General features: G+C 37.6%; 2 protein-coding genes across 2 annotated transcripts; both read right to left on the reverse strand.

Moving 5' to 3' along the window:
- Nucleotides 1–25,488: 25,488 nt before the first annotated feature.
- Nucleotides 25,489–26,442, reverse strand: LOC100720088 (olfactory receptor 8S1-like). Its single transcript, XM_003476070.1, has one exon. The coding sequence runs from the start codon at nt 26,440–26,442 to the stop codon at nt 25,489–25,491; it is 954 nt and encodes a 317-aa protein (XP_003476118.1).
- A 27,940-nt stretch (nt 26,443–54,382) lies between these two features.
- On the reverse strand, nt 54,383–55,249 carry LOC100719811 (olfactory receptor 8S1-like). Its single transcript, XM_023567717.2, has one exon. The coding sequence runs from the start codon at nt 55,232–55,234 to the stop codon at nt 54,383–54,385; it is 852 nt and encodes a 283-aa protein (XP_023423485.2). The 5' UTR covers nt 55,235–55,249.
- Nucleotides 55,250–72,089: the final 16,840 nt, after the last annotated feature.

Consider the following 72,089-nt stretch of genomic DNA (forward strand, 5'->3'; position numbering starts at 1 on the left):
AGGCATATTCCCAGAAGAACTGAAAGCATCATACCACAGTGATATATGTGCACCTATGTTTATAGCAGCACAATTTGTAATCGCCAGATCTTGGAAACAACCCAAGTGCCCATCAACTGAGGAATGGATAAAAAAGTTGTGGTATTTCTATACAATGGAGTATTATTCAGCTATAAAGAAGGATCACATTGAGATATTTATCAATAAATGGGCGCAGCTTGAGACCATACTCATAAGTGAAATAAATCAATCTCGCATGTGTGAATACCGAATAGTTTCCCTAATGTAAGTAATGATTCAAATATATAAAAATATGTGGTAATCATGATTCCCCATTAGGTGGCCTTGAAGCCTTATAAAGTTTTCACTCATTAATTAGAAAGGCTTTATTCTGGGCTTCTTGATATGGAAATATTTGAAGCTAGAGTATATGAAGTTTTATCCAAATATTTCAAGGAAAAAGACAGACACTATGGTAACTACTATTAAGTCGGGTTATACGGTGGTGAAGTACTAGGTTGCTGAAACAGTCATGCTGTGACCTCTATTGTTATATTGTTATGTCCTGTTTTATCTCAATCTCCCCCTTATTGTTTCAAAAAAAATTATTTAGTCATTTCTTATGTTTGTCTTAATTAAAGAAAAAATTTTAAAAATTAGGATATATAAATAGTAACTCTTTTTGATTTCCTATTAACTTGTTTTGAAGTCCTGTAATACTCCCACGATCTTGTTTTGACTGATTAGACTCTGTTCCATTCTATATGATAGTATCAAGTTTGAAGACATAGGCAACTACTTTGAAGGCAATAAGATTCACTAAGATACCCATTCTGGTTTGACTATTGTCTTCTTTGGAAGTCCTGTAGTGTTTACAATGCCTAAGTTGTATTGGTCTTGTTCTCTACTGTTTTGCCCAACTTTATAATATCTAATGAGATAGACAGTTCTTTTTAAGGAAACAAGAGACAACGTTGATGACCATTGTTGATAACCTTGTACTCTGTTCTACACCACGTGCTATGTCTATCCTTGGTTTTGACTGACAGCTTTGTTTTGCCATATTTGACTGTATTCTCTCCCCTCCAAAAAAAGTAGTAAGCACTAAGGAGTAATAAAATCCAAAATGTGTAAATTTTGTTGTAAAAAAAGAGAGGGAAAAAAGAAAAAAAAAGAAAAAGAGCTCTAACGGATATAACAGCAAGTGTGTTTAGGGGTGTTAAATAGCTGACTATATCAATGTTTTTGGATCATTGAACACAGCTGTTTGCAGTCTCCCTGTTTGAATGTCCACCTTGTATTCTTTGATACTGTGATTTGAGCAACTATTTTCAAGATGATAATATGTAATCTACTAACAGGTGATTTCTTACTGTTATGTTTTTTTTTTGTAGTTCTGTATTACGTGTACCCTTACACCGCCTTGTTTTGTTTTGTGTTTTTCTCTTTTTCCTCTTAAATAAAAAAAAATAAAATAAAATAAAATAAAATAAAATAATAGGCTAAAAATTAGGTAAATTAATCGGTGCTCACTAGAGAAACAGATTTTATATGAGGTATATAACTAAGAACTTACAACGTAGGGTTACAGTGGTCACTTGTAGAGTCAGTTTTGGAAGAATACAAAAGGGCATTTTGTGCACTGGAGATATGAAGGATCCCATCAAATGTCAAAGGCTTGGAGCTGGCTGTAATGTCCCTCACAAGTCCAGATTAGGGGACGGCTGGAAGGCTGAAGTGTTGGTGCTGGAAGCCAGGAAATTACATCCAAGGTGAAGGTGAAGACTAGTGCTCTTCCAAAAACATAAAAGCCAGTCTTCCTTCTTCAGCCCTCTTTTTATTCTATTCAGACTATAAACCTTTTTTTTTTTTTTTGGTGCTACTCAAACCCAGGGTGGGTCCTCTGTCTTCAGTAAATTTATTCATCCACACCCAGAACTATGCTAACCCACCTCATTGGGTGATTTTTACTCAAATTAATGCAAAACAACAGTTAGCTCCCACATTAGGCATTCCCAATATTGAGGGAAAACAACACAACGCAGAGCATAGTACAAGTACAAACAAAAACAACAAAGATTTAGGTTTCCTTTTGTCAAGGTATTTAAAATGGATACACTTCTATGCACAACTATAAGTATTGGAAACTGCCAGTTAGCCAGAGGGGAGAGTTATAGATGTTACTTTGTACAGTTCTATGTGTTCCTTCTACAGTTCCAGTTCAAAAAGATCAAACTGGCTAGAGAAATTTGTAGACTGAGCTCCATCCCTTCTTGCCTTCTACTAAGTGTTAAGGTAGACTTGTCTGTGGCAGTGCTAGATTTACATCTGATACCTCAGTTCTTTTTGCTCAGAGAGAGGGACACGGCTACAAGCACAGCTGCTTACAAACACTTCCTTTTTTCAAGCCTAGTCTCAAACCTATCTCTTGAGACTGAAGCATGTGCTCTTAGGGTATAGCAAGTGTCCAGTCCATGGTGGTGTACTGTCTAAATGCTTCTAAGCATGATGATGATGTCCGGGACCATAGGTGGGGTTCTCAGGAACCCCACCAGTTGCAGCCACAATGCGCTGAGGTCCAGACATCCCTCTTCCTGCTCCCCAGTGAATTTACATATAGCTAGTCTCATACCCATTCCAAACGGGAGCACCCTTCATTTCCCTCTGCCCAGAAGACCACACCTTCAACCACCAGAGGTTTTAGAAGATCTATGTCATACTTAATTATTTTCCTGAGCCCAAGCTGGCTCTGAGGGTTAGATCCTGCTGAACCTATGAACAGAAGTGCTCATTAGATCTTAGAGACTAAAAAAGTTCGGAGGTATCTGATCTATTGCTCAGTCAGCCCAGACAATGTTACATTTAAGATTGCTTCCTATCACCACACTGTCTAAATCTACTGGAATTGTAGGCAGCCTTTTTTCCTGCACAAGCTTACTATACCAAACATGGGTTTCCTAGCTTCTCAAACTACATATATACCCAGCAGCAGAGTATGCATAAGTACGCTGAGATTCTCTCAGCTTACTAAAGTGGAGCTTCCCTTCCCCCATTGTGTTATTGCATGGTCTGCTGTAATGCACACTTTTCCTCTTAGTATTCCAAGCATCAGTATTTCTGGGTTTCATTCAGTAACTGAATCTCTTAAATTATACATTACTTACAATTAGGCCACAATTATCATGTCTTTATTTTTCAATGACTTCCTTGGGAGCCCAGTCCTCTCTATATTAATATCTAATTTAGCTTCCTATAATATTAATCCTCTGAAGTTATCACTAATTGTAGTTAGGGGAGAAGAGGCAAAGTTTCAATCTAGATGCTTCCATGGACAGGGGGCTTGTCCAGAGAGCTAATCTGAATAGCAGTCATGTTTCAGTTTAGCAGTTATGAACTCCCTTTAAAAATAATCTAGTGGATCCCTCTAAAAGGAATCTGGCACATTTGTTGTTGGTTCCAGCTGCATGATCACTTGGATTTTGATAGCCTCTAAGCAATAATAAACAACTTTTCCAAGAGATTAAAGCATGCAGTACCAAAGCATGAGGATTAGAATGGGAGCACAGTTAGAGGAAAGGAGTCACATCCAGATAATGGTTTTAAGGGACTGGAATAGTAATTGTAACCAACTAGCTCCTGTTTCCTGCTGGACGATGTTGCAAAGAAGCATAATTTAAGAGAGTGATAGATGTCCAAGGGTCAACACAAATTAAATTAAAAGGATATTCACAGAAGTAATAGGAAAAACTTCCTAAACATGGGAAATGGATCTGAAATGCAGAGAAATGAGGCATATAGGACTCCAACTAGCCATAACCAAAGTAGATCTACACACAGACATACAATAATCAAGATCCCAGAAATCCAACATGAGAACAGAATATTAAAAACTGTTAGAGAAAAGAGACACATCATCTATAAGGGAAAACCAGTCAGAATCACAGGAGACTTATCAACACAAACCATCAAGTCAAGAAAACTTTGAAGTGTTTGAAACTCTGAAAGAAAACAACTTCCAACCCAGATTTATCTATCCAACAAAACTTACTTTCAAAATTGATGGAAAAATAAGATACTTTCATGATAAATAACAACTGAAGGAATTCATGACTACCAAACCAACCCTACAGAGAGTGCTAAAGAATATTCTAGAGAGAGATAAAGATGACCATGGTTCCAGGGACAGCAGCAGAAGAGGATCACTAAACAAGACAGGTAACTGAATGAAGGGGAAAAGTGAAGGGCCAAGAGCAGGAATATAGCAGGGCAGAGACAAACCAATGTATGCTTTTATCGCCATTAATGTAGAGTTCAATTCAGCAATAAAAAGAAACACAAGGAGAGTGGATCAAGAAACAAGATCCACTGATATACTGTATACAAGAAACACATTTAACTGGAAAGGAAATTCATAGACTGAAAATCAAAGGAGAGAAAACAATTGTTCCATGTGACAGGAGACCAAAAAGAAAATCAAGAGTAACTTTCCCATAAAATTCAGAAAGGATAAGAAAGATATGATATTTCCATGCAGTGGAAAGCTACCCAGCTATAAAATAGAATAATCTCAAGGCTCCTGTAGGTAAATGGATGTAACTAGAGATCATGCCCATGGCCAAAACAGTTCAAACTCATATGCATGAACCTTATCATAAGAAACAGAAGTAGTTAATGGGATCCAAAAGCAAAATAGTTAATGTAAGAGCAAAGGGGAAGAAACACTTGGGAGGGAAAGGTAGAAACTAACGTCAATTTCTTATTGTCTTATCTTGAACTCTTGCATTGTTTGCACAATTCTGTTAGGTTTGGCTTTGTTCTGTCTTGTTTTGTTAGATTGAGTGCTGTCAGATGGTAGGGGCAGCTATTTTGAATATAATAGGGATATATAATGGTAATCATGGTTTCCTATTATATTGCTTTGAAGTCTTATAATGCTTTCATTCATTGGTTTGATTGATTTTATTGTTTTATTTTATTATGTGTGATGGTATGAGCAGCTATTTTGAAGAAAACAAGACATTACGGTAACCATTGCTGATTTACTATCATTTTGTTTTGAAGTCCTACCATGCTTTTATTCTTCTGTTTTGATTGGTTCTATCCTGTTGTGTTTTATTAGATGTTATTGTATGTTATGGTATAGAAAAATTTTGTTCATCTCCTGTTATTTGGTTTTGAAGTCCTGTAATGCTTTCATTCTTTTGAATGGTTTTATACTATTTTGTTATGTTTGATATTATTGTATGTGAAGATATGCCCAACTATTTCAAAGAAAAGAGACATTATGGTAGTTACTGTTGATGTCCTGTTGTCTTGTTGATGTCCTGTTGTCCTGTTGTCTTGTGCTGTGTTGCTTGCATTGCTCTGTTCTGATTTGCTTTGTTCTGTTCTCTTTTGTTTTATTGTCTTTAAAATAAAAAAGAAAAAATGTTAACAAATAATAATTATAAAGTTTTACAGAGAAAACTTGAGATCAAAGACAATATAACCTTTTAGCATAATAATGATGACAGTACTATTTAACAAGGTTTTAATAACCTTTAGGTTTTGTCTTTATCCCTGAAATCCATTTGTGTTAACCTTAACACAGAAAAATTTCTTAGTCCATTATCTCTATGACACAAAGAACTTTTCCAAATTTGCTATTTTTCACTAGTCTACCACTGAAGAATGCACTTGTCCACAGATGTATGTTATGTGACATTGCCTGGATTGCACAGTGTTTGAGCATCTCTAAGTGTTACAACACATACATGGCACAGACACGATAATCACACAAATCTCAGAAAAGTACTTGCATCATCTGGTTGATGTTGGGTTGGCATGCATTTTTTATCACAAATAGCTGGAACACAATTAAAGAAAAGCCTGATACTTGAGCCTAAGATATTTACCACCATAGATAACTTTAACCTGGAAGCCACCAGAAATATAACGTTTTTCAGTTTTGCATCCTTGAAATCCTGTACACTTGGGAAGCACAAATATACCATTTAATATACCATAAGGTTAGCAATAATTGGTATTATTGCTATATAGAAATCTTTGTATCTTGAGATAAATTTTATACTCATTTAGCAAGCTTTAATAAGGTTCACTTATATTGACAAGAATTACAGATATCTTTACAACTCTGTTAAGTTTAGGAAGCAGTGTAATGACCACAAATGACTTATTACACAATATACAAGTGTATCTCATTTATACAACAAAATGCTAATCAAAGCCAATAAATGCAGATCAAGTTTAAATATCAGGACCAAATTTAAATAAAGTTCTGAACATTTTATATGTTTAAGGTCTAAACATACACTGTATAAAAGAGATCATTTATTAGTTATTTTGTATGTATTAAGTGTCTGTAGAATTTTTCAAGGATAATGTACTTAAAAATAATGCACAGAAACATACATTAACCTAAATCTTAGTCTTAACTCTATAAATTTAACTTTAAAGCTCAGACCCACAGCATAGCTTGTTTTTAGATATATGCATTGACATATGCCCAAATGTGTTATTTCACAAACTAAGATGACTGTTGTTTAATCAGTCATGAACTGATTACTGAAAATCTTTTACAGGTTAACATCTAAATATTCCTTAGCAACTAAAGCCCACTTCTTAGTAACCAAAAGCCTAATGATGAGAATACAAGACACTATTTTAGCACAGAATTTTTTTATTAAATCCAATTTTATAAGTTTAACCAAGATCATTTCAATATTTTTAGAAAATTATATTGTTTTAGATATGAAAAATGTAACCTTTTATTTATGGCCACAAACATATTACTTTAGATGATCCATCATAAGAAATAATACTTTTTCAGTTATATATATTATCTTTGACCAAGAAAACCTCTTAAGTATGATATATAGACAATAATAAACTGCATTTCTTATTTAAAGAAAGAAAAACACAAAGTAGAAATAATACAGAATTCAAAAAAATAAAAAATTAACAATGAGAAATCACTAGTTGATACATCACATATTGTCATCTTAGAAACAGTTGTTCAAGTTGCAACATAAAAGCATAGAAAGTGGATAGACGATCATTGACAGTACAAACCATTCTATTCAATGATCCAACAAAAATTTAGTAATATGGTCATCTATCTTACACACTTATACATACAGTTATATCTTTTAGAGCATTTTCCTTCCCTTTCCTTTTTCCAATATATATTATACATTTTGGATCTTATTACTCTTTCAGTCTTTATAATTTTTATACTGGAGAAACAATGTGGTATTTACTAATGTGATTCTTGTTTATTTCACTTATGAGGATAGTCTCAAGTTGCCTCCATTTACCTACAAAGGCCTCAAGATCATCTTTTGATAGCTGAGTAATATTCCACTGAGTAAAAATATCACATCTTTTTCATCCACTCTGCAGTTGATGGGCATTTTGGTAGTTTCCAAGATTTAACTACTACAAATTGTGCTGCTATAAACATAGGTGCACAAAAAAACTGTCACATGAGCTTTTCAATTTTTCTGGGAAAATACCCAGGAGAGGAATAGCTGGACTGAATGGAACTTCCAATCCTGATTTGTTGAGGAATCTCCATAATGATTTCCACAGTGACTACACCAGTCTACAATCCCACCAACAGTGGAGAAGGTTTCCTTTTTCCCCACAGCCTCACCAATATTTGTTATCATTTGATTTCTTAACGGAAGACATTCTTTCCAGGGTGAGATGAAATCTCAGTGTTGTTCTAAATTGTATTTCTCAAATGATCAGTGACAGTGAGCATTTCTTCATATATTTATTTGCCGTTTATATATCTTCATCTGAAAAATGTGTATTCATTTCAGATGCTCATTTTAGGAACAGGTCTTTGAATTTGGGGGACTTTGATTTTTTTCAACTCTTTACATAATCTAGATATAAGTCCTTGTCCGAGGGATTGTTGGCTAAAAGTCTTTCACATTCTGTGGGTTTTCTTTTGGTGATTACATTTGAAGTGCAAAAAGTTTTTAGTAATATGAGATCCCAGTTGTTGATTCATTGAAGTATTTCCTGTGCAATTTGTATTGTATTCATTAATTCTCTGCCTACTCCTAAGTCTCCAAGATTTCTACCTACCTTGTCTTCTAGTAGATTTAGTGTTTCTGCTTTAAAATTTAGGTCATTGATCCATTTTGACTTTAGTTTAGTGCATGGTGATAGGCTCAGGTCTAGTTTTAGTCTTCAGCATGTAGAAAGCCAATTTTTCCAACACCATTTATTAAAGAGACTATCTTTTTTCCATTGAACATGTTTAGCCTGTTTGTCAAATATAAGGTGGGTTAGTGTCTTAGTGTTTTGTTGTTGTGTTTGTACCATCTGTTCTACTGATCCTCAGGTCTATTTCTTTGCCAGTACCATGCTGATTTTATTACTGTGGCTTTGTAGTATATATTTTCAAGTCAAAAATTAAGATGCCTCCTGCTTTGCCTTTGCTATTCTAGGTTTCTTCTGTTTCCAAATGAATTTTAGGAATCATTTCTCTAGATCTGTAATATATATGAATGGTATTTGGATTGGGATTGCATTAAATCTGTATAACAGTTTTGAGAGTATGGCCATTTTCATAATGCTGGCTCTTTCTAACCAACAGCAAGGAATACGTTCCATTTTCTAATATCCTCTTCAATCTCCTTTTTTAGAGTTGCATAAATTTTAGCATATAGGTCTTTTACATTCTTGGTTAGGTTGATTCCTGAGTATTTTATTTTTTAGATGCTATTGTGAAAGGTGATATTTCTTTTTTTTTTAAGAGGAAAAAGAGAAAAACACAAAACAAACCAAAGCGGTGTAAGGGTACACGTAATACAGAACTACATAAAAAAAAACAACAACAACAACAAAAAAAAAAAACATAACAGTAAGAAATCACCTGTTAGTACATTACATATTATCATCTTGAAAATAGTTCCTCAAATCACAGTATCAAAGAATACAAGGTGAACATTCAAACAGGGAGACTGCAAACAGCTGTGTTCAATGATCCAAAAACATTGATATAGTCAGCTATTTAACACCCCTAAACACACTTGCTGTTATATCCATTAGAGCTCTTTTTCTTTTTTTTTCCCTCTCTTTTTTACAACAAAATTTACACATTTTGGATTTTATTACTCCTTAGTGCTTATTACTTTTTTAGGGGGGGGGGGGAGAATACAGTCAAATATGGCAAAACAAAGCTGTCAGTCAATACCAAGGATAGACATAGCACATGGTGTAGAACAGAGTACAAGTTTATCAACAATGGTTATCAACGTTGTCCCTTGTTTCCTTAAAAAGAATTGTCTATCTCATTAGATATTATAAAGTTGGACAAGGGTGATATTTCTATAATTTCTCTCCGGGGAGTTTTTTGTTTGTGTACAGGAATGCTATTAATTTTTGAGTGTTGACTTTGTATCCAGCTACACTGCTGAATTTGTTCATTACCTCTACTAGTCTTTTAATGCAGTTTTTTGGGTCTTGCATGTAAAGTATCATGTGATATGCAAATAATGATAATTCAACTTCTTTTCTAATCTTTATTCCTTTTATTTCTATCTCTTGTCTGATTGCTCTGGCTAATATTTCTAGAATTATACTGAATAGGAATGATGATAGTAGACATCCTTGTCTTGTTGTTGATTTTAGAGTTAAGGCTTTCATATTTTGTCCATATAGTACAATGTTGGCTGTTGGTTTGTCATAGATGGCCTTTATCAGATTGAGGTAGATACAATCTACTCCGCGTTTCTGTGGAGTTTTTATCATGAACAGGTGTTACACTTTATCAAAAGCTTTTTCTGCATCTATTGAGATGATCATGTGATTTTTGTTTTTGGCTCTGTCGATGTGGTGTATTACATTTATTGATTTGCATATGTTAAACTATCTCTGCATTCCTAGAAAAAAAATCCCACGTGGTCATGATGTATAATCTTCTTGATTATTTGCTGCATTCTATTTGCCAATATTTTATTTAGAAACTTTGCATCAATTTTCATTAGTTTGATTGGGCTATAGTTCTCCTTTTTGATTGGGTCTTTTTCTAGTTTTGATATCAGTATATTTCCCTTCAGGAATGAGTTAGGGAGGATTGCTTCTCTTTCAATTTCATTGAAGAGTTTAAGGAGTATTGGCATCAAATATTCTCTAAATTTCATATAGAATTCAGTCATGAATCCATCAAGACCTGGGATTTTCTTTATTGGTAAGTTTGAATCGTGTTTTTAATTTCTGTAACTGATATTGGGTGATTCAAAACTGTTACATCTTGTTGATTTACCTTTGGAAGTTCATATGTTTCTAGAAATCTGTCCATTTCCTTTGTGTTTTCCACTCTTTGTGAATAAAGATTTTCAAAATAGGTATGCATGATCTTTTGAATTTCCATAGGACCTGTAGTAATTTCTCTTTTTTCAGTCCTTATTGCATGGATTTGAGTTTTTCTTTGTTTTTATTAATAAGGTTTATTGATTTGTCAATTTTGTTTATTCTCTCAAAAAACCAGCTCTTTGATTCATTAATTCTTTGTATTATTTTTTAGCTTCAATTGCATTAATTTCTGTCCTTATCTTTACAATTTGCTCTCTTCTATGAGCTTTCAGTTTGACTTGCTCTTCCTTTTCTAGACGCTTGAGATGTGGCATTAGGTTGTTTATTTGTGTGCATTCTTGATGTGACAAATTGTTGCCATACACTTCCCTCTTAGGATTGCTTTCATTGCATCCCACAGGTTATGGTATGTTTCATCTGCATTTTCACTGAATTGTAGGTATTGTTTTACTTCTTCTTTAATTTTACATGTAACCCATTGGTTGTTTAGAAGGTTGTTATTTAATCTCCATGTATTTATGAAGGTTTTGCCATTGATTTCCAGTTTCAGTGCACTATAGTCAGATATTATGCATGGGATAATTTCAATTCCTTTACATTTACTTAAGAATAGTTTGGGTTTGCTGGGCATGGTGGCTCACATGTGTAATCCCAGCACTCGGGAGGCTGAGGCAGGAGGATTATTGTGAGTTCAAGACCAGCCTAGGCTACAAAGTGAGATCAAGTCCAGCCTGAACTGCATAGTGAGACCATGTCTCAAAAAAGACACAAAAAAGAATGTTTTAGATTTCATATATGGTCTATTGAATCCAGGAGCTGAGGCCACACTAGGTGAATTCCAGCACATGGCGCTGGCCCAGGGAGAGTTTAAGACCATCGCTCCCAGTGGTTAAGTGCCCATCCAGCTTCCAGACAGACTGGACTAGGATAGGGAGGTTTCACAGGCCTGACTGGACCATGCCTAGTGACCTTCTTTCAACCCGGAGAGCTGAGGCCAGGTGAGGTGAGTTCCAGCATGACACTGGGGAGAATTTAGCCTATCTCTCTCAGTGTTTATGTGCCCACCCAGCTTCCAGACACACTGGACTAAGCTCAGAAGGTTTCAAGGGCCTGAATGGACCATGCACAGTGACCTTCTTTCAACCCTTGGAGCTAAGGCCACACAAGGTATGTTCCAGCGCACTGGTGCTGGCCCGGGGAGAGTTTAAGACCATTGCCCCCAGCAGGTAAGTGTGCAACCAGCTTCCTGAAACACTGGACTAGGCTCAGGAGGTTTTACTGGCATGAGTAGACCATGCCAAGCGACCTTCATTCAATCTGGGGAGCTGAGGGCACACGAGGTGAGTTCCAGCATGTCGGCACTAGCCCAGACAGAGCTTTGGACCATCACCCCAGTGGTTAGGAGCCTATACAGCTTCCTGAACACCAGAGGTGGCATGGGAGGTCCTGTGAACCTGCGCTATGCTCAGCAACCTTCATTGAGTCCTGGGAGCCAAGGGCATGAGGTAATTTCCAACATGCCCAGGGGAAGACTTGGATAATCATTTGAAACTTAGAAATATAGGAAAATGGCACAATAAAGACCAAAATGTAATCTCAAACCTCTATCCCATCCCAAGAAAGCCTAGGATCCATGTACATGCAAGAAAATATAAGCCACACACATGAAATGCCTGAAATGATAGCAACTGACATAAAGAAGCAACTCCAGGAAGCTATAAAGAAACTCAAATTAGAAATAATCTCCCAGGTAAAAGAAGAAATGATAGAAGTAATGAAAGAAATGCTAAACACATCTAAAGACAGAGTTTAAAAATTAGAGGAACAATGAAAAAAGACTCCCTGCATGAACAATATAAGTAACAAACAGAACACATGACGCAGATTTAAAGAGATATACAGCAAATCAAAAATCCATTGAAATTGTCACTTTTGTCTCAACAAAAGTGAAGATAGAATTTCAGACCTCAAAGACAAGATTGCAGCGAGTGAACAGGAAAGGAAAGATCTTTTAAAAATAACAAGGAATCAGGAAATAACAATTTAACAGCTTCAAGATGATGCAAACAAAAACAACATAAGATTGATAGGAATAAATCAAAAAGAAGGAGACAACACAAATGATATCATGAGGCTATTTATAGAAGTAATAGCTGAACATTTCCCAAAAATTAGAATGAAAACTGGATTAGTAAAACATATAGAACTCCAATAGCCATAACCAAAATAAAACTACACCCAGACATATAATAGTCAACATCCTAGAAATTCAACATAAGAACAGAATATTAAAACATGTAAGAGAAAAAAGACAGATCACCTATAAAGGAAAACCTATCAGAATCACAGCAGACTTTTCAATACAAACAATGAAGTCAAGAAGAGCATGGAGGGAAGTATTTCAGATGCTGAAGGGAAGTGACTTCCAAGCCAGACTGATGTACCCTGCAAAACTGTCCTTCAAAATTGATGGAGAAATAAGATACTTTCATAACAAAGAACAGCTGAAGAATTTCGTGATCACCAAACCAACCCTGCAAAGAATACTGAAAGACATTCTAGATACGCATAGGAAAAAACCACTAAGCAAGGCAGACAATTAAACAGAATGCAAAGATAAACATACAACAGCAGAAAGATAACATGTCAACAATAAACCAATACATAACAGTTGCAACCACTAATGTAAATGGTCTCAGTTCACCAATTAAAAGAAACAGACTGGCAGAATGGAGCAAATAAGAGCATTGAACCTGATGTGTATAAAAGAAACTCATGTAAGCCAAAAGAAAACTCAGAGACTGAAAGTCAAAGAATGGAAAACAATGCAATAGGAACACACAAATAAAGCAGGAGCAGCTGTTCTATTTGGAGACCATGTGAACTTCAAACCAAGAGTGATCCAAAGAGATAAAGTCACTACATACTAGTTAAGTAAAAACTTCAAGAGGAAGAGATAACAATCTTAAATATATATGCACTGAATTCCAGAGCACCCAACTATACAAATCAGTTATTAACAGAAATGAAAAATCAAATAAGCAATAACACAATTATAACGGGAGACCTTAACACACCATTGACATCAAGGGACAGACCAACCAGACAGAAAATGAGCAAAGAAATAACAGAACTGAGTCACACCTGTGAACAAATGGACTTCATTGACATATATAAAGTGTTCCATCCAAAAACATCAGAATATACATTCTTCTCAGCAATACATGGGACATTCTCTAAAATAAACCATATACTAGCCCACAGAACATATTTAAGTAAATGAAAAAGAATTGAAATTATCCCATGCATGTTATTGGATCATAGCACCATGAAACTAAAAATTAATGATAAAAGAAACTGCAAAAACCCCCACGAACACATGGAAATTGAATAATACACTCTTTAGCAATCAATGGGTCACAGAGGAAATAAAGAAGAAATTAAACTCTATGTACAAGCAAACAAAATTACAAATACAACTTACCGGGCTGGGGATTTAGCTCAGCGGCATAAGCACCTGCCTTGCAAGAAGGCAGTCGTGAGTTTGATCCCTGGTACTGATAAAAAAAAAAAAGAAAAAGACAAATACAACTTACCAGAATCTGTGGGATACATTGAAAGTGGTCCTCAGAGGAAAATTTATTGCACTGAGTTCCCACATCAGGAAAACAGAATGAATACAAATAAAAAAACCTGATGCTACACCTCAAACATCTAGAAAAAGAAGAACAAGTCAAGCCCAAGCCAAAAGAAGGGAGAAAATTATGAAGATCACAGCAGAAATTAATGCAACAAAAACTAGGAAAACAATGAGATTGTTCTTTGAAAGAATAAATAAAATTGATAAGCCCCTAGCCAAACTAATTTTAAAAAGAAAAGAAAAAACTCAAATTCATACAAAAAGGAATGGAAAAGGTGAAATCACTACAGACTCTGTGGAAATACAAAAGATCATCAACACCTATTTCAAAAACCTCTTCTCTCATAGGTTTGATAACACAGAAGAAATGGACAGATTCCTGGAAACATATGAACTACTAGACCTAGGTCAAGAAGATATAAAACTGCTGAATAACTCAATTTCTATTCATGACATTGAAAATGTAATTAAGTTCTTACCTACAAAGAAGAGCCCAGGCCCAAACGGATTCACTGCAGAATTCTACAAGAAATACAAGGAAGACTTAATGCCGACACTCCTCAAACTCTTCAATGAAATTGAAAGGGAATTCAATCCTTCCTAAGTCACTCCTGGAAGCAAGTATTACTCTAGTACAAAACCTGAGAAAGACCCAACTAAAAAGAGAACTAAAGGCCAATCTCCCTGATGAACATAGATGCAAAATTCTCAATAAAATATTGGCAAATAGGATGCAGCAAATCATCAAGAAGATTATACACCACAACCAAGTGGGATTCATCCCAGGAATGCAGGGATGGTTCCAACATATGTAAATCAATAAATAGAAACTACCATAGTGATAGAGCCAAAAGCAAGAACTACATTATCATTTGTATAGATGCACAAAAAGCTTTTGATAAGGTCCAACATTCATTCATGATAAGAACCTTACAGAAAATTTGAATAGATGGTCTTTACCTCAACATGATAAACATCATGTATGACAAACCAACAGCCAGCATCATTAAATGACCAAAAACTGAATGCCTTTACCTTAAAATCAGGCACAAGACAAGGATGTCCCTATCATCACTCCTATTCAATCCTAGTGCTGGAAATACTAGCCAGAGCAATTAGACAAGAGAGATAAATAAAAGACTAAAGATAGGAAAAGCAAAGAGTGTTTTTAGGAATGCAGCTAGACTATGATTTGTCTTATAATAACCAGTTATACAGGCTTCTTGATGTTGTTTTGATAGCCACAGCTGATCAGTTTGGTGACAAGGGAATGTAACTCTTCCTTCTTATGGGACAGACTGTTAAAAATAATTTCAACTATTTTTATTTTCAGGGAGTTTTCATCTTTTTTCCTGGTTAATAGTTGGCAACTTAAAATAGTTAAAGAGCTTAGTCCTGATCCTTCTTAGGCCTTAGGCCTTAGGATTTATGTTTGAAACCATATTTTCTTTCAATCTTCTGTATGATTGGTACACAAGTAGGGATCTTGTATAGGGATTTCTGAGCTGCTGTAAGAACTGACTAGTCCCCTTGCTATCTCACTTCTGGTCTTTTAAAATGATATTCATATCCAAATGTGAGAGCAAAGGACACTTACATGTGGGAAGAACTGAATTTTCCATCTACCTCCTATAAGAGAAATTGCCCTTAAGGAACTTGAATAAAATCAAATAGAGGTGGATACAGCCCAGTAGAGGCTTTCAATTAGGGTTGGCTTGGTAGTCGCATCCTTTGGTTACGGAGGACAAGGAAGGGACACTTCAGACTCAGTGATGGCAGATGCACACAGATGGTATGCCATCAGTCAGAGGCATCTGGCCTTTCAGCGACTCGCATCTATACCTCAAACACAGGTTAGGATTGTATCTCTGTGCAAAGAAAGTCTGAAAAGGGCTTCCTCCTGTCTTTCCTCTCTCTTTCAGTACAACTCCAGCTGTAAAACAGTACCACAATAAACACTTCCCTCTGTGTTCCACTTTGCCTCCAGGAGAAAGGTAGGCCATGCATGAGTACAGAAAAGTATTTAAGAGCTCTTCTTCAGAGGATGCATGTTAAACAACACGCAGGGCTTAAGAATATATTCAGAAGGGGTAAAGGAATTGACATTGAGTTTCCTATCTGCAAAACAACAGGAGGAAACGAAGGCAATCCTTTTAAACCCTCTTGGTTTTTATTTACTCTCAGGGAATCCCTTGAGGTTTCTTTTTCCATAGTAAGTAGGTGCTATCTGGAGAGTGACCACAAGATAGATCAGGCCAGACTAACCACTCTTACCAATGTCTGTGTTTGATGTATCTCCCTCTTGGTGTCACCCAAGGCTCAGTGCCCTCACTGTATCTCAAGATATGTTTCATTTACTTGTAGAAGTCTCAAATTTATCCTTGTTTATAGTTGAATAATGTTGCATTGTATAAAAATACCACATCTTTTTTATCTATTCCTTGGCTGATGAGAATTTGGGTTGTTTCCAAGATTAGCTATTACACATTGTGCTGCTATATACATGGGTGCACATAGCATATATCACTGTGGCATGATGTTTTTAGTACTTCTGAGAAAATACCCAGAAGGGGAATAGGTGAATTTAATGGGACCCCCAAGCACAGTTTTTTGAAGAATCTCCACACTGATTTCCACAGTGGTTGCCCCAGTCCACTCTTCCACCAATAGGAGAAAAAGATTCCTTTTTCATAACAGCCCCACCAACATTTGTTATTGGTTGATTTCTTGATGACAGCCATTCTCTCTGGAGTGACATAGAATCTCAATGTTGTTTTTATTTGCATTGTTCAAATGACCGTGGATGTTGAACATTTCTTCATGTATTTATTTGCCATTTGTTTTTCTTCACCTGAGAGGTGCATGTTCAAGTCAAATGTCCATTTTTGGAATTAAATTTAATTTAAATTAATAATGATGCTTTCCCATACTTTATATGTTCTAGATATAAGTTTTTTGTCTGAGGGACAGTTGAGTAAAACCTTTTCCCATTCTTTGTGTTTGGTTTTCACTCTTTTGATGATTTCCTTTGATGTGCAAAAAGTTTTTACTAAGATTCCAGTTGTTAGTTCTTTAAAGTACCTCCCATGCAGTTTGCATTTTGTTCATGAAATCTGTCTACTCCTGTGTTGTCAAGATTTCTGCTCACTTTTTCTTCCCATAGGCTTAGTGTTTCTGTTCTAAATATTCAGTTCCTTGATCTATTTATTTCGACTTTAGTTCATGATGATATATATGGGTCTAGGTTTAGTTTTCAGCATATGGAAAGAAAATTTTTCCAGCACCATTTATTAAATGGGCTATCTTTCTTCTAGTGAATATGTTTAGCCTCTTTGTCAAAGATAAGGTGGCTGAGTGTCTTTGTAGTTATGTCTGAATCTTCTAATCTGTTCCATTGATACTCAGGTCAGGGTTTTTGCCAGTACCATGCTGATTTTATCACTGTAGCTTTGTAGTATAATTTCAAGTCATGGATTGTAATGCCTCTCACCTTGACTTGGTTGCCCAGAATTGCCTTTGTTCTTCTAGGTCTCTTCTGTTTCCAAATGAATTTCAGGAATGTTTTCTCTAGTTCTGTGAGGTATGTTAATGGTATTTTGATAAAGATTGCATTAAATCTGTATAACAGTTTTGGGAGTGTGACTATCTTTACTATGTTGGTTCTTCTATTCCATGATATCCTTCCATTTTCTGACATTCTCTTCAACCTCCTTTTTTAGAGTACTACACTTTTCAGTATATAAGTCTTCTACATCCTTTGTTAGGCTGATTCCTAAGCATTTCATTTTTTAATGCTGTTGTGAAAGGTTATTTCTATAATTTTTGCTCAATGAATTTATTGTTTGTATACAAGAATGCTATTGATTTTCAAGTGTTAACTTTGTATCCAGCTATGCTGCTGAATTTGCCAATTAAGACTGTTAGTGGAGTCTTTGAGGCCTTCTATGTAAAGTACCATGTCATCTGCAAATAATGATAGCTTAACTTCCTCCTTGCCTATCCTTATTCCTTTTATTTCTCTCTCTTGTTAATTGCTCTGGCTAACATTTCCAGAACTACACTGATAGGAGTGGTGACAGTGGACATTCTTGTCTTGTTACTGAGTAGAATGCAAGCTTTCAGGTTTTTTTCCATTTAGCATGATGTTAGTGTTGAATTCTCACAGATGACTTTTATTAGATTGAGGTAGATCTATTCTAATTTTCTGTAGAATTTTTATCATGATGAGTATTGGACTTTACGAAAAGCTTTTTCTCCATCTATTGAAGTGATCATGTGATTTTTGTCTTTGGCTCTGTTGGTGTGATGTATTATATTTATTGATTTGCGTATGTTGAACCACTCCTGCACTCCTTGGATGAATTCCACTTAGTTATGATGTATAATCTTCTTGATGATTTGCGGCATTCTGTTTGCCAGTATTTTATTGAAAATCTTTGTATCAATGTTAATTAGTGAGATTGTCCTATAGTTCTCCTTTTTGGTTGGGTCTTTCTCTGATTTTGGTATCTGAGTAATACTTGCCTCCAGGAATGAGTTAGGGAAAATTGCTTCCCTTTCATTTTCATTAAAGAGTTTGAGGAATATTGGCATTAAGAGAATTCAGCTGTGAATCCAGCAGAATCTCGTTGTTGGTTGTTTATTGTTGTTGTTGTTGTTTTAGTTTAGGATTTTTTGGTAAATTTTTAATTATGTTTTCAATTTCAGTAACTGATTTTGGGTTATTCAAAATTTGTATAGCTTTTTTATTTCACCGTAGATATTCAGACATTTCTAGGAATCTATCCATTTCTTCTGTGTTTTCCAGTCTATATGAGTAAAATTTTCAAAGTAGGTGTTGATTATCTTCTGTATTTCCACAAGATCTTTAGTAATTTCAGCCTTTTTATTCCTCATTGTATGAATTTTTTTCTTTCTTTTTCTTGGTAAGATTGGCAAGGGGTTTATCTATTTTGTTTATTCTTTCAAAGAACCAACTCTTTAATTAATTAAATCTTTGTTTTTTCTTAGTCTCAATTACATTAATTTCTGTTCTGATCTTTATAATTTCCTCCCTTCTATGAGTTTTGATCTTGACTACTCTTTTTCCTAGAAGCTTGAGGTGCAACATTAGGTTATCTGTGCTCATTCTTTTTCCTGATGTGAGAATTCATTGCTATATATTCCCCTCTTAGAACTGCTTTCATTGAATTATATCTATTGTTTAATTTCATCTAACCCATTGGTTGTTCAGCATGGTATTGTTTAATTTCCATGTGTTTATGTAAGTTTTGTAGTTTCTTTTCCCATCATTTTCCAATTTCAGTGCACTATAATATGCATGGGAGTAGTTCAATACCTTTGCATTTACTTGTTTGTACCAAGGGTTAATATATGGTCTATTTAAGAGAATGCCCCATGTGAAGCTGAGAAGAATATATATTCTGATGTTGTTTGTTGTAACATTCTGTAAATGTATACTAAGTCCATTTGTTCACAGGGTTGGTTCAGTTCTGTCTTTATTTTTTTAAACAAGGATCAAATTCATGACTTTGTGGTTGCCAGATAGGCGCTTGTGCCACTCAGCTAAACCCCCAGCCAAGTTATGTTATTTCTTTGTGAACTTTTGTTTAGTTGATCAATTTCTTTGCAACAATGGGGTATTAAAGTCCCCCATTACAATTGTGTTATTGCTTATTTGATTTTTCACATCTATTAGTATTTGTCTTATATAGTTGTGTGTCCCTGTATTTGCTGCATGTATATTTATGACTGTTATCTCTTCATCTTGAAATGTTCCCCTGAAAGGTGTGTAGTGACCTTCTTTATCTCTTTTTTATTATATTTTGTTTGAAGTCACACTGTCTGCAAGAATAGGTAACCTTGATTCCTGTTGCATGGAATACTGTTTTCCATCCTTTGACTTTTAATCTATGAGCTTCTTTGTGAGTCAGATATGTTTATTGTATACAGTATATTGTTGGATTCTGTTTCATTTTGTGCACATGAATTTCTTCACTTGTCTTTGTCATGGAAGTATCTTATTTCTCCATTAAATTTGAAAGATAGTTTTACAGGATACATCAATCTCAATTTAAAGTTGTTTTATTTCAGATCTTGAAGTTCTTCACTCCAAGTTCATCTTAGCTTGAGGGTTCATGTTGAGAACTTGGCTGTGATTCTATTCATCTTTCTTTGATAGATGATCCACTTCTTTTCTCTAACAGCTTTAAATATTCTGTTTTTGTGCAGAATTTCTAGTATCTTGATTATTATATGTCTTGGTGTAGATTATATTGGTTATGTTTGCAGTTTGGAATCCTATATGCCTCATTTATCTGTGTATCAGATTCTTTTCTCATGCTTGGGAAGTTTTCTGCCATTACTTCTGAAAACTGTTTTTTTATGTCATTTTCATTGATTTCTGCATTTTCATTTACACTTATCAGTTTTATATTGTTTTTCTTTGCATCATCTTGGAGTCATTGAATTGTTATCTCATGATCTCTCGTTATTTTTAAAATTTATTTTGTTTGTGATTGCTAGCTGTGATACTGTCTTCAAAGTCTGACAGTCTATCTTCAGTTTTGTTCAACTGGTTTTGCCAGCTTTCAATGAAATTTTTAATTTCCTGGATATATCTTTGAATATGTTTCATGCATTCTATTTCTTTCCTATAGTATTCATTCAGTATTCCCATCATTTTCCCATGTTCCTGTACTTTTTATCTATGTCTTCTCTAGCCATGCTAAGCAACTCTTTCATTAATGCCCTTTCTTTCTTTACCTGAGAAATTATTTCTAATCTGATTTCTTCTCTAGCCTTATGGACTTGATGATTGCACTTGCTATCTTTTCAGAAATTTCAGTGTGTAACTTCCAATGTCCTCTTTTTTTATGTGTCCTGTACTTGTTTCAGACAGGCTTCATGCTTAAGATTATAGTTTGCTTTTTCATTTTGTCATTTTCACCTCTTGGGTTAATATTTTAGCCTTTTCAATTCCACTAGTCTCAACTATCTGGCACATGTGTCTTAGGGTCCTCCTGTGTAGCTGACATTCACTCAACTGCTGGGGCCTGCAGCATAGGAGAGGGGCCAGTCACCTGAAGTCCTCCCGTGGGGCCAGTTGGGTGAGTCCTATATTCTTCCTAGGCTAGCTAGCCTAGGAGTATTGATGTAAACCAATGCTTAGCCTTTATTGTCACTGCAGTTTCAGACTGTTTCAGGCCACTTGACACAGCTGTTCTTGGTGTGCACCCCAGCCAAGACACTACTGTGTCACAGAGGTCTCACAGACCCAGCTGGGTTCCTCTGGGTAAATGAAGGCCTCACTGGCACACTTGCCAGCCCACCCAGGGTTTTCTGTATGGCAGGAGGACTCACCTGCACTCTCACTGGTTCACTAAGGTCCTCTGGTTGGAAGGAGGGCTTGCCAAGGCTCCTGCTGATCTACTGAGGTCCTCTGCTGGGGAGGGGTCTCCCCATGCTCTTACCAGCCCATCAAGGTCCTTGGGTGGGGAGAGGGATTGCCAATACTCCCAGAAGCCCACCAGGATACTACAGGTAGTGGAAGAGGTTAATGAGGCTCCCCTCAGCTGCTGCAGTCTTTCAGGTGCAGGGAAGGGGCTATATATTAATATCTATCTAACAGCAGCTTATAATAATGCTTTCACTAGTTAGTAGCAAACTTCATCTTTCCTGCCTTTATAAGAAGTTTGGAACTGGAACAAATGGGGAGGATGTTCACTTCTCTGGCCTTATGCAGAATTTAGTATGTGCTAGAAAGTCATTTCTTCCTTTAGAAGTAAAGAAGAGTTATTTCCTTTTGTAGAATCCAAATAAATAGGGCCCTAAGAGAAACAATCATAAAAATAAAGAATGTTTTCAAGCTCAAGAAACTGAAATCTCATTCCCCTGGTAGATTCTTGCTTTTACAGTAGACTCTAATCTTTTTTTTTCCTCTTGATACTGGAGATTTAATTCATAATTTAGGCACTGAGCTACACCTCCCTTTTAAGGGTGTTTTTTTATTTTGTAACAGTTTCACTAAACACTAATTTGCCCAAGTTGAACTCCAATTTGTGATCCTCCTACCTTAGCCTCCCAAGTAGCTAGAATTGTAGGACTGCACTACCATGTCTGGCATTAGTCTTGCATTTCTTTCATCTATGACTATTTGAGCTAAAAGGAGAACTGTAAAATCAAGCAGGGCATTAAGGAGAGTGGGAACACAGCCTGCCTGCTTACATGTCAAGGATGTAGTAGTTCTTTGGTGATCTTTGTAGAAATCTGAGATTGTCCTGTCTCACAGTGCCCCATCCAAGGAGCAGGGAAGGTTTCTTCTGCAACAAAAACTGATATACTGCGGTACCAGAGTAAAGATAATGGACAGAAGCCAAGTCTAATAGGTCAGGGAACAGCTATGGAGTGAGGAGAATGTGCAGGATTTTCCTGTACTCCCCTGCCTCCACCAGAGGTATATTTCTACAACTGCCACCCAGAGAGCATATTTTTTGGCCAGCCATTGCTAATGACAAAATGAGTGGTAACTAATATTGAGAAAGTTATGACAGGGCTAATTTCACAAATTCACTTGTTCCCTCCCTGTTCTTTAGTTTTGTCCCCCAAGAAGCTGGGCCTTTTAGGATGTGGCAGAGGTGATGTTTTGAGCCAGATTAGACCTCTTCAAAACAGCACAATATCAGCTCAAATCTGAATTAGGGAATGAGAGAAGTAAAACATAAACTGAGTTTTGAGTACATGATTTAAAATAGAATATACATTTATTAAACAAAGTGATATGAACTTTAAGAATTTTATGAAACAGATAATAGGGATTATATATCCTAGTTGAATGCAGTGACTGAAAAAGGAAATAAATCTGTTTTATGCTTTTAAACTACAAAGTTGAAACTTCTAAATTAATGGATTACATTGAAATCTTCATATATAAGAGGCATTAGAAGAAAACATTAATATGGGTGGCAAATTATTTTAATATCTTTTCTTTAAGATGTATGCTCTATTCCTATGACTCTAAAATTGGAAATAAAAATATTTCTAATTAGCACATGGTTTAATATATGGTATGTTTTACATATAAAAAGCAAAATTTATAATATTTAATGTATTAATTATATACATTCATTATTCTCATTGCTGCATAGAAGATACACTTTAACAGGAGGCGAACCAACGCTCCTGAGATCCAGCCCTGGTGGGACCCAGGCATTTATTTGCTCGCCTTCTTGGTAAATGCCTCTGGCAAGGGCCAGGAGGAGAACCATTGGTTCCTGTGAGCCTACTAGCATGTGGGCTGAACATCAAACACCCTTCCCCTTTCTCCTCCCTCTCATAGCTACTGGGGATAGCTGTCTCAGCATCTCTTGGGAGGATGACCATATGCAGTATAGCAAATATGGGGGATTTCCTTCCATCTTCTGTTTGAAGGCAAGGTTGTTTTCACTGTTTTGTTTTGTTTTGTTTTGTTTTGCTCTATTCAGTACTCTCAATTGGTTTTATAATGTTCTGGTTTTGGTCTGATTTTGCCATACCTAATTGACTGGAAAACTATTGTGAAGTTGACAAGATATACCATAGTACCTATTACTACCATCCCAGTATCCTATTGTGAAATTCTGTACCAATTTCACTGCATTGTCTCGATTGGCTTTGTTCTGTCTTGTGCTGTTGCTTTTTACTACTTTCAAAATAAAATTTTAAAAAAGAAAATACACTTTAAAATATATTCAACTCAGCAAAATTTCCAAAAAATATAAATTTTGTGAATCATATAATAAATACTGCATATTTCCTAAATCTACATTAAAATACATGAAAAAGAAATTACCCAAAAACCATTGTAGAGGTGATAAAATGGCTTCCTTCTACCTTCATGAGTTCTTTAACTGAACTATAAATTACTTTGATATAAGACAGATTACCGCAAGAGGAAAACAATATTAATTATGTACATATGCACTGGGGTTCCAAAAATATATTAGACTCACAGAAAGGCCAGAAGTTTGAAGCTTTATCTAGTATTTTGAACTTCAGAAGGCAAGGGAAGCTTGAGACTTTTTTGGCTAGTGGAGACAAATTGTAAAAGGGCTAAGGGAAAAAAATGACAGTGAAAAAAGGCTCTCTTGTTAGGCAAATAAAAGACTCAGGTGATAAAAGTAGTCATAAAATAGTTGTTTCTTGGTACAGATAACTTTACTATAAAAGTTTCTACTTTAATTTTAAATTTTTCTTATAAAATAATAGCTTTTCAGTCCTACTGCAGTGATCGAAGTTTGTTAAAACAACCATCTTGAAATAATCCATATGCCAAAGAGATGTATTTGGCATGATCTATTGTGACCTCTTGCAGTCATATTTTGGGATATGTCCTGAGATCCAGTGGTTGCAAACCATTGCATTTTCTAATGTGAAATGGAAAAAAGAACACTAAAAGGAGGTGAGTTTTCAGAGAGGGCTATTATTTCCTTCAGTCCCCATATCATCCAAATGATTCAACTGATGATTATGCCATTCAGAAAGTTTAGCACTTTTATCTGTCTGCACAAGCTCCTCAGTCAAAGCTATGAGTCTTCCACAGACTCCAGCTCTATAACTTTTCTTTTCCTAGGATCTGTTGTTTACACATACAAGAGAGAGAGAGACAGAGACAGAGAGAGAGAATCTTGCAGTGTTTTTTACATATTAAATTTCAAAAACAAGTCAATACCTATGTGTTTTTTACTTAGTACCAAAAAATTATGATCAGACAAAATTTTGAGTCAAGTTGGCAATCTGTTCCATTAATTAGCTTTGAGCAGGACTTAATCCTCCTTTTCCACTGTCACTCCACCCTCAAGTATCTTTGTACCTCTTAAGCTTTTCTATAGTATCTTTTGTTGCCAAATTGATATCTTTTGGAATTGTGCAACCAATAATAACACCAGACATCAGTGGAACAGTGAAGAAGATTTTATGTTTTGCCAAAAACTGGAGAAATGAGGGCTAAAAATAACAAATCAGCTTCTTAACCTATTGAGAATTAGGAGGTTATACATACAGAGTAAAACAAGCAAAGGGGAAGGATGAATTTATTCTTTTATTTTGTGCCAGGAGTCAAACTCAGGACCTGCTTGCAAGGCAGGTGCTGTGCTACTGAGCATTATCCCTAGTCCTGATGAATTTATAAAAGGGAGGAATATTTATTTAGGTAGAGGTTTTACAGAAATTTTGATACCACCCTTTTCAATACCACTCTTTCTGATTATTATCATAGCAATTGTCAACTGTTATGATGGGGGTAGGGTGTTACTTAACACACAGATGGAATTATAAGGAAGTTAGAAGTTACTCTTGCAGTAACCTAAATACCACCAGTTTTGATCACCTGAATAGGGACCCCTGTTCTATGGGCATCCTATCCTCAAACAAGATTAGGGTAAGGTTGAAATTTAGATAGGTCAAATAGACAGGCTAGCATTCTCAGAATTTATACCTGCCATTTTACCAGGTCTTTTAAAACATGTAGATTTCCTTAATTAATCATCTCTTGCCTGATATATATGTCGTTGTAAACATTTTTCCCATGTTCTTCTCACAGCTGACTTTACTTCTTTGTTTTTTAGGCTATAGATGAGGGGATTCACCAAGGGAGTGACCACGCCATATTGTATGGAGAAGATCAACTCAAGAAGTGAACCCGAGCTTGGAATGAGATAACGGAGGAAAGCAGAGCCATAGAAAAAACTCACTGCAGTGATATGAGACGAGCAGGTAGAGAAGGCTTTGCTTTTGCCTGTGGTAGACCTGATGCTCAAAATGGTGGAGACAATGTGGATGTAGGAGAAGAAGATCAGGAAGAATGTGCCAAAGCCATGCAGGAGTGTAGAGCAGACCATAACAGTCACATTGGTGGAGACATCAGAGCAGGACAAAGGAAAGAGGGAGGGCAGCTCACAGCTATAGTGTGGAATGGCGTGGGCTTCACAGAAGTTCATCGTTACAGCTGGAAGAACATTGATGATTGCATCCAGAAAACCCAGGCCCCATGAAACCCATACCAGACTCAAACACATTTGCTTGCTCATTATCTGATGATAGAGCAGTGGATGGCAGATGGCAGCATAGCGGTCATAGGCCATCATTGAAAGGAGAAAGGTTTCAGTCCCTGCGGTGACAAGCACAAAGAAGACCTGAGTCAGGCACCCTTCTATTGAGATGGTTTTCTTCTCAGACAGGAGGTTCTCTAGCATCTTGGGCACAGTGACTGAAGAAAAACAGAGATCCACAAATGATAGATTACTCAAGAAGAAGTACATGGGAGTGTGAATGAGGAAATCAGCCCTGATCACCAGCAACATGGTCAGGTTCCCCAGCACTGTCAGGAGGTAAATCATCAGGAACAACATAAACAACAGTGCCTGGATATGGGGGTCAGCAGACAGCCCAAGAAGAATAAATTCAGTGATGGTGCTGTGATTCCTCACGGCCATTTACAAAGGATGTTTCCTAGAAATGCATATAGAGTTAGAATGGAAGCTTCTCTTTCCTACACCCAATTGTAGAGATATGGTTTCCATTTACATATACACACTCTTACTTGGCTTTATTTAGGACAGACCTTCAAAAACTCACTGTATTTCCATGGACTCTTATTACACTTGAAAGATTGCAGAGGGAGTTTATTAATTTGCCCACACCTTTCCCATGACTCATTTATCTGATCCTCTTCAATGGAACAATGTTTTGTTAGCTTTATTAAGTGCATGATTTGCTTGACTTGATATGGCCTTATTTCATGTTTGTTCTGAATTTTTATATTCTCTCTTCATTTGTCTGTTTGTATCAGTAATCAAACTCAGGACCTTCTGCTTGCCAGGCAGGCGCTATGCCACTGAACTGTATCCTCACCCCAGTTTTTATATTATCTTTTCTATTTGGGTTTTTTTCTCTGTTCCTTATCTATTCTTCCATTTTTAAACATTTCTAAGATTTGAAACTGCCCAATTATATCTTTTATCTTTTTTATAAAACATCCATGTTCTGTATTTAAAATTTTTAATCATGAAATATTTTATTATTTAAAATTTTTAAATTTTTGTAAGTACATATTTTCAGTACATAATAATTACATCCATCATGAAGAGTTTGTACGTATAACACTTCTTGATTCTATTTTCTCAGGCTTTTTTACATGTACTTACATTAGCATGGAAGGGTAATTGAAAGATACAATAAAATTTTAAAAATCTTTATTGTAATAATATACGCATTGTCAAGAAGATTGGGATAGGTACGTTTGAAGAGAGGGGGATTAATGGCAATGTGCTTTTTATTGTAAAAAGTTTAAAAATTAAAAATTTGCAACAATTTTTATTATACTGCACTAATCAATTGATCACTGCAATTTCTGTCAAGTAACTCTCTATGCAGTGTGTTTAAAATACAACAAATGCTGCTGCCAAGTGGGAGAGCGGTTCACAAACACTATACTTTTGCCAATCTTGTTTACCAGCTCTGGCCCATACAACTCCATAACATCTGTGCTGCCAAAGCAAGCACAGCTGTGCAACTTTTGACCTTTTCCCAAAGTCAAAGTGACCATGAAAGGTAAATGTTTTGAATCCATTCAGGACATGGAGTCTGCCACCACCGCGCAAGTAAAGCCACTTACAGAAGACCTCCCAAACTTTTTCAGAAGGTGGCAAAAGAGGTGGAAAAAGTGTGTGCAAAGTGAGGAAAAGTATTTAGGAGGGATTAATGGCAATGTATCTTTTATTGTAATAAATGAAAAAAATAAATGTCCATTGTATTTTTCAATCACATCTTGTATGTGTATACTTTTTTTTCCTTCTAGATTTTATTACTCTTTTCTTGTAATCATTTTTTTCTTTAGAAATTGTCCTTTACTTTCAAGTTTCTTTTTTGGTTTCTGCTTTTCTTTTTTAAAACATTGTCTCTCTATGTAGTTCAGGATGGCTAAGAACTATGTAGCCCTGGCTGGACTCAAATGTGCAATGTTTCTCCTGTCTCAGAATTCCTAGTGCTAGGATTACACTTTTGCACCACAATGCCCAACTTTTATCTCCAGTTTGAAACTTCATCTAGAACCATTCACTTAGGTTTGAAAGCTCATGCCTTGCTTGGTAATGTCACAGTCTTTTGATCAATTTGAGTTCCTAGTGTCCCTGTATTTTTTAGTTTTGTCCTGATGCCAAGAGTCAGACACAGGAATCACAATGGTAAATCAGCCCATTTTCCAGGCCTTGTCTTTTCAAATATTTTCTTTATCATTAGGATTAAACACTCACAGGAACTCTCAGATGATGAGTCTCACTTAGAAACCAAATCCAGATTAATTTGTCCAGGAGGTTAATCTCCAGTCTAAAGTGACCCAAATTATCTCTGATTCAGCAAATGACAAGAGCAACTTTCTGGAGAAAATGTTTTGTGGTGTCTTTGTCACCTTCATCTTTGAATCTGAGAAGTCCTTTCAGCCCATGTTTTCCTTACTATCTTCATTAGCTACCTAACAGTCAGGGGCTGGGGATTTAGCTCAGCAGCATAAGCACCTGCCTTGCAAACAGGCAGTCGTAAGTTTGATCCCTGGTACTGGGGAAAAAAAAAGCTACCTAACAGTCACATAAAACAAAGATAATTAAATTTGATTATTCTTTTCTAAAATTTGAAAATTTCTTCAAATATTTGAATTTTTGGAATGAATGAGGCAGATAAGTGCTCCAGTCATTCTACATTTACTTGGAGGGCATAATTGGCCACACTGTCTATCTGTATTCTACTTCTGTACCTAAGACCATGCCAGTGTATGCAGGAGAAGTTGAAATGATGTTGCTTACGGACAACAAATCCTAAAAATTTTAGAATTGGGATGAGGGTCTATATGACTCAACAGGGTGGCAGGAGCCATTTTGACTATTGTGACCAAATTTGTTTGTAAAGAGTCCTGAAAGATATTTTTAGAAATGAGACACTGAGACACAGAAAGCTACATGACTTTTCCAAGGTCACAGATGATGTTAAACCTGAGATTTGAGCTCAGGCAGCTTGGTATATGACATTATCCAAGAGATGATATCTGGGGATAATTCCTTGGAGAAAGAGATATATGAGGATTGATTTTTAAAATTTATCACAGTGAAAAATATTTTCATTAATATTCTTCAAAATATATCTCTTCGTATCAAAATATATCTCCCTCACATTCTTACTACCTTCTGAAGCATTTATAAAAGTCCTTTTTCATGCATGTCTTTAATTGCATTGATTTGTCTGCCTTGATGTTCTCTATGAATTCAAAACATTTACTTTTCTTGATCAATTTAACTTTGGGGAACAGACAGAAGTCACACAGTGCCAGCCCTAGTGATTAAAGTGGATGAGACACACCTTTGTGTTTTTATGGTCCTGTCTTTCATTGTATGGTACTCAGCATAACATTCACTATAATTTCATAAAAACTTGTAAGCCTCACATATATTAAATTTAATAATGTTAAATAATTTCACAAACTCTTGTATTGACAGGTCTTTGGATATAGAAAGAGAGGGGTATCCATTGTTTAATTACAGTATTAGATATGAGACTGTCTGTTCAAATGTGAGTGGGATGGGGTGAAGCGGAACGGGGTAGGGTAAGTTTAGATCCCTAACATAAAGTGGGATAAAGACTCTGATGTGTTAATAACACTTGAACTGCAGAAAATGGTTAAAAATAGGAGATATGTCAACAAAAATGTTTTGCATTTAGATATTCCCTTGTAATCTTTAAGATTCCTGTCTATGTGTTTCATACTATCAGTATTTGTTAGGGACAAGGAGAATTAATAGTGACAATAAAATGAACTTATTTAATATATGTTCTATGACATCCTAAAAGAAGAGTATTTTCTTGATGTTAACACTATTCTACCTTTTTTGCCCTGCTCTGGTGTATGCTGTACTGTGAACTATTCACTCCACTGGACTCTTTCCCTCACTCTTGTTTATTCTCCGATTCGCTCTTCTCAGATTTCATTGCTCTGCCAGAGCCTAGACCACTGCAGTTTGAACCCAGAAGGCAAGAAACTCCTGAGCCCACTACTTTGAGGCTAGAGAGATCTTCCCACATAGATTCTTAGAGTAAGAAAACACAAAGATCTCACTGTATAAAGAATCTGATTCACAGGCCAGATAGTTCAGTGTTCCACAGACGTAAACTAAATGAGAAGACAAGAAAACAAGGATGGAAGAAGAAGAGAACGAGAGAGAGAGAGAGAGAGACTTCAGAGCAGTCATAGCAGACATTAGTCCACTATGGACTTTTATGTCTCAGAAGATTCCCAGTGTTCTGGTCTTTTCACAGTGGGATCTTATCTTGAGTAGGATAGTCTCTATGTTCATGAGAAACAGTATTTTTTCAGTTCTGTTACAGGAATGGTGAGCAATATTTTTTTCACTTTGGAAGTCACAGTCAGAGTTGAAAACATTACCTGAAATCTGCATGCTTTTGATGGAAGCAGTTTCAAGAACGCCTCCTCCCAACTCTGGCTTGGTCCTGCGTGTCTCTCCAACTGGTTACATGGAATGATCCTCAAATCCTCAACAAGAGGTATAAAGATCTTCTCTCCAATAGTCATACGAAGTCATGGAGTAATTGTTTTACTTAATTACGCTTCCAATATTGAATATTGTTGTATGGAAATATATGAAGTGAGTGGTTCTCACACATGATCCTCCAGAAAGGTATAGATAGATTAGACACTCATTAATTGGCCAAACAAACCTGGCAGCTCAGGAAATAGAGGAGCCAGTGTCCTCAATTCCCTGGGGTTATAACCTGAACCCTAATCTGTGACTTATTAAATAGTTAAAATATGTAGGAGCCTCAGGTGATTCCACTAATTATGGTCTTATAGAACTTCTGTTTTGAAACTATGAGCTATGACTAAGGCTCTTGGGATATGTGGCAGGCTCTGAGGAAGGTAAGGTTAGTGACCTCCTCCTGGCATAATTTTATTTAGAGAATCTGTTCTGTGTACTGAATTTCAACTGACTTTCAAAATATTTTGACTTGTGTACTTGAGTCTGAATATTTAGAAAATTAATGGAAATAAAATATTAGGAGAATTTTAGGGAAATGGCTGAATGGGCAGAGGCAAATATATCAATCTAATCCCCTAACCAAACTGAAACATATTCATGGAAATTTGTAATTATCCCTTGCTGTTCTTAATTATGATTAGTATGGCCTTGAGGACATATGCCAGATTTAAGTGGGTTTGACATGCATTGAAGAATGGTACATTGTGTGGAAAATCTCTTACAGTTTTAATTGAGAATAACACCATCATAGTAAAAGCCAATAATTAGTGATTATTTACAAAATATGATCAAAACATAAAGCAAATTTTTAAAAATATTATGATGAGACGCATTGCCATTTGTTTTCCTGAAAATACTCACTTGAGCATACTTATTCCATTGTTTTTGCCATGTTCTGAAGCAGTTCTGGATGCCCTCAATTTGAGTGCCTTTAGAGTGCTGTAGTGGTTGTCTCCATGTCCTGAACTGATCCAGAAAATATACTTTCATTTTAATTTTGGGAAACAGTCAGAAGTTACATGGAACAAGATGCCAGGAATACAGTAATGAGCATACACAAAAATCGTTTAATGAGCTTGCATTTTTATAGGTTATATTCAGCAGTAGCATTCATCATATTTTTTATCATACTTCATAAATACAAGTGCCTTACAACTGCTTTAGAAAGTGTCAAGAACAATAGGATAAAGGGTAAAGCGTTTGCTATCTGCTATTGAGCAATACATTATTGTGTGGTTTTCATGTACAACTTTTGTTATATTGACAAAATTCATGCCCAAATCCAGTTCAAAGACAGAAATCATAAATATCAAAGAGTCCCAGGCTAAAGCGTGCATGGGTTGAAACCCAAAACACAAGGAAGTCTTGGAATATCGCTCTCAGGTAGTAAAACCTCCTGCTCTGCATCTCAAATCACCGGAGGACATATGGGAGGTCCAAGCAGTCTAAGTGGGCCACACCCAGCTCACTCCAATCGTCTGGCAGGGGCCGGAATTGAGTCCTAGGCCCAGAGCATGCAAGGGTTAAAACTCAGAACACAGGGAAGCCTTGGAACTACACTCATAGATGGTAAGACCATGCCCTAAATCAATGCCTCAAATCACCCGAGAATCCACCAGAAGTCCAAGCCAGCCTAACTGGGCCACACCCAGCGAGCTCCAAGCAGTCTCAGGCCCAAAGCATGTGCACGTTGACATGCAGCATGCAGGGAAGCCTTGGACCATCGCTCCCATGCAGTAAGATCACAACCGACATCTGAAATCACAGGAGGTCACATGGGAGTCCCAGCAGGCCTAACTGGTCCATGCCCAGTAAACTTCAAGTGGCTAGAGGTTGCCTGCTGTCTTCCCAGGGAGCCAGAAATGAACCATGTGATTGTCAGAAATGAGGAAGCCTTGAAACATTGCTCAAAACTCAGAAATCTAGGAGAATGAAAAAACAAAAGAGCAAAATGCAATCTCAAACTTCCAGCCAAACCCAAGCAAGTGTAGGACACATGGACACAGAAGATAATATAAGCCATACACCTGAAATGCCTGAAATGATATCTACTGAAGTAAAGAAACAACTCAGGGGAGCTATAAAAGCAATCAAATCAGAAAGAATCTCCTAAGTAAAAGAAGACATGACAAATGTAGTGAAAGAAATGCTGAACACATCTAAAGAAGACATAGTTTAAAACTAAGGAACAATGCAAAAGATGGAAACTTTGAATGAAGAATATAAGAAACAAACAGAATGCATGAAGCAGATTCAAAGAGATAAACAGGAAATCAAAAATTCCATCAAAAGTTGGCAAAACCACCTCAACAAATGTGAAGAGAGAATTTCAGACCTTGAAGACAAAATTGCAGCTAGTGAACAGGAAAGCAAAGATCTTTTAAAAATAACAAGGAATCAGAAAATAACAATTCAACAGCTGCAAGATGATGTAAAGAAAAACAACATAAGATTGATAGGTGTGAATGAAAAGGAAGGTGACAACACAAACAATATCAAGAGGCTATTCACAGAAGTGATAGCTGAAAATTTCCCAAACATGAGAATGGAAACTGACATCAGGATCAGTGAAGCATATAGAACTCCAAATAGCCATAAGCAAAATAAAACTACACCCAGACATATAATAATCACCATCCCAAAAATCCAATATAAGAATAGAATACTAAATTCTGCTACAGAGAAGAGATAGATCACCTATAAAGGAAAACCTATCAGAATCACAGCAGACTTCTCAGCACAGACAATGAAGTCAAGAAGAGCATGGAGCAAAGTATTAAAGGAAAATGATTTTCAACCTAGACTGATGTAGCCTAAAAAACTGTCCTTCAAAATGGATGGAGAAATAAGATATTTCCATGACAAAGAACAGCTGAAGAACTTCATGATCACCAAACCAACTCTGCAAAGAATACTGAAAGACATTCTAGACAGACATAGGAAAAAAAACACCACTAAGCAAGGCAAACAATTAAAAAGAGCAGAAAGGTAAAAAATCAACAGCAGAAAGATAACATGTCAAAAGTAAGCCAACACATATTAGTTATAACCATTAATGTAAATGGCCTCAATTCACCAATTTAAAGAAACAGACTGACAAGAATGGATCAAGAAACAGCATCCAACCCATATGCTGTATACAGGAAACCCATGTAACCCAAAAGGAAACTAATAGTCTGAAAGTCAAAGCTTAGAAAACAATACTCCATGCAACAGGATCCCCCAAAAAAGCAGGGGCAGTTATTCTATTTGCAGACAATGTGAACTTCAAACCAAGAATGATCCAAAGAGATAAGGAAGGTCACAACATACGAGTTAGGGGAAAACATCAAGAGGAAGAGATAACAAACTTAAATATATATGCACCAAATTTTGGAGGACACAGTTATAATAAACAAATATTAACAGGAATAAAAAATCAAATAAGCAACAACACAATTATAGTAGGAGACCTTAACATGCCATTGACACGAAGAGACAGATCAACCAGACAGAAAATCAACAAAGAAATAACAAAACTGAATCACTCCTATGAACAAATGGGCAAGTAGATGTATACAGAGTATTCCACCCAACAACATCAGAATAAACACTCTTAGCAGCACATGGAACCTTCTATAAAGTAGACCATATACTCACCCACAAAACATGCTTAAGAAAATGCAAAAAAACTGAAATTATCCTGTGCATGTTATCAGATCATAGTGCCTTAACTAGAAATTAATGACAAAAGAAACTGCAAAAGCCCCACAAATACATGGAAATTGAATGATATACTCCTGAATAATCAGTGGGTCATAGAGGAAATTAAAGAAGAAATTAAACAATAACTACAAGCAAATGAAAATACAAACACAATTTACCAGAATCTGTGGGATGCAATGAAAGCAGGTCTCAGTGGAAAATTTATTGCAGTGAAGTCCTACATCAGGAAAACAGAATGAACACAAATAAACAACTTGGTGCTACACATCAAATATCTAGAAAAAGAAGAGCAAGTCAAGCCCAAAGCCAAAAGAAGGCAAGGAACTTATAAAGCTCAGAGCAGCAATCAATGCAATAGAGACTAAGAAAACAATACCAAGAATCAATGAAGCAAAGAGTTGATTCTTTGAAAGAATACATCAAATTGACAAGCCTCTAGCCACCCTTATATTAAAAAGAAAGAACTCAGATTCATACAATAAAGATGAAAAGGGTGAAAGCACTACAAACCCTGTGAAAATACAGAAGATGATCATCACATATTTCAAAAACCTCTACTCTCATAAGCTCAACAACACAGAAGAAATGCTCAGATTCCTACAAACATATGAATTACCAAAGCTGGGTCAAGAAGATACAAACCTGCAGAATAAGTCAATTTCAATTAATAAAATTGAAAATGTAATTAAATCCCTACCAACAAAGAAAAACCCAGGTCCAGATAGATTCACTGCAGAATGCTACAAGAAATTCAAAGAACACTTAATACTTACCCTCTTCAAACTCTTCAATGAAATTGAAGGGGAAATAATTCTTCCTAAGTCATTTCTGGAAGCAAACATTATCCTAATACCAAAACCTGAGAAAGACCCAACCAAAAAGAGGACTACAGTCTCCTTAATGAACACAGATGCAAAAATTTTCCATAAAATTTTGACAAACAAAATGCAGCAAATCATCAAGATTATACACCATGACCAAGTGGGATTCATCCCAGGAATAAAGGGGTGGTTCAACATAAGCAAATAATAAATGCAATCCACCATATCAATAGAGCCAAAAATAAGAACCACATGATCATTTCTATAGGTGCAGAAAAAGCTTTTGATAAGGTCCAATACTTAGTCATGATAAAAAAATCTTATAGAAAACTGGAATAGATGGTCTTTACCTCAATATTGTAAAAGCCATCTATGAAAAAACAACAGCTGGCATCATACTAAATGGCCAAAAGCTGAAAGCCTTTACCCTAACATCAGGAACAAGACAAGGATGTCCATTATCACCACTCCTATTCAATATAGTGCTGGAAATACTAGCCAGAGCAATTACACAAGTGAGAGAAATAAAAGGAGTAAGGATAGGAAAAGCAGGAGTTAAATTATCATTATTTGCAGATGATATCATACTCTACAAAGAAGACCCCCAAAACTCCATTAAAAGACTCCTAGGTATAATAAATAAACTCAATAATACAGCTGGTACAAAGTCAGCACTCAAAAATCAATAGCATTCCTATACACTAACAATAAAACCACTGAGAGAGAAATAAAAGAGGCCACACCCTTTACAGTAGCATCCAAAGAATGAAATACTTAGGAATTAATCTAACAGAAGAAGCAATAGATCTATTCAGGAAAAATGATAATACCCTAGAAAAAGAAATCGAAGAGGACCTCAGAAAATGGAAAGACATGCCTTGTTCATGGATAGGAAGAACAAACATTGTGAAAGTGGCCATTCTTCCAAAATTGTTATACAGATGTAATGCAATCCCCATCAAAATACCACTAGCATACATCACAGATCTAAAGAAATCACTTCTAAAATTCATCTGGAATCATAGGAGACCCAGAATAGAAAAGACACTTGGAAGCAACAAAGGCAAGGCAGGACACATCACAATCCTTGACTTGAAGTTATACTATAAAGCCACAGTAATAAAATCAGCATGGTCCTGGAATAAAAACAGACCTGAAGACCAGTGGAATAGATTAGAAGATAAAACTGCAACTACAAACATACTCAGCCACCCTATCTTTGATAAAGGGGCCAAACATTTCCACTGGAAGAAAGATAGTCTCTTCAATAAATGGTGTTGGAAAAATTGGCTCTCCATAGGCCAAAAACTAAAACTAGACCCATGCCTATCACCATATACTAAACTGAAGTCTGAATGGATAAAAGATCTAGATATTAAAACAGAAACACTAAATATGTTGGAAGACAAAGTAGGTAGAAATCTTGAAGACATAGAGGGAAGTAGAGAATTCATAAACAAAAGTCAAACTGCACATGAAATACTTTACAGAATCAACAACCAAGATCACATCCTATTAAAGAGTTTTGTATATTGAATGAAATCTCCTGCATAGTGAAAAGAAAACCCACAATTTGAGAAAGAATCTTAGTGAACAGTCCCTCAGACAAAGAACTTGGGTCTAGAATATATAAAGAGTTTTTTAAAAATCAGACACCCGAAATTCAAAGACCCATTCCAAAAATGGGCATTTGAGATGTATACACAGTTCTCAGATGAAGAAATACAAATAACAAATAAATACATGAAAAAGTGTTCAGCATCATTGGTCATTAGAGAAATGCAAATTAAAACAACACTGAGGTTCCATCTCACTCCAGGAAGAATAGCCAGGATAAAGAAAACTACCAACAACAAATGCTGGAGAGGCTATGGGGAAAAAGGAACTCCTCTGCACTGTTGGTAGGAGTGTAGACTGGTACAATCACTATGGAGATCAGTCTGGAGATTCCTCAAAAAGCTGGGATTGGAAGTCCCATTTGACCCTTCAATCCCACTTCTAGGCATTTCCCAGAAGAACTGAAAACAGGATACCACAGTGATATATGTGCACAATTTATAATAGCCAGATCTTGGAAACAACCTAAATGCCCATTAACTGAGGAATGGTTTAAAAAGTTGTATTTTTATACAATGGAGTACGACTCTGCTATAAAGAATGATCACATTGATATATTTATAAGTGAATGTATGCAACTCGAGACCATACTCATAAGTGAAGTAAATAAAACTCACATGTGTAAATACCATGTAGTCTCCCTAATGTAAGATATGGTAAGAATACATAAGATACAAAAAAACTCATTAATTTCAGGGAAAGGATAAGAATCTTCTTTAAGGGAAAAAAATAATCTATCAGGGAAAATGAGGAAAAAGAAAAGGGAAGGGAAAAGGAAAATGTCTAAAATTATATAAATACACTTAGGATAGCTAACATGAGTGTGCTACAAACTCTGTAAGTTCTTGGAACAAAATAGTTAACATTCACAAGATTAGAACAAATGTGCCTATTATTGTATTGTGACCTGGGGAACTCTTGCAGATCATTATGTAAAATGACAACTCTAGGTATGCTCATACCACCTTGTTTTGAAGGTCTATATTATCAGTGTTCTGGGCTCTTTGCTACTGTTGTTGATATGTCTTTTTCATTTTGAGTTCTTCTAGGAATTTGTTTCATTTTGTCTTGTTTTGTTTTGTTTTTCTCTCTTGTGGGAAGCCGCCTATGATGGCGCCCATTTCCTGCTTCCGGGTTCTTCCCGGCCTGAACAAGCCCGCCAAATTGTCATATCTGCCCAGTTACCCGTGACGCTAGCCTATCAGCTTGTTAGGCGCGCTTCTCTGTGATTGGATACTGCTTCCCCTTATAAGAGGTTGTTCCTGCCCCCAACGGCGGAAGAGGAACCAACGTTGAGGGTGGCGGACCTTGTTAGGTCCAGTTCGCTGTACATAATAAAGTTTGAGAGCTGATCCTGCTCGAGTTTGGCCTCCTGTCTTCCGCGGCTCCGGTCATCTGGTGGCCCCCGTACGGGAATAAAAGACTCAGCGACGTGCCTCTTCGGCCGGGAGGTGCGATTGCTGTCGCCTGCGGTACGACGGAGGACCTGGCCCAATAACAATGGAAGGCCGCGAGCACCTCTTCTCTTCACCCTGATCAGCTACGTGAGATACAGCGGTTCCCGGGACAGGTGAGTACTGGGTCACCTGGGTTGGGTGGACGCACCTAACAGATTTTGAGCGCCACATGAGTGGACGCCGGTTTTTTTTTTCTTTTCTTTTCCCTTTGCATCTGTTTTGCTTTCGCTTCGCTAATACAGCCCGACAGGCTTTTGAGCTCGATCGGAATGCTCAGAGGAGCCCGGAGCCACTGCCGATTGTGGGTCTCCGGAGGACCCTCAGGGCTCTAATTCTGATTCGGATTCGGAAGGCTCAGAAGAGGAGGTCGTCTTTGCTAAGCATGACCCTCCTACACCGTTAAAAGAGGAACTTAGGGCTCGGGAAGATAAAAAGGGGAACCAAACACCACCCTGCCCGAGCTACTCCGCCTTACGGGAAGAGCTTAAGCCCTTCCGCCCTTTGGCAAGTTCGCGACCCACGATCACCCCCTTCAGGGCGCCAGGCCCCACTGCACCGCCGTGGCCGGAAGAGGAGTTGCTCCCTGGGCTGCCACCACAACCTATGGCACCGCCCTGGTTAGAGGGAGAGCTACTTCCTGGGTTGCCTTCTGCGCCCCCATCTGGGGAGGGAGGAGGACGTTCCTTCCACCAGAGGGTATGGTCGCAGCTTCCCTTTGAGTGTTCCGGTCTCCATGCATTCCCGGTACAAGTAGGAGGCAGGGGAGGAGGAGGATATTATGAGCCCTTAGAAATTAAACAACTTAAAACTATCAAGGACGCAGTTTCAGCTTATGGGCCCAATGCGCCATTTACCATGGCGCTTTTAGAGGCATTGGCAGGTTTACTTTTAACTCCTGGAGATTGGACCCAGCTGGCACGCGCCTGCCTCTCCCCCGGACAATATTTAGATTGGAAGTCCTGGAATGAGGAATTCTGTGTAGAGCAGGCGGCAGCCAACAGGGAAAATAACCAGAGAGAGTGGAACAGGGATATGCTATTAGGGCGAGGAGCCTTTGAGGAAGATCAAACTCAATACCCTCGCCAGGTTTATGAACAAATTAGCCGCTGTGGCCTCCAGGCCTGGAGACGGCTGGCTGGAAAGGGAGAACATACGGGTCACCTTACAAAAATTATACAAGGGCAGGGAGAGCCATTTTCAGACTTTGTGGCCCGCATGCTTGAGGCCGCTAACAGGATTTTTCCAGATGCTGAGGCGGCTCACTCTCTCATAAAACAATTGATTTTTGAACAGTGCACTAAGGAGTGCCGTGATGTCCTAAGAACTAACAAAAATAGGTCCTTAGAAGAGTGGACACGCCTGTGCCGTGAATTGGGTGGCCACGGCCTAACGCCCAAAGGAAGAATATCATTGGCACTCTTTACCATAAATTTTTTACAAACTAATCACCCCTGTCCGCACAAATTTGACCAACACTGTTAAAATCATTCCCCTGCCATGGAGCACAATAACCCGTCCCCGGCCGACAAAGGGCTGGTGAGATGGAAAGATGTCCTTACAGGACAATGGATGGGCCCGGATCCAGTGATTAGCTGGACCCGAGGTGCGGTTTGTGTCTTCCCACAGGAACCAGGCTGCGAACCGCTGTGGGTCCCGGAAAGATTGACGCGAGCAGTAAACTCCCCACCAGTTCCTGATAAAGCACAGGAGGATAAGCCCGCGGACACAAGTCAACTCGACCCTTCTGGGACCGACGCTCAGCGCCCGAGACCATCTACAAACTAAAATGTCTGGTTTGGAGTTTTTTTTTTATTCTGTGGGTTCCTATTAATCACCCCTGTGATATGCTCAGATTCCACAGAACCACCACAATATCTTTGGGGTCCTTGGCACCACCCACCTACATTGGCACCTTTTTCGGCGGCCTCACCCGCCTCACCCAGGGTTTACACCATCAATCAAACAGTCCTTGATTATGCTAATTGCCATGGCTATCCTAGTAGGGCTTGTGGTTATTAAATGCTTGTTAGATCGCCTCATACAAACTCAGCAGCAGGTTAAGATCACAGCCATGGCAGCCATGCAAATGGCAGCAGGTGGCCCATCAGGCCAGCAGGCCGCCGCATATCTCCTTCACATTGCGGAACATCAGCTATAAGAGCTGAGTGGGCAAGCCAATGACGGGTAAGACAGGAAAAGCCCTCCCGGTCAACCTAAGACAGGCTCCACTCAGATATACATGGCTTATAAGGCCAGGGGTCCCTCCCGGAGTCAAATTATTGGCATTGAGATGCGAGACCAAGGGTACTGCAGTGCCATCTGCCCCAAAGGTTGGGGGGAAGGCAGGAATGAATGTCTATATGCATCCAGGTTCGGTTCACAAAAGCCTGGCCCTGCGAAAAAATGAACCACTCACCTTGAGCATGGTCCTGGCGCAAGGATATGCACAAAACAGGGTGATGCACAGCAGGGTATAGACCTCTACATTCTCTCATGCCTCGGCCTACAAGGTAGGCCCACTCCTAGGTGTCTAACAGCAACAAGGTCATAGACACCTTGGAGGGACCCACAGACCATCCTATTTTAATAAATAAAAAAGGGGGAGATGTGGGAAGTCGCCTATGATGGCGCCCATTTCCTGCTTCCGGGTTCTTCCCGGCCTGAACAAGCCCGCCAAATTGTCATATCTGCCCAGTTACCCGTGACGCTAGCCTATCAGCTTGTTAGGCGCGCTTCTCTGTGATTGGATACTGCTTCCCCTTATAAGAGGTTGTTCCTGCCCCCAACGGCGGAAGAGGAACCAACGTTGAGGGTGGCGGACCTTGTTAGGTCCGGTTCGCTGTACGTAATAAAGTTTGAGAGCTGATCCTGCTCGAGTTTGGCCTCCTGTCTTCCGCGGCTCCGGTCACTCTCTAATACAGAAAGGATAGTATACATGCAGAGATTCATGCATGCATAGAACCTATAAACAGTTTACGAGAACTGATCATCTAACACGTGATGAAATGAACAAATAATTTGAAGAAAAACAGAGATTACAGTACCCAGTGCTGATCCCATAGTGTCATGATGTGAAATCCAGCAACAGTATTATTCTTTGTTCAGAGTGATATTAGCCTGTTTGAGTTGTTCAATCTCAACATAATCGAAGATGTGGATAACTGCATGTATGTTTAAATGTATAGAATTGATAACCATATTTCTAAGTTTTTGTTGGATAGTTGAACAGAACTGGATGCAGTCTCACTGTTTGAATCCCCACTTTATATGCTCCACTATAGTATCTTGAATACCTATTTGTAAGAGGACAATCTGTAATCATCAACTAGTGATTTCTGTTTATTTTTTTCTTTGAAAGCATGTACTATTTCTACCCGTTTTCTGCTTTGTTTAGTCTTTCTTTTAAACCTCTAAAATAAGTGTAAATGTCATGTACAGCAAATAAGTACTAATAAAATAAATTCAAAACGTAAAATGAAGTAATATTTGTTCTTTTATAGTTTTGGAAGGTTTGGCTGTAATTGTGTGATCTTTTCTAGGTCTAATTCATCAATGAAGTGATCTAATCCTAGATTTTTTAGTGCATATTTTTGCTAACCTCTTCAAGTTTATTTGTTATAACTGTTCAGATTTTGTAATTTCTTCTTGAGCCAAGTTTGTGTGTATATAGGCAATTATATAATTTATACGTTATTTGTTGATGCATATTTGTTCAACAAACTCTCCCCAATTTTAAACTTTCTGTAATGTGGTAAAGCATTATATTAGAGCTATTTTTTTCTTATGTAGTTTAGCTCAAGTTGCCAATTTTGTTGATCTTTTCTTTTTTTTTTTTTATTTTAAAGGGAATAAATCTAAGCAAAATAAGACAGAATAAAGTTAATCAAAACAAGCCAGAGTAAGTGACACAGGACTTCAAAACAATTGGAAATCAACAATGGTTACTGGCACACTATCCCCAGAGCCCAGCCTATTTGGGACTCGTGCACCATCTGGGTGCAGAGTAAGGGCTGGGCAGATCTGGGGCACCTGCATCCGCCTCCCTGTGTGTCTGGAGGAATGTGGATTTCTCAGCAAGCAGGCGAGCATCACCAGTTCCAGAGGCCACACGGCCTGCAGTAAGTGCCCAGTGCACTCTGCCCCAAGCCGAGACTGTTCAGGACCCTCCAGGATTCCGGGTGCAGTGAAGTGGTTAAGTGGGTCTGAGGTACCTACATCTGCCTCCCCATTCTGGCTGCACTTGGAGAACTGTGGAGTTTCCAGCAAGCAGGCAGGCACACACTATCCCCGGAGCCCAGCCTATTTGGGACTCTCTCACCTTCTGGGTGCAGAGTAAGGGCTGGGCGGATCTGGGCTGCCTGCATCCGTCTCCCCATGTGTCTGGAGGACTGTGGATTTCAAAGCAAGCAGGCGAGCATAACTAGTTACAGAGATCCCGAGGCCTGCGGTAAGTGCCCAGTGCACTCTGCCCCAAGCCCAGACTGTTCGGGAACCTGGAGCCTTCCAGGTGCAGTGAAGTGGCTAAGTGGTCTGAGGTGCCTACATCCGCCTCCCCATTCCGGCTGAGCTCAGAGAAGTGTGGAGTTTCTAGCAAGCAGGCTGGCGCACAGTGTCCTTGGAGCCCAGCTTATCTGGAACTACAGAGTTCTAAGCAAGCAGAAGATGGCCACTGGTTCCCGAGGCCCAGCGGCATGGGGGAACTGGGTGCCAGAGTCCCAGTAGCTGCAAACATAGAAGTGGATTTCCAACAGACCCTGAGGAAGCTTTTGAATAACACTTGAAACACAGAAATATAGGAAAATGACAAAAACAAAGACCAAATTACAACCTCAAACCTCTAGCCCATCTCAATAAACCCTAGGAGTGATATATATATATATAGAAGAATATATATGCCATACACCTCAAATATCAGACATAATAGCTACTGAAATAAACAAGCAACTCCAGGAAGCTTTAAAGGAATTCAAACTAGAAATAATCTCCCAGGTAAAAGAAGAAATGAAAGAGATTCTGAATATATCTAAAGAAAACACAGTTTAAAAATTGGAGGAACTAAACAAAAAGATAGAATCCCTAGATGAGCAATGTAAGAAACAAACAGAATAAAGCAGATGCACAGAGATATACAGAAAATCAGAAGCTCCACTGACAGCTGTAAAAACTGCCTCAATGAAAGTGAAGATAGAATTTCAGACCTTGAAGACAGGATTGCAGCTAGTGAACAGGAAAGGAAAGATCTTTTAAAAATAACAAGGAATCAGGAAATAACAATTCAACAACTGCAAGATGATGCAAAAAACAACATAAGATTGATAGGAATTAATGAAAAAGAAGGGGACAACATAAAGTATGTCAAGAGGATACTTAGAGAAGTAATAGCTGAAAATTTCCCAAGCATGAGATCAGAAACCAACATCAGCTTCAGTGAAGCCTACAGAACTCCAAATGGTCATAACTAAAATAAAAGTACACCCAGACATATAATAATCACCACCCCAAAAATCCAACACAATAATAGATTATTAAAAGCTGTCAGAGAGAAAAGACAGATCACTGATAAAGGAAAACCTATCAGAATCACAGCAGACTTCGCAGCACAAACAATAAAGTCAAGAAGAGCATGGAGTAAAGTATTCCAGATCCTAAAGCAAAATGATTTCCAACCTAGACTGATGTACCCTGCAAAACTATCATTCAAAATTGATGGTGAAATACGATACTTCCATGACAAAGAACAGCTGAAGAACTTCATGAACACCAAGCCAACCCTGCAAAAAATATTGAGAGACAGTTTAGATACACAAAGGAAAAAACCACTAATCAAAGCAGATAATTAAACAGAAGAGAAAGATAAAGATGCAACAGCAGAGAGATAACATGTCAAGAATAAACCAGCATATAACAGTTATAATCATTAATGAAAATGGTCTCAGTGCACCAATCAAAAGAAACAGACTATGACAATGGATCAAGAAACAAAATCCAACCATATGTTGTATACAGGAAACTCATCTAACCCAGAAGGATACTCACAGACTGAAAGTCAAAGGATGGAAAACAATACGTCACACAACAGGAATCCAAAAAAAAAAAGCAGGAGTAGCCATTCTGTTTGCAGACAACATGAACTTTAAACCAACAATGATCAGAAAGGACAAAGAAGGTCACTATATACTAACTGGGGAAACCTCTAAGAGGAAGAGATAACTATCTTAAATATATATGCACCAAACTCCAGAGCACCCAGTTACATAAAACAACTATTAACAAAAATGAAAACTCAAATTATCAGTAACACAATTGTAACGGGAGACCTTAACACGCCATTGACACCAAGGGACAGATCAACCAGACAGAAAATGAGCAAAGAAATAACAGAACTGAATCACACCTGTAAACAAATGGACTTGATAGAAATATACAGAATGTTCCACCCAACAAAATCAGAATACACATTCTTCTCAGCAATACATGGCTCATTCTCTAAAATAGACCATATATTAGCTCACAGAACATACTTAAACAAATGCAAAAGACTTGAAATCATCCCTTGCATGTTATCAGATCATAGCGCTTTGAAATTAGAAATTAATGATAAAAGATACTGCAAAAATCTCACAAACACATGGAAACTGAAAAACACACTATTGAGTAATCAGTGGGTCACAGAGGAAATTAAAGAAGAAATTAAACTATGCCTACAAGAAAATGAAAATACAGATACAACTTACCAGAATCTGTGGGATGCAATGAAAGCCGTCCTCAGAGGAAAATTTGTTGCACTGAGTTCCCACATCAGGAAAACAGAACAAATACAAATAAATAACCTGATGCTATATCTCAAACAGCTAGAAAAAGAAGAGCAAGTCAAGCCCAAAGCCAAAAGAAGGGAGGAAATTATAAAAATCAGAGCAGAAATCAACGCAATAGAGACTAAGAAAACAATCCAAAGAATCAACGAATCAAAAGTTGGTTCTTTGAAAGAATAAATAAAATCGATAAGCCCCTAGCCAACCTTATTTTAAAAAGGGAAGAAAAAGCTCAAATTCAAGAAATAAGAAATAACAAAGGTAAAATCACTACAGACTGTACAGAAATACAGAAGATCATCAACACCTATTTCTAAAACCTCTATTCTCAAAGGTTTGATAACACAGAAGAAATAGAAAGATTCCTAGAAACATATGAAGTACCAAAGCTAGATCAAGAGGATGTAAAACTGCTGAATAACCCAATCTCTATTAATGAAATTGAAAATGTAATTAAATCATTACCTACAAAGAAGAGCCCAGGCCCAGATGGATTCACTGCAGAATTCTACAAGAAATACAAAGAAGACCTAATGCTGACACTCCTCAAACTATTCAATGAAATTGAAAGGGAAGCAATCCTTCCTAAGTCATTCCTGGAAGAGAATATTACTCTAGTACCAAAATTTGAGAAAGACCCAACTAAAAAAGAGAACCAAACTATAGACCAATCTCCCTAATGAACACAGATGCAAAAATCCTCAATAAAATATTGGCAAATAGGATCCAGCAAATCATCAAGAAGATTATACACCATGACCAAGTGGGATTCATCCCAGGAATGCAGGGATGGTTCAACATATGTAAATCAATAAATGTAATCTACCATATCAATAAAGCCAAAAGTAAGAATCACATGATCATTTCTATAGATGCAGAAAAAGCCTTTGATAAGGTCCAACATTCATTCATGATAAGAACTTTACAGAAAATTGGAATAAATGGTCTTTACCTCAAATATTGATATAAAGGTCATTTATGACAAACCATCGGCCAGCATCATACTAAATGGCCAAAAATTGAAAGCCTTTACTTTAAAATCAGGCACAAGACAAGAATGTCCTTTATCACCACTCCTATTTAATATAGTACTTGAAGTATTAGCCAGAGCAATTAGACAAGAGAGAGAGAAATAAAAGGGGTAAAGATAGGAAAAGAAAAAGTTAAATTATCATTGTTTGCAGATGACATGATACTCTACATAGAAGTCCCCCTAAACTCCATTGAAAGACTCTTAGATATAAAAAATAAATTCGGTAATGTAGCTGGATACAAAATCAATACTCAGAAATCGATAGCATTCCTATACACTAACAACAAAATCACAGAGAGGGAAATAAGAGAAGCCACACTCTTCACACTAGTAAGCAAAAAATGAAAATATTTAGGAATTACTCTTACAAAAGAAGTGAAAGACCTATACAGGGAAAATTATAATACACTGAAAAAGAAATTGAAGAGGATCTCAGAAAATGGAAAGACATCCCTTGCTCATGGGTAGGAAGAACAAACACTGTGAAAATGGCCATTCTCCCAAAACTGTTATACAGATTCAATGCAATCCCAATAAAAATAACATCCACATACCTTATAAATCTAGAGAAATCACTCCTAAAATTCATCTGAAACCAGAAGAAACCTAGAATAGCAAAGGCAATTCTAAGCAGCAAAGGCAAGGCAGGAGGCACCACAATCCCTGAAGTTATACTACAAAGCAACAGTAGTAAAATCAACATGTTACTGGAATCAAAACAGAGCCGAAGATCAATGGAATAGATTAGAAGATACAACCACAACTACAAACACACTCAACCACCTTATCTTTGATAAAGGAGCTAAGCAGGTTCACTGGAAGAACGACAGTATAAATGGTGTTGGAAAAACTGGCTCTCCATTTGCCGAAAACTAAAGCTAGACCCATGCCTATCACCATGTACTAAATTAAAATCTAAATGGATCAAAGATCTGAATATTAAAACAGAAACACTAAATCTATTGGAAGACAAATTGGGTAGAAACCTGAAGACATAGGGGTAGGTAGAGAATTCATGAACAGGACTCAAACCACACAGGAAATACTTCCCAGAATCAATAAATGGGACCACCTCTTATTAAAAAGTTTCTGCATGTCAAAAGAAATCTCTAGCATAGTGAACCACAAACTGGGAAAAGATCTTAGTGAACTCCCCCTCAGACAAGGGACTTTTGTCTAAAACATATAAATAATTTAAAAAACTCAGACCACCAAAATTCAAAGATCCAATCCAAAAATGGGCACCTGAGATGAATGCACACTTCTCAGATGAAGAAATACAAATGGCAAATAAACACATGAAAAAAATGTTCATCATCATTAGTCATTAGAGAAATGCAAATTAAAACCACACTGAGATTCCATCTCACTCTTGAAAGAATTGCCAGGATCAAGAAAACCAACAACAATAAACGCTGGAGAGGCTGTGGGGAGAAAAGAACTCTCCTACACTGTTGGTGGGAGTGTAGACTGGTACAACCTTTGTGGAGGTCAGTCTGGAGATTTCTCAAAAGGCTGGGATTGGAAGTCCCATTTGTTCCCGCTATTCCACTTCTAGGCATATTCCCAGAAGAACTGAAAGCATCATACCACAGTGATATATGTGTACCTATGTTTATAGCAGCACAATTTGTAATCGCCCGATCTTGGAAACAACCCAAGTGTCCATCAACTGAGGAATAGATAAGAAAGTTGTGGTATTTCTATACAATGGAGTATTACTCAGCTATAAAGAAGGATCACATTGAGATATTTATCAAGAAATGGGCACAGCTTGAGACCATACTCATAAGTCAAATGAATCAATCTCGCATATGTGAATACCAAATAGTTTCCCTAATGTAAGTAATGATTCAAATAAATTAAAGCATGTGGTAATCATGATTCCCCATTATGTGGCCTTGAAGCCTTATAAAGTTTTCACTTATTAATTGCAATGGCTTTATTCTGGGCTGCTTGATATTATTGCCTGTAATGAAATGACAGCTATTTGAAGAAAGTAAGTCATCATAATAGCTAGTGCTGATTTACTATCATCTTGTTTTGAAGCCCCACCAAACTATGACTCTTCCGTCTCCATTGGTTTTATCATGATGTTTGTATCTTGCTGGATTTTATTATATATGATAGTATAAATAAAAATTGTTATAGGCAAAGAGATAATATAGAAACCATTGTTTGTTTTCTGTTAGCTGGTTCTAAATACCCTACAATGCTTTCATCCACTTGAATGGTTTTACACTGACTTGATATGTTTGAAGCTATAGTATATGAACTTATATTCAGATATTCAAGGAAAAAGATACTATGATAACTACTATTAAGTTGGGTTATTTGGTGGTGAAGGTTGTTGAAACTGTCATGCTTTGACCTGTATTGTTATGTTATGTCCTCTTTTATCTCAATCTCTCCCTTATTCATTAAAAAATTATTTAGTTATTTTTATGATTTTTTAATTAAGGGGAAAAATTAAAAAATAGCAGGAGATATTATAGTAACTTTTTTGATTTCCTATTAACTTGATTTGAAGTCCTATAATACTCCCACTATCTTGTTTTGACTGATTAGACTCTGTACTGTTCTGTATGATAGTATCAAGTTTGAGGGTATAGGCAACTACTTTTAAGGCAATAAGATTCACTATGATGCCCATTCTGGTTTGACTATTATCTCCTTTGGAAGTCCTGTAATGTTTACAAGGTTTAGGTTTTATTGATCTTGTTCTCTACTGTTTTGTTCAACTTTATAATACATAATGAGATAGACAATTCTTTTTAAGGAAGCAAGAGGCATTATGGTAACCATTGTTGATAACTTTGTACTCTGTTCTTACATCATGTACTATGTCTATCCTTGGTTTTGACTGACAGCTTTGTTTTGCCATATTTGACTTTATTCTCTCCCCCCAAAAAAGTAATAAGAACTAAGGAGTTGTAATGTTGTTGTAAAAAAGAGAGGGAAAAAAATGTGCTCTAATGGATACAACTGCACGTGTGTTTAGCGGTGTTAAATAGATGACCATATTAATGTTTTTGGTTGGATCATCGAACACAACTGTTTGCAGTCTCACTGTTTGAATGTCCACTTTGTATGCTTTGATACTGTGACTTGAGCAACTATCTCTAAAATGCTAATGTGTAATCTATTAACTGGTGATTTCGTACTGGTTTTTATTTTGTAGTTCTGTAGTACTTGTACCCTTACACTGCTTTGTTTTGTTTTTTTTTTTTCTCTTTTTCCTTTTAAATAAAATTTTAAAAAAAACAATGGTTACCATAATGCCTCTTACTGTTTTCAAAATGGCTACAGATACCTTCAGACATAGTAAAAATCAAATAAAACAGAATAGAATATAACCAATAAAAACAAAACAATGAATGCAATAAAGGACTTACAAACAAGGATAGTAGTAAATCAAAATGGCTACCATATATCTTGTTATCTTTGAAATAGCTGTCAATGCCATCAGATATAATAAAATCAAACAAAACAAAACAGAGTAAAACTCAGCCCAACAAAACAATGAAAATGATACTGGATTTCAAAACAAGATAATAGGGAATTAACACTGGCTATCACCTTCGGAGGGAGATTCCCCCATAGATACTACATTGCATACTATTGTCCTTTGAGTACATGATCAGACAATCAGCTTTAGATCTGCAAAGTCAGTGAAACACTAAACACTACAAACATTAGACTGTGTTTTAACTCAGTAGTTATCATCACAGCCTGTATTTCTCCAGAGCAGCGAGTAGCTTATGGCACGTGGGGACTCTTAATGTTTCCCAGCCCATGCACCAGAAGAGGCTGGCATCTGACTATCCTCCCAGTGGCCTGCATGTGGTACCAATTCTCAGGGTTTGCTTCTTGTTCATTTCTTTTTCTCTTTCTCCTACAGTCTGCAAATGGTGCTAACTCCTGGGGAAAGACTGGTGTCTGGCTGTCCCCTGAGCCCACACAGTGTGCTGATTCCCAGGGAGGGCTTGTTTCTTTTGACTTCTTGTTCTCTTCCCCACCTGATCTTTTCAATGAACCAACTTTTGATCGTGTCTTGTTATTTTGATTCTATTGCTTTTTCTATTTTTAAATTTACCTCTTCATCACCGGGTGTGGTGGGTGGTCCCAGCACTCGGGAGGCTGAGGGCGGAGGATCGTTGTGAGTTCGAGACCAGCCTGGGCTACAAAGTGAGCTCAAGGCCAGCCTGAACTGCATAGCAAGACCCTATCTCAAAAAAGACAATAAATACATACATTCGTAAATAAATAAATAAATTTTACCTCTTCATTATTCTCTTATCCTAATTTGGAGCTTAGTTTCTTTTTTTTTAATTTCCAATTCCTTAATGTGAAACACTAGCCCATTCATTTGAGATCTTTTTCTTTCTGCTAGACATTTATAGACATATATATTTTCTTCTAATCCTTGTTTGTACTATGTCCCATAAATTCAGTAAGATGTGTTTTCATTATTGTTCTTCTTTGTTTTCTAATTTCTTGTAATTTTTTCCTTAACTTTGTTATTTCAGCCAGTTCTTTAATTTTCATGCATTTATTAATTTTCTATTTTCCTTTTGTTATTGATTTATTATATTACTCTACTGTGATAAGAGAAAATACTTTCCATGACTCAATCTTTTAAAATATATTGAGATGTATGGCCTAATATATGGTTTATCCTGGGGAATGTTCTACACACAAAGACAGAGTACGCTGTTTGGTGAAGTGTTGTGTGTTTGTTAGGTCAATCTAGTTTATAGTGCTGTTTACTTGTTATTGATATTTGTACTTTCAGAATAATTTTGACATTATCTCATTATACAAATTAAGTTATAAAACACTGAATCTGGAGCATTACAGTAAATGAGATTTGAATATTTAAAAATATACATGTATTAACCAGAGAACAGGTACCTTTTTTAAAAATAAGGATGTTATGGACTGCAGATAAATACTTACCCTGAAGGCAGCTAAAAATCTGGATAAAATACAAAAATTATGTATTTAAAAAGGATCAGCAAGCTGCCACTGGAATAAGGACTAGAATTGCTCAAATTCTGTAGAATGCCCCTCTATGGTTATCAGACTATTAATAGTAACTCTTTCTTAGCAAGTATTTGCGTATTCTGGTAAGAAGCTGAGAATCTGGATATGACTGATAGAGTGTTACAAAGGTGGAAAATAATTTAGTTTTTGGAAGGGGCTCATGGATGAAATGACAAAACTGGAAAAGTGTCTCAATACTTAGCCAGTTTTCCCTTCAAAACATTTGGTAATTTCTAAGACTGAACAAGGCTCTATGAAACTGATAAACTCTACAAAAGAGTAAATTGTTCTATAATTTCATGGTCCTGAAGAGACAAAATCAAAATGAGCTTTCAATCAGAAGCCTGCAAAACTGTGCCCTAGGGACTATGATAAACTGTAACCTATATCTGATTCAGTTTGTTTCAGGTAACTAACTTCTTACTTTTTCCTCTTAATAGAGGAAATGATGGATTTGCTTTGGAAGAGGATAAACATCCTGGGACATCTAGAGTTTTAATACATCGTATCTGGCATTTAAAAAATACAAGACGTGAAGAAGAAGAGGCACATTTGATCAAAAACAAACACTGATGAGTAGGAAATCTACAATTAATCCAGATGATGGCATTTATAGGCAAAAACTACAATGTCTATGAATAACATGATCAAGAAAATAAGGAAAAAGAGGAAGTTATCATTTTATCTATAATAATGAAAATCCTAATATTTAAAATTCTAAAATTAAATACTCCTTGGGTTGGCTTAGTAAATTACACACAACAGAAGATAAAAATATCTAACTTTGTGAAAATTGATAAAAATACCCAAAATAAAACAGATAAAAAGAAAAGAGAAAATTCAAAAAACTATTATACAAATCTTGAGGCAGAGTTAAAAGTCTGAGTATGTATGTAATCTGAATTTCCGAAAGGGAGATGGAAGAGAAAGACACGTGATATTTAAAGACCTAATGACGAATATTTATTTTTAAAATGAAAAAGCAGACGAAATAAGAGGGCATGTTCAAAAATCAAAAAGGAGCACTCTATCTTCAAAACAACAAATATTTCTAAATAACTCTCGAGTCAGACTATAATGAAACTAAATATTTTAAACTGACTATTCTGACATGGCATACGTTTCAAAAGTTTCCGGGACAGAACAACAATAATGCAAGCGAAATCTCTTATAAAGAATGAATGTTTTAAAATATCAATAGAAGTATTCTTTCTTTTTGGGGGAGTGCGGGGGGCAATGAGTCACCATGCTGTTTATTCCCCACTCGGTTCCTAAGGGCCGGACAGGTTGGCCACGTCCCGGCTGAGCGAAGGCCGCAGTGGCAGCGCCGCTGCTGCTGGCTTCCCGTGACACACGCAGGCTCTGCTACAGAACCCGCCGTCTGCGGCGGTGGTGTCGCGAGCGAGGCCGTGGAGACGCCTGCAGGGGTCACACTTTCCCGCCCCCGGGCTGTTTCAGAGCCGAGGGTTCGGCCCCTGGACCCCGCCTGCAGCAGGACTGGAAGGGAGCAGCGGAGCCAGGACAAGGCCCGTCTGTGCAACCTGGACCGAGGCCTGCAGGGGGAGGGCGGGAGGAAGCGAGCCGGTGCTCGCGCCGCAGGAAGGCGGGGCCCGAGTCGACGGGCGCCGCCGCTGGAGCTCCTGCGGCCGGCACTCGAGGTCCGGGTGCGGGCGCCCAGGCCGAGGCTGGCAGTGAGCTCGGCCCAGCCCGCGAGGTTTGCTGGGCTCTGAAAGTCCTTGAGGACAGATCAAGAGGGCGACGTGGACTACCGAGCCGGCTGGGTGGCGGTGGGGCTCTCGGAGCCCCGAGGGCGGTCGCTGCTGGTGGGCACGGGCTCGCTGGCTCTTTCCTCACACGGAGCCTGCCGTGAAGGGACCGCGGAGGCAGGGCAGGCGGGCGCGGGGTGCATCCTAACATGCAGCCCGGACTTCATTCGCTGGTTTGGAGGCGCTCGCCTCCGCTGAGTCCTCCCGGAAGGCGGGTCCTCCCGGGGACCCTCAGGTCCTGCGGCCCGAAGCGGCTGCTCCTGCTTTCTCCGGCGGGGCCTGGGGCAGCGCCCGCGCTGGGCGGCTCTGCTCCACCGTCAGGCCGCCGAAGGCCGCCGGCTCCAGGAACGGAAGGACGACTTAAGGCTCAGAGCCCGCCGAGCCACAGGGGGTCGTCGGGAACTGGACGATGGCGGAGGCTAGGCGCTTCTTGTTTCCATCTCGAGCCACAGCAGGAGACGCCTGGGGCTTCCGGATTTCTCGGACGACACAGCTCTGACCCCGGGCTGTGCTACTCAAGGTGGAGCCGCCAGACAATAAAAGTAATTTTTCATATCAAAAGTGTAGGAAAAAGAACGGTACTTAAAACCCAGTGAAAATGCAAGAGCTCCGTAAATACAATAGTGGAAATTGATTAAATAGAAAACAAACTACTATAAGGTGAAAACCTCAAACCGAAGTTTATTTTTTTTAAGATTAATAAAATTAGTCAACCTAGGAAAGTTGATCAGGAAAATAAAGGAAATACAACTTACCAATCAGGAATGAAAATTGGGACATGAATACAAATTCTACGGCATTTAAAATACAGTAAGTGGATATTATGAGCCTCTTTACAATCTGAAGAGAATTTAACATTTCAGCTGCAGAGCTGGATCACCTTTGGTGTAAGTGATTACCTCAGAGCCACTATTAGTGTAGAGCAGCTGTGGTTCTTGGTTGCCTCAATACATCTGTTTTATTTTTTCCTGTCCCATTTCAAGACTCTCTCTCCCTAGGGCTATGGGCCTACCTAAATCCAAGAAATGGGAATAAGCAGATCTGCCATACTACACCATAGGAGTAGAATTCTTCACAGGCTTTTGTTTTGTGAATTTCCTGTAAGAACACGCATTTGGGGAGGCTTCGATCTCAAAAAGGTGATTCACCTATTCCTTTTCTGTAACTTTAATCCTAAATTCGTTACCAATGGCTCTATAATCTATTTATGAGTTTCTCCTTCGAAGATTCAGGCACTTATATACTTAGAAAAACTATGACTCAGAACCTTTCCAAAACTCAGACACAGACAATTGTAGGTAATTTATCTCAAATCAACTTTAATTCCTATGTATACGAAATAAAAATAATATGTTCATTATCAAATATTATGGTGTGTATGTATATCTAACCCATTCCTTTGCCTTTGATTGAATAGAACAAACCAATAGATCTATGCTTCATTTGTATACTTTTTAATTTATTTTTGCCAAATTTCACATCAAGAGCACTAGTGAGAAATTTCTCACTAGTGTCCAGTCCCACCATCTTGCTATATATTTGTCCCAATTGCTTGTCATCTTCCTTCCTTGTTTTTCTAGCAGTGGCACGAGAGACATTTCCCTAGTGTTCTTCTCACAGCTGCTTTGACCTCCTTGTTCTTTAGGCTATAGATGAGGGGATTCAGCATGGGAGTGATCACACTGTATTGCACAGAGAAAACCAACTCTAGGAAGGAACCTGAGGTTGGCATAAAATAGCGGAGAAAACCAGAGCCATAGAATAAGAGCACAGTAACAAGGTGGGAAGAGCAGGTGGAAAAAGCTTTGCCTCTGCCAGAGGAAGAAGTGATACTCAGAATGGTAGAGACAATGAAGACATAGGAAAAAAAGATCGAGAGGAAAGTTACAGCTCCATGTGGGATCATGATGCAGAGCATGATAATGAGGTTAGTGGACACATCAGAGCAAGAGAGAGGGAACAGAGAGGGTAGCTCACAGCTGTAATGTGGGATGGTATAGGTATCACAGAAGTCCATTTTTAGTGCCACAGGGATATTGATGACAGCATCCAGAAAGCCCAGTCCCCATGAGCCCCACACAAACTGCACACATTGCTGTTTACTTATCAACTGTCCATAGAGCAGTGGGTGGCAGATGGCCACATAGCGATCATAAGCCATCGCTGAGAGTAGAAAGGCTTCTGTCCCTGCAGAAATAAGCACAAAGAAGGCCTGAACTAGGCAGGCCTCTACCGAGATGGTTTTCCTCTGAGACAGGAGGTTCTCCAACATGTTGGGTACAGTAACTGAAGAGAAGCAGAGGTCCAAGAAAGAGAGGTGACTCAGAAAGAAGTACATGGGGCTGTGCAGGTGAGAGTCAGCACTGATCACCAGCAGCATCCCCAAGTTTCCCAGCAGGGTAAAGAAGTAGATCCCCAGGAAGAGCATAAAGAGCAGAGCTTCGATTTGAGGGTCAGCAGAAAGTCCAAGGAGGATAAATTCTGTGATGGCACTGTGGTTCCTGAGGACTACTTGAAAAACTTGATCCCTAAAAATGACATGGAAAAATATGACAGTGTGTTTTCTATTATTCTCCAACTAGTTTTCATATTGTGTTAATTCTTTTTAATATCACAATAATATAGAGAATAGACTAGATATTCATTCAGAACCCAAATATGGATAAGATGTTTACTTTTAAAAGTCAAAGTTCAAACAATGACATGGATATAAAGATGAAATAAATCATATGTAACTAACTGATTGGGGGTTCTAAGAGTGACTCAAAAAAAACCAGTAATTTCATCACATTGAAGTTATTTGAGAAAAATGTATAAATAGCAAAATTAAAGATAGATAACAGAAAGTAGGGAGATAAACACTTATTGAAGGGGAAAGGACCAAAAAATGAAGAAGATGAAAGGAAGGGAATGTAAAGGGATTGGAGGAGGAATTAACATGTGCTATGTACATGTGCAAACTCCACACAGGAATGTAATATGTATTGTAAAAGTAAACAAAAAATGAAAGGGATCAAGACATGAATGGAGTAGAGAGGGAGGGAAGGAAAAAGGAATAAAAAAGGAAATAAGATGTATTATGTGTATGTACAAATTCCCCATAAGGAACCTAAACATTTGGTCCTATATCATGTACTAATAAAAAATAAAAATAAAACTATGATTTTCCTGTAGAGTCATGAATAGAAGCACACTTAAATAGACATGGTCACATATTTGAAGGGTCAGGACTGAAAACTAACAAGATATGTTTGGTAATACACAGACATTTAAAAAATAACATAGAATATGGATTGACAATATAGTACAATCACAATATAGTTCTTGCACCAGGTTTAGGTTCAATCCCACTTCTGCTTTATGTATAATTGTGCTCCCCTTCTGCTTCCTTGCTGAAAATAAGAATAACAGTATCCCATTCTGTTACAGATGTCATAGGAACTCAAATAATAACACAGAACATTTTAAAAATCTTACAATAATGCTGTGTGACAACCATAGTCGTGATTATGTGAGATTGCATTTGTACCCTAATACAAATAATAAATCCTCTTGCAAAAAATATGGCTTTTCTTGCCACTATAACAGTTATTCTCTACTGAAATAGATACAATAAAATCATTTAGAAATCACTAAAGGTAGTTTCCCTCTTTTTGTAACCTCCTTAATCAAAAGGCATTTTTGGCTTTTGGAATCAGTCCCTACCTTTAAAAGGATAAAAGACCTTAAAGAACATTATTCAGAAGCAAGCAGCAGCCAGATTCTAGGAAAGACAAGAGAAAGAGGAACATCCTGTGCTCCTGGCCCTGAAAGCACTTCCTGGGATGGAAATGTAACATGTGAAGGGCCAGGGTTCTCAGAAAATAAAGAAGAGATGATCTGAAAGAGTACCATGCCCATGTCCAAGGCATGAATCACTTACTCAGGCAGGTTGAAAGGAGAGAAAATAGAGGTACAATCACAAGGATATGTGTACCTGGAGCTTTGAGAGCTTGCCACAAAACCTAAGTCATCCTGGAACTAGCAGCAACTGCTGTTCATGTCCCACAAGAAGATGATCTTCTAAGTAGTTTTTCCCTACCTAGTATAACTTTTTAATGTAGCAAAAGAGAATACTCAGTCCTGTGTAAATCAGTTGTGAAGACAACTGGATTTACTCTTTGACCTCTGCTCACATTTTTCTCAATATTTAAGTACCAATTCCCTTCAGTGTTCCTTGAATTTATGCAAACTTGGAGGTTCCAGTTTATGGAAATGTCTGTCCTGCTTGGGCAATGAATGTGACCCACTGGCTCCAGCTTTGGTCTGATATGGTAGAATCAAGACCATTGGGTCACCCATCTCCAAGTCTGTATCGTGGTCCTAGCCGTTCCTGTGCTGGTTGATTCGTTAAGTCCACAACTGAGCCAAAGGGAAGTTCTGAGTCTTTACTTTTTAGCTGTTCAGTCATCAACATGCTCTCATCCTCTTTCAGTAACCCAAGTAGATGTTACCTGTTCATTTTCTCCAAAAGATGACCTGTTCCTAAGTGTAGGTACAGTGATTGTATTTTATTCCAGGGATTGTATTTATTAAGAATGAAAATAACCTGGAGAAGCTATTTCCTATACATGTTTTTATTACTGAGGTTATAAAATTCTGTTGGTAATAAAATGTTTCCCTTAAGTTTTCTGATAAGGGTAAAATACTAGACAGTTCTTTCTTTTAAATGATCTCAGATACTATCACCTTGACACCTCTTCATTTGCTCCTCTTTCATGCTGAGAACCTTGTCAGCCATATGTAGACACCTATGGTCTAATTAACCCTGAGGGCAGCTGTGTCAGCTTGGGAGTTAACTCGCAGGCATCAGTAATCCAGAAGATGACTGAAGCAATATCAGTTATTTGTAGTCAGATTTTGTAATCATAAATTACATAATTTCAGAAACACTAATGTGGTCCCTGAAGTGTGGCCTTTGGAACTTCTAGGTTGAAGCAATGAAATGTGAGCTCTTGGTAAGGGGATTTAGGGAAGACAGACAAGGCATTGGAATTTTGACTATTTTCCTTATAAGAAAGAATATCTTCATTGACATTCCAAGGCAATATTGCCCAGATAAATCTTCTATTACACGTGAATTGATGATCAAACAAGTAAGAAACTACATTTAAGGAGAGAAAACTAATAACCAAAGTCAAAATACCTGATGCCAAAATGAAGAAAAGAAAGATATATTTAGCTTACAATCTGTGGAAGTTTCAGGCCATAATCAGCTGACTCCAAGGCAAGGCACTGGGTTTGCCTACTTATTAAACTTTTATTTATAGAGATACTTAACTACTGAATGCATCGTGTATAGAATCATAATAGACTACTTTAAGAAATCAATAACAATACATATTTATCTGAGATATAATGTTATTCAGCCTAGAATCCTTAATATTATTCCTCTTTCATCAGATTCTTAAAAAGCATAAGAAATAAAATTATAAGCAAATTGGAATTGTCAAGACCATTTTAGAACATGGTCTTTAAGAAAATCTATGTGGATATTAAATTATTTTGTTTAGAGTAGATTTGATAGTATACCTAACATTAGGTATATGAGATATACAAAATCTTAAATATCTGTCTATCATCTATCTATAATACATCATTATATTTGTGTCTCTCCCCATTTCAATAACACACATAAGATCATCTACATAGTTAGGTTCCCAACTTAAGTACCTGTATCATTTGCTTTTATACCAGAGGGCATTCTCTTTTATCTTGAGATCTTACTCACCCAGAAGTCCAAGGAATTAACTTCTGAAGATCATCTTTGACAAGTAAGAAACTAGTAGATAAATGCCCTATTTCCCTGCTCTCTTTTGAGGTGCATTCTGTATGATTTCCTTAAAGGTCCCCATCTGAATTGAGCTCCAGTTTCTCACTGTAAAAATATGACAATTTCAATAACATTTTTGTTATTTCTATTTCTTACCTTATGGTACCCATTTCTTCACTTGTATTATACTTTGAATCATCTTCAAAATATACTATCACTATTCAAGTCTGTGTTTGGTTATTTTCTCTGGGGCAATACGTAAAAAGACGGCACCAGAGGACAATGGGATTCTTTCATTGTAGCTCTTGACAGTTCTGTGGCAATCAGGATCATTTTTTCTGGGAGTAAGTAGTTCACAGGTAATCCTTGAAACATCACAGGTTTCTAATCTGTTGAATTTGAATGATTTATATATGAAAGGTAAAGTACTGGCTAATACAATAGGTATACCAATTCAAACACACATAGATAATTATAATTACAAAGATTATATAGGACCAACATTCATTACTTACTTAGAAACCTTGATCTAGGGAGTATTTTTCAGTCCAACCATCTATCAAGTTGGGTAACTAATAGAACTGTGGGGGACCTGCGGCTGAAAAGAAAAGATAAGAAGTATGAAATGTAAATGACCTTTATTTTGAGAATGCGGGAAGAGACACCCCCGACCCCCAGGGGTGCAGCATTCTCCCCCCCACCCCCCCCCACCCCCGATCTCTCCGTGGAACACAGGGAGTGGAAGCATATAAGTAGCCTAGGTTTGGGGTGGAACCTAAGGGGCATTAGTGATGCACAGGTAGCCCACTGGTCTTTGTTTGGCGCCAGAGGTAAATTCCTGGGGGTGGAGGAGATGGAGCTCCTTGGTTCCTAGAGGCTTTTCCAGGTACGGTGTCCGGCCTGGACCAAAACTCTTTCAGTAACACTATAAATAATAAATATTATACGGGAACATTGATAAAACCCTCATTTTTGCTACAGAAGGAGAGACTGTGCTGAAAATCAAGCACCAGATTTTATTTTAAGCTGGTTGAGCACACGAGTGAGGAGGCTGCGTCTGGCTCCCCCTCACGGCCATTGCAGTGCATTGAGCTCCACAGAGACAGCGCTGGGATAAGTGAGACCTGGACCAGCACCGGGAGACTCTGTGCCTCGCTGAGAAAAACAAGTAAACACGGGCAGAGGAGAGCCTGAAAGCCGAGAGGAAATGACATCACATCACTCTTTGTGCAAACTTGCCAAGATGAACATTAGAAGAAGCACCAGGGGCTTCTGTTAACTTCTCAGTTTTCTAAGGAGTGTGCAGAGAGGTGTAATGATAGGTTCTGGTAGCCTGAGGTTTAGCTACATCTTCCCAACTTGGTACTGGACCCAGAGCAACAACTTATCTCTCCAAGAGTAACTTCTACATTCTCATTCCGAGATAAAGGTCCCACTCCCCTTTTGCGCATGCGCCGAGCCCTTTCCAATCCCAAGATTTCACAACCACCCGAGTCTCCAACCCCAGACTCCAGTAAACCTTTCTACCTCGTGGTTTACACAGGCAGATGCGCCTTCAAATCAGCGATCCATATTCACTTTGCCCACCTCCCAATCTCCTCCCCAGCCAAAACTGATAAAAAATAGTCCCACTTCTTTGTTCTTATTTGAGAGCCTTTGTACCCGCTGCCACGTAAAGCTCTCCCACGCCCACATTAAAGGCCTCATCCTTTGTCTCCTTTGTATCACACTCGTTTTCTCCGTGCGGCTCCAGATTGAGCGCCAAAAATACTTAATCATAGAAGACCATGTCTGCTAAAGAGAAAGGAACATTTGAAGACATGACAAGGGCCGACAACCCTTGTTACTAAAGAGAAGTAAAAACTTACATTCCTCCTAAGAGAGAAACAAAAAAGAAGCTCAAGATTTGCAATGTGCCAAGAGGCCTCCTTCGGCCTTCTTCTTGTTCTGTTCCGAGGATCGTCCAAAAATCAAAGGAGAACATCCTGACCTGTCCATGGTGATGTCGCAAAGAAAGTGGGAGAAATGTGGAACAGCACTGCAGCGGTGACAAGCAGCCTTGAGAAGAAGGCTGCTAAACTGAAGGAAAGGTAGGAAAAGGACATCGCTCCGACCGAGAAATGGAAAACCTGATGCAGCGAAAGAGGGAGCTGTCAAGGCTGGAAAAAGCAAGAAAGGGAAGCAAGAGGAGAAAGATGAAGACGTCAAAGAGGAGGAAGATGAAGAAGATGGTGATGGTGCAGGTTTTTCCTTGTCTATAAAGCATTTAACCCCCCTGTGCACAACTCAATCCTTTTGAACAAAAAAAATTTAAATTAAGGCTGTGTAACGTTTGTTTTTAAACCTTACAGTGTCTGTGTGTGTGTGTGTGTGTGTGTGTGTGTGTGTGTGTACTTACACACTACCGAATGTGTCTTTAGGTAGCCCTGTCCTGGTGGTATTTTCAATAGCCACTAACCTTACCTGGTGCAGTGTGGGGGCTGTAAATTGGCATGGAAATTTATAGGTTCTTGTTGGTGCACAACACAAACTAGGTATACATGGGGGACGGCAGTTTTTAATCTTAAATTGTCTGATGCAGTTTATATAATGTAATTGTTGCTTTGTTAACTGAATACACTCTGTAATTGCAAAAATAAAGTTGCAGCTGTTTTGTTGACATTCTGAATGCTTCTAAGTAAATACAATTGTTTTTATTAAATAAAAAAGATGGTTGAACACAAAAAAATATAAATATACACCTCTGGCGGATGTTCTACTGCTTAAATCAAGGCCATGACAGGGAAGGGATTAAACTCTAACTCACAAATATATTTAGGTGGACACGTTTGAAAAGCTTGAACTCAGATTGTCTTGAAGCCTCAGGACTCTAAAAATAGCCATCATTCCCTGATCTTCTTATTAATTCATCACCTTCACATCAGCTAGACCAACATATCTCACCTGAAGTACAAACTTGATAAGTGATCCTCTTGAAGATCTATCCTAACTTTCTTACTGTCTCTAGATCAATGACATAGGCTGGATCTCAGAACTGTCTAAATAAGAAACTACAGAGCATTTGCCTTTGAAAATTAATAGTTTATTTCTTAGAAGAGAAGTAGGATATGGTTACTATACACCATTAGGAATATGGGAAACATACATGGGTAGATTCTGGGGGATGTGTCTTGGTTACTTTCCTATTATTGCTGGCACAAAACACCCAACACTCAAAATTAAGAGAGGAAAGATTAATTTAGCTCCGTTTGTGGAAGTTTCAGTCTGTAAACAGCAGGCTCCAAGGCAGGGTGGCACAGAACATAGGCAACAGTCCAAGCCAGCAGAAGATGGAAAAAAAACAGCAAGAGTCAAAAAAGAAGGAAAGCAAGCCTCTCTTTCCTGCTTTATATTATAAGCAGGCTATCACCCTCAAGTGATATTAGCACTCGTATCCTCTCAGTGCCCTCCTCTTGCACAGACTGAGGATGTTTACATAGGACAGACTTTGGTGCCTTGCTGAATCACTTAGTTAAATTTCTTTCACACCGACACAATGAACAACATCCTAGAGCAGTAATGGCTAGTCTACTACACCCCAGGACATAAAGCTGCTCAGTTAGTTAGTTAAACTTCTATACTTCTCAAGTTAACACAATGTATCAACCACAATGAGGTGTTACATTGGGAAAGGATAATTTATATAAGTTTATATGACAGCACTCTCTCATAATTAGAATTGTATGCCCTGGCAAGGATAGGGAAGAGTTTTAACAATGAGGTAACCAAAGTTGTCACAATTGTCTTACAGAGTACTGAGGAAGGAAAAGATGGTATGTATGTCAAAATGGGATTATTATTTAAGATGAAAGTGCTCATAGTCTGACTGTCCTTTAGGAGGCCTTTCTTTTGCTAAAGCTATACCAAGCAGAGCAGTACAATTATTGGGAACATCAGGGAAGACCATCCTCTATAGGTCAGGTTTGATGGTAGGAGAAGCTGCATGTAATTGATCTCCTCTCTGTCGATTGGAATGAGACTATAAAATAGGAGAGGTGAAAAGACTGCCTTTAACAGTGAAGTGCAAGGTTAGTAAATGATGGACACCAAGGCCATAGTGGCAACCAAAGTGTTTTGGCCACTGTACTGGTCACTTCCTGTTGCTAAAATAAGATACCCCTGCAGTTTAAAGGAGAGATTTATTTTGATTCACAATTTCAAAGGTTCAGTCCAAGGCAGAAATACATGGTAGAAAAGCACAGCAGAGGAAAGCTGTGCAGTGCCCAGCAGCCAGGAAGCAGAGAGATCAAGGTGATGGGTTAGAGACAGGAATATACCTTTCCAAGGATGAATACTCCCAAATTCCTTCGTAAACGTAAGCATTACTCTGATACCAAAATCAGACAAGAATCCAACCAAAAAAGAAAACTACAGGCTAATCTCATGAACATAAGTGCAAAATATCAACAAGATACTGGCAAATAAACTGCAACAAACCATCAAAAAGATCATATCCCATGACCAAGGAGGCTTTGTCCCAGGAGTACAAAGATGGCTTAACATACTGATTAATATAATTCATCACATAAGCAGAAGCAAAGACAAAAACCACATGACCATCTCTCTAGATCCAGAAAACGTCTTTGACAAAATCCAACATTAATTCATAATCTTTAAAACCCCAAAGAAAATGGGTATAGAAAGCTTCTGTCTCAATATGGTAAAAGCCACATATGACCAACCTACTGCCAACATCATATTAAACAGGGAAAAGCTGAAAGCTTTCCATCTAAAATCAAAATTGAGACATGAATGTCTGCTATCACCACTCCTATGCAACATAGTCCTCAAAATGTTTACCACTGCAATCAGGCAATAGAAAGAAGTAAAAGATATGTACATAGGAGAGGATAAAGTCAAAGTATCATTCGTTGCAGACAATATGGTCCCTACTTACAAAACCCAAAAAATTCCACCAAAGGACTCCTAGGATTAATAACCATATTCAGCAATGTATCAGAATACAAAATAAACACAAAACAATAGCATTCCTATAAATTAATAATGAACTCACAGCAAAAGAAATTAGGAAAGCAGTATCATTCATACCAACATCAATAAAACTAAATACTTATAAAGTAACCTAACTAAAGAAGTGAAAAACTTCTACAATGAAAATTATATCATTCTATTACAGACTGGTCAGGCCCACAACCTCCTAAATGAGTGGATGAAAAATGGCTTAAATAAAAGAGACAACTGCGTGATTTTTAGGGCTCCAGGAGGATTAAAATCCTTTAACAGAATTTGAGATTCCCTGGGAGTTGAGACCAAGAATTTTTGCTGGGTGGCCCATATGTATATGAAGGAGACACCAAGGCATGTGTGACAGCTTAGCAAGATCTTGGGAATCAGTTCAAAGATTTCTCCAAGTAGCATATTTTGCCAATTAAGAAAACTCTTATCTCCAGGCTGAACAATTGCAGCAGGAGTGCAATGGCTGCAGCTGAGGTCTCTATCTAGTAAATTGGAGTCAAAACCAGATGTTCTCAGCTGTGGCCTTATCTTGCCCTTTGAGATGTCCAGCACCACAGGCCACTGCCAGGACCAGAGATTCACAGAGATTCACCAATATGAATGTGCTTCAGCTCTCTAAGTAAGAAGCCTAGGTCTGAGATAGATTCACAAGTGAATATAGAAAGCCAATTGATGGATTTTAAATCCTGCTCAGAGACACTTTATAGTGGCCTCCATCATCACTCTGAAAAAGGATATTGAGGAAGACATCAGAAAATGGAATGATTTATGGATAGAAAAAGGCAATATAATAAAAATGACCACACTTTCAAAACTGATATACAAATATTCCTTATTTAAAGACCTACCTTTTTAACAACTGTTTGGACTTATAATCCACCACTCAGACTTATGACCCATCTTTACTTTTGTATAGTTCTATACAGTTTGTTTATAGAGCCTCAATGTCTTTTTTTGTACAATATAACTTGCTTTTAACAGTACTATAATTATACTAAGGAAGTGAAAAACCTCTACAATGAAAAATATATCACTCTATCACAGACAGATCAGGCCTGCAAACTCCTAAATGAGTGGACAGGAATGGCTTAAATAAAGACACAAATGATATGTAAACTACAGAACTATACAATACAGGACTACAGTTTTATGCTCTGTTATACATTACAGTACTGCATGTAAATTATGAAAACAAAAGCAAAGTCATTAAGTTGGAGTTACCTTTGACCATTTCTTTGTTCTGAATATCATAACGTATATACTATATGTAAATATCCTGTAATAATCAATTCATTTAATAAATAACATAGTCACAGGACCATAACTTGGTCACTTTCAAGGCATGTCTGTATAGATTTAACACAATCACAATCAAAATACCTACAACATTTACCACAGAATGAGTTTAAATAATCCTAAAATTCATATGGAGCCACAAGAGAAGCAAAGCAATCCTGGGTAACAAAGCCAAAGCAAGAAGCATCACAAGCTGAGATATGAAGTTATATTACAAAGCTACTGTGATTAACACATTCTTGCTGGCTCCATTGTATTAAAAACACATATTCTTTTCCATTCATTAGTGTATGGGCATTTAGGCTGTTTTCAAGATTTAGCTATTACAAACTATAGCAAGGTAAAATGGTTGTATATATATATCTTGCTGTGTGTCATAGTTTATGTCGGTGGCCCTCAGGCCTCATGCATTTGCATTATGCATTTGTGATTAGTTCATTGTCTAGAGCTTGGATTGATGGTGTCAGTGCTACACCCACATAGAGGTGGAGCTAGCATACAATGTAATGGCAGGAAGAAAGTGTGCCTCTCTCTCTCTCTCACTTTCTCTCTCTCTCTTTGTTTCTCTCCCTCTCTCTCGTTTGCCAGTTTCTGCCTTGCTGTTTGCAGCCATCATGAACTGTGGCCCCGCCATGTCACATTGTGTTGGAGTCAACTGGGTATGGACTAAAACCTCCAAAAACTGTGAGAAATAAATCTTTCCTTTCCCAACTTTGAGCATCAGGTATTTTGTCTCAGTGACAAGTAAAAAATAACTAAGACAGAATTTGGCGCCAAGCAGTGGGATCATTGCTGTGACTATTCCTGGCCATGTTTTTCGAGAGGCTTTGGAAATGGCTTGTAGACAGAGTTTGGGAAGGTTTGTACATGTTGCCTGGATGCATAGAGCTGGAGCAGCTTAGGCTGCTATGTAGAGGAGATTCTGGTCAGAGCTCAGGATACCAGAAGGCTGATAAAAGGCCTGATGGTAAAGACCAGGCTTGGGAGGTTTCTGTGGGGAAGAAGGACTGCATTGGTTGTTTGACTCCCCAAAGGATGTGTTATGGCTTGGAAGAAAGTTTGTCTGCATTTTGCTCATGGTATATAAATACTAGAGACTATGCCTGAGACTGAGATTAAGGGCGATGGACTGATTAATATGGCAAAGGAAGTTTCAAGACAGTTGAATGTTGAGGCTGTGGCATGGCTATTGTTGGGGGCTTTTAGACAGCTTTATGCTGCAAATCAAAACCAAAGAGCACAGCAGGATAATTTAAAACCCTGTGAGTTTGGCCAGAAGGAAAACTCCAGTAAAGCTGTGGATTATAAAGATGTAACTGAGATTTTGATTGCTGAGAAGAAACACAGAGATAAAAAAGATGGCCACAGGGCATCCCAGGAAGCAGCGGGTCTCCACCCTTTGCAGCCTCAAAACTGCAAAAGTGAAAGAATTTGCTCAGAGGGAAAAGTTGCAGAGCTCAGTAATCCAGAATGGTGACAGAGGCCTAATGAGGTTCCAGAATGGGGACAACATAGAAAAGCTTTTCTTCACAATCAGGTTCATAGAGCCCAGTGATCCAGGCAATTGACCCCTACAGCCAAGAGAGAGAAAAGCCTGGCTACTGCTCCAGCTGGCAGCAAACCTTGGTGGCATCCACATGCTGGTGATTTTAGGTGCAAGGAAAATGCACAAATTCTGAGGGTAAGACGGCTTCTACCTCAATTGCAAAGAGCCTGAGAGGCCACGCAGTGTGCCCCTGAGAGGGCAATTTATAAAGAGGTAAGGTGAAGCCAAAGGTGCAGTGGAGACACCAGGAGCTTGGAAAATCCAGAAATGTGGATCATCCTAGGAAAGCTGCAAAAAGTGAGCAGAGAGGGTTTAAGAGAGAAACTGTGGGAAATCCCTGGAAATGCTGTGGGGGTGAAATCACCTTTTGGAGCTTGCAACCAGATTGCTTCAAATGCTGAGCATGGAACTCCAGGACTTAATGTTCACCCTACTGGATACTGCACTTGCTTTGCTTCCAATGCTTTATATTCCTATGTTTGTAACTTTTGGAATGGTAATGTTTATCTTGTGCCTTTGCATTTCAGAAATGTTTAACCTTGCTTCACTTGTACAGGGGATTACAGTTAAGAGTTTGCCATAGATCTTGGAGGAGACTTGGGACTTGGACTTCTCAGCAATGCTGAAAATGTTAGGACTTTGGCAACTCTCAGAGATGGACTAAATGTCTTTTATAAAAGATGTACATGAGTCCTGGGATCCAGGGATAGAATGTCATGGTTTATGTCAGTGGCCGCCAGGCCTCATGCATTTGTATTATGCAGTGGTGATTGTTCATTGTCTAGAGCTTGGGTTGATGGTGTTAGTGCTACACCCACATAGGGGTGGAGCCAGCATATAATGTAATGGCAGGAAGAAAGTGTGCATCTCTCTCTCTCTTTTGCCAGTTTCTGCCTTGCTATTTGCAGCCACTATGACCTGCGGCCCCACCATGCCACCCTGCCTTTGAGCCAACTGGGGATGGACTAAAACCTTCAAAAACTGTAAGAAATAAACCTTTCCTTTCCTAACTTTGGACATCAGGTATTTTGTCTCAGCAATAAGTAAAAAATAACTAAGACACTGTCATATAATGTTTTTAACACTTTCAGGAAGATACCAAGAAATGGAATAGCTCAGTCAAATGGAACCTGTAGTTTTAGTTTTTTCAGGAATCTTCACACTGATATGCACAGTGGTTGCCCATCTACACTTCCACCAAGAGTGAAAAAGCGTTTCTTTTTCCCTCACATCTCACTAGCATTTATTATTGGTTGATTTCCTGATAACTGACATTCTCTCTGGAGTGAGATGGAATCTAAGAATTATCTTAACTTGCATCTCTTGAATGAGCAGTGATGCTGAACATTTTTTATATATATTTATTTGCCATTTGTATTTCTTCATTTGAGAAGTATCTATTGATATCAGATGCCTATTTTTTTAGTTGGGTCTTTAAATTTGGAGTTATGATTTTTGGGAGCTAGTTACATATTCTAAATATCAGTTCTTTGTCTGAGGAGCAAATGGCAAAATCTTTTCCCATTGCATGACTTATCTTTTCACTTTGTTTCTCATGCTGTGCAAAAATCTTTAATATTTTGGTATCCCAGTTGTTGATTCTTTGTAATATTTCCCAAATGGTCAGTGACTAAGTGTGTTTGGAGCTGTTTATTAATCTTCTATTTTGTACCATTTTTCCTTAGGTCTGTTTTTGGCAGTACCATGCTGTTTTTGTCACAATAGTTTTGTGGTATAATTTCAAGTCAGAGATTCTGATGCACTCTGCAATGCTTTGTTACCTAGGATAATTTTGCAATTTTAAGTCTCTTCTAGTTGCAAATGGATTTTAGCATTGTTTTAATTCTGTGTGGCATGCTACTGATATTTTCATTCAAATTGCAGTGAATCTGTGTAGCAAATTTTGAGGGCTGGCCATTTTCATTATATTGAATCTTCCTACCCAAGAACCCATTTTATGATATTCTCCCCAATTTCCTTTTTCAAAGTACTGTAGTTTTCAATATAAAAATCTTTTACTTCCTTTGTTATATTGATTCCTAAGTATTTTTGTGCTATTGTGAAAGATGTGGTTTCCCTAATCACTCTCTCAGTGAGTTTCTTATTTGTGTACAGAAACATTATTAATTTTTGAGTATTGAATTGTATCCAGCTATGTGACTAAATTTGGTTATTAAAACTAGAACTATTTTAATGTGGTTTTGGGAGTCTTCTGTGTTTCATGAAGAAAGTATCCTGACATCCACAAATAATGATAACTTAATTGCTTCTTTTTCTTTTTTTAAAATTTTATTTAAGAAAGAATAAACAAAGCAAAAAATGGGTAGAAATAATACATAAGATCAAAGAAAAAATAAATAGTAAAAAATCACTAGTTAATGTTTACATACTGTGCTTTTATAAATAGTTGTTCAAGACACAAAAGTGGAACAAATAAAGTGGGAATTCAAACAGTGAGACTGCAAAGAGTTCTGTTCAACTACCCAACAAAAACTTAGTAATATGGTTGTCAATCCTATACACTTAAACATACATGCAGTTATCCTTATCTTCATTTATGTTGGGATTAAACAAACTAAAGCAGGCTAAAGTCATTCTGAATAAAGAATAACAGTATTGCTGGATTTCACATCATGACACTCTGGGATCAGCACTGGATACTGTGGTGTCATTTTTTTAATTTTATTTAAAGAAAGACTAAACAAAACAGGAAATGGGTAGAAACAATACATACTTTCAAAGAAAAAATAAGCAGTAAGAAATCACTAGTTGATGATTACAGATTGTCCTCTTACAAATAGTTATTCAAGATACTAAAGTGGAGCATATAACGTGGGGATTCAAACAGTGAGACTGCATCCAGTTCTGTTCAACTATCCAACAAAAACTTGCTAATATAGTTATCAATCCTATACACTTAAACATACATGCAGTTGTCCATATCTTCAATTATATTGAGATTGAAAAATCCAAGCAGGCTAATATTACACTGAACAAAGAATAATACTATTGCTGGGTGTCACATTATGACCCTCCAGGATCAGCACTGGGTACTTTAGTGTCTCTTTTTCTTCAAAGTATCTGTGCATTTCATCATGTATCATAAGATCAATTCTCATAAATTGTTTATAGATTCTACACATGCATGAGTCTTAACATGTATTTCTATCCTTTCTATGTTAGAGGGAGAAACAAAACAAAGCAAGACAAAATAAAACATATTCCTATAAACACATGAAATGAAGAAGACATATAAGACCATTGTACAAGGAGTTCTACCATAGTTCCTGTATTGTCTCTTGTTATCTTCAATAGAATTGGCTATATCATCATACAGTATAATTGAATATATCAGTCCATAACAGTATTAATAAAAACACAATTTTGTATATAGTATAAAACTTCAAAAGCAAGCAGTTATCAAACCAGAATGTGTATCATAGAATCTTATCATCTTCAGTGTAGTTGCCTATACTCTCAGACTTGATACTATCAATCATATCAATTTTGAATAAAATCTGTCGATACCAAACAGCAATCAAATGAACCAGATTTAACTAAGATCAGTCACAATAAAACAGTATAAGCCATACAGTGCTCTAGATTAAGATAATATGAAATTAAAGATGATTCCTGTGTATAGCCTGATGTTTTGGGGATAGCTGTCTGTGCCCTCAAATCTAATGCAAGTAGACAACTGAGACAGAATAAAATCTATCAAAAAAAGAATAAAATCTATCTAAGCAGAGTGGTGCAAGTAATGTGGGTTTTAAATCCTGATACACTATTAACAATATCTTCTGCCATCTTTTTTAAGACTCTCCCTCCCCTTTCACTTCCCCAGAGTACACTGTGCATTTTTGGGTCTGACCAAGACCCTTGGTTTTAAATGGGGTGGGGGGGGATGCTGCTATTTACCTAAGTGTTTTCAAACCTTCTCTCTCCTGGACTTGATCTCTAATTGTTTTCCTTTACCTATTAAAGCCTGTCTTTTCAACCTATCCACAAATGCTGGTCTAGATGCCCCTATTACTCTTTGGTTCTCTGCCACAAAGACCATTGTTTTCTCATATTTGATTCTCAGTCCATGTACCTTTTTCATGTTAATTATATTTCCTATAAATAGCATCTCGGTGGACCCTGCCTCCTGATCTATCCACGTGTGGTTCTTTTTTTTAATTTAGTGTATCAAGGCCATCTATATTAGAGATTATAACCAACCTTCTCTGCCTCATTTCTGTTGTGCTCTTTTTTTGCCATCAGTTGTTCATTTATCTTCTTCATTCTGTTTTCTGCTCCATTCATTGAGATTTCTCTGCCACTGTTCCTGGAATCCTAGTACTTTTCTCTCTCTCTAGAATGCCTTGCAGTATTCTCTGTAGAGTTGGATTGTTGGTTGTGAATTTCCCAAGTTTCTCTTTGTCTTGGAAGCATCTTGTTTCTCTATTAATTGCTAGATACAGTTTAGCAGGGTATATCAATCTGGGTTGGAGGTTATTTTCTTTCAGGGCTTGGAATATTTCAATCCAGGCTCTTCTTGACTTGACGGTTTGTGTTGAGAAGTCTCCCGGTATTCTAATGGGCCTTCCTTTATAGGTTTATGTTTCATGCCTCTAACAGCTTTTAATATTCTGTTCTTATATTGAATTTCTGGGATCTTGATTATTATATACCTGGGTGTAGCTCTGTTTTGGTTGTAGGAGTTCTGTATGCCTCATATCAGAATACCATTTCTTTTTCCTATGTTTGGGAAGTTTTCCTTAATCATTTCTGTGAATAGCCTTTGTAGTTCCTCTGTTTGTACCCCTGCTTCTTCATTCACATTCATTATTCTCAAGTTATAGATCCTCGTGTTGTCTTCTAGCTTTTGTATTGTTACTTCTTGTTTTCTTGTTATTTGAAAAAGTTTTTCCTCTCATAATCCCACATTGCAAAACTGTCCTCCAGTTTGGATAATCTATCCCTGGTTTCTTTCAAGCAGATTTGCAATCTTTCCATAGAGTTTTTTGTTCCCTGTAATCTCTTTGAATCTCCTTCATGTATTCTGTATTTTCTTTATATTCTTCAATCAAATGGTTCTCTCTTTTGTTTGGATTGCTCCCTTCTTCTATCTGTGTTTGCTTCAGGGGTGCTTAGCATCTCTTTCATTAATCTTCTTATATCTTGCTTTACTTGGAAAAATATTTCCCTTTTGAACTCATCTATGAGGTCCCGAGGATATCTCTTTTTTTACTTTATTTTACGTTATTTTATTTAAACAGGAAATAAAACAAAACAGTAAAAGGGTACAAGTAATACAGAATTTCAAAAAAACAGTAAGAGATCATTAGTTAATAGATTTCATATTGTCAGCTTAGAAATAGTTGTTCAAGTTACAAAATTAAAGCATACAAAGTGTACATTCAAACAGTGAGACTGCAAACAGTTGTGTTCAATGATTCAGCAAAAACTTAGTAATGTGGTCATCTGTCTTACACACCTAAACACACTTAAAGTTGTATCCTTTAGAGCACTTTCTTTTCCTCTCTTTTTTACAATAACAATTAAACATTTTGGGTTTTATTACTCCCACAGTTCTTATTACTTTTTTTGGAAGAGAATAAAACCAATTGT

This window comes from Cavia porcellus, unplaced genomic scaffold (genome assembly GCF_034190915.1).
Source record: "Cavia porcellus strain 051 isolate PalLab524CR breed Dunkin Hartley unplaced genomic scaffold, mCavPor4.1 scaffold_8, whole genome shotgun sequence".
Taxonomy (NCBI): domain Eukaryota; kingdom Metazoa; phylum Chordata; class Mammalia; order Rodentia; family Caviidae; genus Cavia; species Cavia porcellus.

Coding starts and splice junctions, on each gene's coding strand:
- LOC100720088 (XM_003476070.1), bottom strand. CDS start 26,442: ATGGCCGTGAGGAATCACAGCACCATCACTGAATTTATTCTTCTTGGG.
- LOC100719811 (XM_023567717.2), bottom strand. CDS start 55,234: ATGCTCTTCCTGGGGATCTACTTCTTTACCCTGCTGGGAAACTTGGGG.